Source organism: Somniosus microcephalus, chromosome 26 (genome assembly GCF_052327205.1).
Source record: "Somniosus microcephalus isolate GS21.2 chromosome 26, FLI_Smic_1.0, whole genome shotgun sequence".
Taxonomy (NCBI): domain Eukaryota; kingdom Metazoa; phylum Chordata; class Chondrichthyes; order Squaliformes; family Somniosidae; genus Somniosus; species Somniosus microcephalus.
Window position 1 is genome coordinate 26082653 of NC_141012.1, and position 72089 is coordinate 26154741.

The 72089-nt window shown below is 46.3% G+C and overlaps 1 protein-coding gene across 1 annotated transcript; it reads left to right on the forward strand.

Annotated features, from left to right (window-relative positions):
• Positions 1-41316: 41316 nt before the first annotated feature.
• Positions 41317-54116, forward strand: LOC147100352 (uncharacterized). Its single transcript, XM_085967973.1, has 4 exons — positions 41317-41660; positions 48152-48332; positions 50998-51047; positions 51404-54116. Exons 1-4 carry the CDS (start codon positions 41504-41506, stop codon positions 52675-52677), a joined length of 1662 nt encoding a protein of 553 aa, XP_085824099.1. The 5' UTR covers positions 41317-41503; the 3' UTR covers positions 52678-54116.
• The last annotated feature ends 17973 nt before the right edge of the window (positions 54117-72089 follow it).

Here is a 72089-nt window from a genome sequence, read left to right on the forward strand (position 1 = left end):
AGCACTTTACAGCCAATGAAGTACATAAGAGACATTATAGAAATGCAAGTTATTGTCTTGTTCTGACAAAAAATTTTAATCGTTCCTGTCACATTGATGTTTTATGTATTTACTTGCTCTGTGTTCATAATCAGTCTCAGCCGTCTTTGTTAAAGAAAAAACTGGTCGGACAGCATCCTAAGCTGCATGCCGTAACTGCAACTGCGGTTGTTTGTCACATCAGCAGCTCACCTTTGAGCAGCGAGTGACCTTCTTATTCAAATACTGTAAAGACTTAGAAATGGCTTTTCCAATCTTACAGTTCAGGATTTAGAAATATGAAGCTCTCAAGATCAAAACCTTTAATTCTATAAAATGAGTGTCAATTATTCTTCATGATTTTCATTGGATAAACAGTGGTAAGTAAAGTCCCATAGTTTCTGTTCCAGGCAGTTCAATTGGAGTTTTCACACCTGCTGGTTACCAGGGAAACAAAAGACAGGGGAGCAGGTGTTTTTTTGTTGTTAGGCATTGGTAACTATTCGTAGAACTGGAATAGCAGCTCTGTTATTCCTGAACCCGAGACTCAGAGAGGAGCAGGTGACCTTTGCTTTCGTGCGAACCCTGCTGAGGAGAGAAGCAAGAGGAATATAAATATTCACATCGCCCTCTTCATCCCCGACCCGTTCCTTCCCAGCTCTAAATTCTGGTTAAACTCAGTGAGGATTTTATTCGAAGCAATCATTTCTGCAGAAACAAAAGCCAAACTGCGGATGCTGGGAAGCTGAAATAAAAACAGCAAAGGCTGGGAGTGCTCGACAGGTCAGGGAGGATCTGTGGAGAACAGAAGGGGTTAACATTCCAGCTGTGAACCCTTGTTCAAAACATGAATAAAAGCCATCACACAGAGTGAGGGTTGTTGTTGGGATGCGTGACATCTAAACCCACCACAAATCCAAAGATAAATAGACCATCAGTGTTCTTCAAGCATGATCACACTTTGTGTGTAAGTTCAATGTATTTTCCAGTATTTCTCCTCTCTTCCCTTTCCCTCTACAGTACCAGCTTTACTTAGTCTCATTCCTGTAAATGTCGATAGTTGAAAAATAAAATATCTGTCTACATGTTGAAATATAAACAGAAAATGTTGGAAATCCTCAGCAGGTCAGGCAGCATCTGCGGAGAGAGAAACAATGTTAATGTCCATTCATCAGAACTGGAAAAAGTCTTGTTGAAAAAGAAAAGAAAACAAAGACTTGCATTTCTATAGTGCCTTTCACGACCACCGGACGTCCCAAAGCACTTTACAGCCAATGACAAACTTTTGAAGTGGAGTCACTGTTGTAATGATATTCCCCAAGTGGTCACCTTCAGTGCTTTTGGACCACTGGAACAATCACCACTGAGTTCACAAATGGGAAACCCAAAATATCTCTGCGCTTGAAAAGAAAAACCTGTGCAAAACAAAGTATTTACAGTATAAATCATAAAGGAGTATTTTTTGTTTGCATTTTCATAACCATGACTATTTATAAAGACAAACCATATTGGACTTAATTGCACAAAGGTCACAAAAACAGTACAGGTTGATGCAGGACATTCAGCCCATCCTTTAACAGACACCGACAGTCCCCCTATCACAGTATCCAACAACCTCTTGAATCAGTCTAGACCTTGTGAAAGAAAGAACTTGCACAATTAAAACACCTTTCATGACCTCACGACAACAACAACAACAACTTGTATTTATATAGCGCCTTTAACGTAGTAAAACGTCCCAAGGCGCTTCACAGGAGTATTTTAAGACAAAGAATTTGACACTGAGCCACCTAAGGATAAATTAGGGCAGGTGACCAAAAGCTTGGCCAAGGGGTAGGTTTTAAGGAGCGTCTTCAAGGAGGAATGAGAGGTAGCTGGTGATGATTTGGACGAGGGAACTAGATGCAATATCTCCAAGTTTGCAGACGACACAAAGCTGGGTGCACGTGTGTGCTGTGAGGAGGATGCCGAGAAACTCCAGTATGATTTGGACAGGTTGGGTGATTGGGCAGAAGCATGGCAGATGCAATATAATGCGGATAAATGCGAGGTTATCCACTTTGGTGTCAAAAACAAGAAGGCAGATTATTATCTGAATGGCAATAGATTGGGAGAAGGGGAAGTGCAATGAGACCTGGGCGTCCTTGTTCACCAGTCGCTGAAGGTAAGCATGCAGGCACAGCAGGCGGTTAAGAAGGCAAATGGTATGTTGGCCTTCGTAGCGAGAGGGTTTGAGTACAGGAACAAGGATGTCTTGTTGCAGTTGTACAGGGCCTTGGTGAGACCACATCTTGAGTATTGTGTGCAGTTTTGGTCGCCATATCTGAGGAAGGATGTTCTTGCCTTGGAAGGAGTGCAGCGAAGATTCACCAGGCTGATATCTGGGATGGCAGGAATGACTTATGAGGAGAGATTGGGTCGATTGGGCTTGTACTCGCTGGAGTTTAGAAGAATGAGAGGGGATCTCATTGAAACTTATAAAAATCTAACAGGACTAGACAGACTAGATGCAGGAAGGATGTTCCCGATGGTCAGGGAGTCCAGAACCAGGGGTCACAGTCTAAGGATAAGGGGTAAGCCATTTAGGACAGAGATGAGGAGGAATTTCTTCACCCAGAGAGTGGTGAACCTGTGGAATTCTCTACCACAGAAGGCAGTAGCGGCCAATTCAGTAAATATATTCAAGAAGGAGTTGGATATATTTCTTAAGGCTAAAGGGATCAAGGGATATGGGGAGAAGGCAGGGACAGGGTACTGAATTTGGATGATCAGCCATGATCGCATTGAATGGCGGAGCAGGCTCGAGGGGCCGAATGGCCTACTCCTGCTCCTATCTTCTATGTTTCTATGTAGCGAGGCGGAGATGTTTAGGCAGGGAATTCCAGAGCTTAGGGCCTAGGCAACAGAAGGCACGGCCACCAATGGTGGAGCGATTACAATCAGGGATGCTCAAGAGGGTTATATTAGAGAACCCTAACACATTCTGTAATTAGAGATTACAGAACACGACATCCCAAAACACTTTTTTCAGAAGTGTAATAACTGTTGCAATGTAGGAAGCATGGCGACCAAGTTTCACACAGCAAGATTCCACAAACAACAATGAAAAAAAATGATCAGATGATCTGCTCTAGGTGTTGGTTGAGTGATAAATGTTGGTCTGGACATGCAGAGAACTCACCTGCTCCTCTTCACATAGTCTGTCATTGTCGTGCTGAAGTGCCAACTGAGATTGTGTACTCAAGTCTCTGGAGTGGGGCTTGAACTTTTGCTTTCAATAATCTACAGGGGTGAGCATTCCAAGTATTAAGTCAACTGATTACCTGCTCGGAAGGAAAGAGGCAAGAAATATCAATATATTTAATGAAAAATTATGACTACTACAGCCAAAGTTGAAGAATTCTATATTTGTTATAATAGTTCATTTGTTAGAATTTACCTATCAGTTGATTATAACACTATGACAGTTGTGTCTCCTGTGTCAAAATTAGTTTAAATACGCTCCTGTGAAGCGCCTTAGGACGTTTGACTATGTTAAAGGCGCTATATAAATGCAACTTGTTGTTGTAGTAGAGATGAGAACTCATTTGTTAAGGGAAAAATAACATTGCATATCTTTCTTGGCATCAAAGTTACAAATTAGTCAAAATATATTCTTTGTAAATATTCTACAAGCCTATATCACAAAAATACAGACAGATAAGAAAGGCTGCTGCCTTAGTACTGCACTGAAGTGGCAACGTAGATTGTGTGCTCAAGTCTCTGGACTGGAACTTTTGACCCACAACCTTCTGACTCAGAGGCGAGAGCGCTACCATTGAGTCAAGGCTGATGCTTCATGAGTTGTATCCCTTGATGTCTGGCAGCTGGCAGTAGTGAAGCAGGGTCTTGGCTGCCTGCTTACTCTGATGCCCTCCTTCCTCCTGCTCCAACAGTGCATCAAAGTGGAATCCTTTTCAAACAGTAAAATTGCACAATATGCTGCAAATAGTGATGATGCGTGAGACTCGTTTTGGACTCGACTACAGGACTCTCCCAGATTTGTCAAGCACACCTTCAGATCAATGGCTCCTATAAGCTGCATGGCTGTGCAGTGCTGTACAGGTCCAGCGCAGCGCTGTACGGGTCCCGCGCAGTGCTGTACGGGTCCCACGCAGTCGGTGAGTCAGCCTTTAAATTGAATAAACCATGCATGCACCGAATTTTGAATGGGCCATGCAGCCCGTTAAAGGGGCCATGCAGCCCAACAAAAAAGGCACAGGGAACATTGCTTCAGATTCCTCCATGGTCTGCTCAGACACAATGTGGGTGGCACCATGACCCTGACCACCATGACTCGCTCCTCCTCATCTTACATTTTCCACACTTCAAAGCAAAGATACAGTAGAATCATAGAATCATAGAATGGTTACAGCACAGAAGGAGGCCATTCGGCCTGTCGAGCCCTTGCCGGCTCTCTGCAAGAGCACTTCAGCTAGTCTCACTCCCCCACCCCTTCCCCATAGCCCTGCAAATATTTTTCCTTCAGGTGCTTATCCAATTCCCTTTTAAAAATCATGATTGAGTCTGCCTCCACCACCCTTTCAGGCAGTGCATTCCAGATCCTACCCACTCTCTGCCTAAAAGGGTTTTTCCACAGGTCGCCTTTGGTTCTTCCGCAAATCACCTTAAATCTGTGTCCTCTGGTTCTCGACCCTTCTGCCAATGGGAACAGTTTCTCTCTATCTACTCTGTTTAGACCCCTCATGATTTTGAACACCTCTCTCAAACCACCTCGCAACCTTCGCTGCTCCAAGGAGAACAACCCCAGCTTCTCTAGTCTATCCATGTAACTGAAGTCCCCCATCCCTGGAATCATTATCATAAATCTTTTCTGCACCCTCTCTGAGGCCTTCACATCCTTCCTAAAGTGCGGTGCCCAGAATTGGACACAATACTCCAGTTGAAGCCGAAAGGTTCATCATAACTTCCTTGCTTTTGTACTCTATGCCTCTATTTATGAAGCCCAGGATGCCGTATGCTTTTTTTATCCGCATTCTCAACCTGCCCTGCCACCTTCAACGTTTTGTGCACATATAAACCCCCAGGGCTCTCTGTTCATGCACCCCCTTTAGGATTGTACCCTTTAGTTTATATTGCCTAGCCTCGTTCTTCCTACCAAAATGTATCACATTTGGAGATGTGACTAAAAACTTGGGCAAAGAAGTGGGTTTTAAAGAAGGTCTTAAAGGAGGAGGGAGGTGAAAAGAGAGTGGCTATGGGAGGCAATTCCAGAGCAGCGGGCCGAGACTGCTGAAGGTACGATGCCAATGATGGGGCAAACAGACACCTTGTTCGTGATATCCTATGCACTCATTAATTGGGAAATGTTAAACATTCACACTTTTTTTTCCAGTTGTAGCTTCCAACGTTTTTGACATTTTACTGTGATTTGTCCAGCAAGATTTACACAATTGTGCAAAAGGTCCTTTCTCATGGATCCTGTTCATCTTAGCCAAAGAAAATACCCTTCAAACAGGCACCAGTAAGACCAAACTGGTGGTAGCACCAACGATCTGAGACCTTTTATCTATTATGATGAGGTTAGAATGGAGATTATACACTGGAAGACCATGCAGTGGCTGAGAAATTCTGATGTTTCAATATAATGCTCCTGATTTATAGATACATTCACTGTGCCAACGATTTGGATTTTCACCAAATTAACTGAACTGTGCCACAAAAAGTTCTCCTGCTCTCCCACCATAACTTCGGGAGACAGGTGGAACCCCTAAAGAAACGACGTTAACAGCTGTTTCCCTGGGATTTTCGTCAGAGTTATGGTGGGACAACCCCTGCAAAATTTCAGGGGCAGCAAATAGGGTCATTGCAAAAGCAATGTGCATAACGGTCGCCGCTGGAAACTGTCACCCTGCTTTAGCTGTTTAGCTATTATTCATTTGTCAGCATCTGTGCACCTCAACGCTGTTAGATTGCTTTGGAGATCCCAGGAACCCTGCTGAGAAGTGGTCGCACTCGCCAAAGAACAGGAGAGAGTACAGATAAAGACCAGAATGGGAACAGCATGGGGAGTGAAATTTGACTTGGCCCAGGACAGAAAACAGGCAGTATCGCATCTGCTGGCAGTTATACGCCCTGCCCGATATTCAGTTCCATTCACATTAATGAAACTGAACATGGAACGGGCTGTTTAACAGGCGGCAGTTGCGATTTCAACTCCTATGAGTGTTCATATGGGATGCTATGTTATGAGCTTTGGCATGGTGTCAAGATGGGTGGGGAGGACTCTACTGCAGATAGCCAGGATGGGATTTGCATTGTGTCATTAGGGAGTCTGCACATTGGCCTTATTTTTCACTTTATACCACACTCGGGTTAAAAACCGAAACCTGTTCTTTGGAGCACCAGGCTATTGCAACATTACATGTTTTCACTCTTCTGCCTGAAATTGCTTGAGGATGCAATGAAAATGGTAAAAGCTAAGAGGCAGGGAGTGAACATTAGCTCTTCCCTCATGAGGAATGAAGTTGGTAAGCTCTAACAATGATATACCATTCCCTCATACACAACTTGTTGCAAACAAAATAAGTATGTCAGCCATTTAACACCTTTGCTTATTGTGCGGTTCCAGGCAGAAGCAAATTAGGAACATTAGGATTCAGAAGGATAGTAGTGGAATGGTCTCTTAGAAGATTTCTGATATCTAATCATCTTTCTTATAGATTTCTACTCTTTCTGATTTCCAGGAATGCTAAAATTGCCAGCTTCTCCTAAGGGGTATGTTGAGTCTGTGTGTCCCAGTTATGTTTAGGATCAATCACTGGACACAGACAACAAGAATAACTTTTAACAGGTCTTTACTATTCGGAGGTCAGGGCTGAACTGCCCAGCAAATCCCTACACAACACTTATATACCGGTGTGGTCACCACCGGTATTACAGTATTACAGTATACAGCAGCCAAGAGAAAGTAGTACATCTCTTAAGGTAGTTCTCTTAAGGTGGAACAGGTTACATACACCACAATCCTCCCTTTTTAGCTTAACAGTTATATCCCCATTTAACATAACATAATAACATATATATATATATACAACTTCATGCAAAACAGTTCAAAGATTCAGTCTCTGAGGAGGCCTCCTGATTCGAGTTGGATAACGCCTTTCAGGGGTCTCTGATTCTCGTTGCTGGGGTGACTCATCTAGTTGGTCTCTTATGGATTGGACATCATCATCAGGTACATTCACTTCTGAGGTAGATGCTTCAGGTTCACTAACTTCTTCCACGGTTGTCTCTGCCGTAACCATGGGTTCGACCCTTGTTCTCAATTCTACCAGTTGGTCAGCATGACGCCGTATTACATTTTCACCAATATCTACCGTGTACATCAGGGGTCCTTGTCTGGCCCGAATTGTTCCAGATTGCCATTTCTCGTTTTTATAGTCCCGGGCTAACACTGGTTGTCCTATTTCGAAGCTCCGAGTGGTCTTGTTATTTATATGCTGGAACTGTTTGTTTTCAACTTCCCTCCGCACATTTGGTTTTAACAAGTCCAACTTTGACCGCAACCTCCTGTTATAGAACATCATGGCAGGACTTTGGTTTGTCACTGCATGAGTGGCGTTTCGATATGCCAGTAGGAATTTGTCCACCTTGTGTTGTAGTGGAATCTGATCTTCGCTCATGGCCTTTATTGCTTTTTTAAACGTTTGTACAAATCTCTCGGCCAACCCATTTGTAGCCGGATGATATGGGGCAGAGGTATAATGTTTCACCCCATTTTTCTTCATGAATTTCTGGAATTCTTCTGACACGAACTGCGGTCCGTTGTCTGAACATATTTGTTCTGGCAATCCATTTCTTGCAAATATCGTTCTTAGCACCGCGATCGTCTTTTCCGAGGTAGTGGTAGTCATCTTAATCACTTCTGGCCATTTAGATTGTTCGTCCACCGCAATTAAAAACATGGAGTCCATGAATGGACCAGCAAAGTCAATATGTACACGTTGCCAGGGGGTTGAAGGCCATTCCCATGGATGCAGCGGTGCAATCGGAGGTGCGTTTTGCACTTTTTGGCACCCTGAGCAGCTTTTTGTCAGATCCTCTATCTGTTGGTCGATACCCAGCCACCACACATAAGCCCTAGCAAGGCTTTTCATCTTGACTCCCCCCAGATGACCTTCATGCAGTTCCTTTAGAACTCTCTCTCTTAACTTAGGAGGAATAATCACCCTTGTTCCATACATCAATGTTCCTTGACAGACGGACAGCTGTTCTCGTCTTGCTGAGAATGCCAGTAACAGTGGATCACCATGTGCTGGCCATCCCTTCACTGTCACTTCGTAGACCCGGGACAGTGTCGGGTCGTTCCTGGTTTCTCTTTCAATACTTGCATTGGTGACTGGTAAACGTTCGATGATGTTCGAGTGAAATAACTCAACAGGGTCAACCGTCGGTGCCTCCTCCTCTGTAGGTAGTGGCAGGCGCGACAGCCCATCAGCATTACCATGCTGCTTTGTACCTTTGAATTCTATCTGATATTGATGTGCCCCTAGGAAAAGGGACCATCTCTGGAGTCTCTGTGCTGTCATCACCGAAACACCCTTCTTAGGGTTAAAAATGGATACCAACGGCTGGTGGTCTGTCAGAAGCGTGAACTTCTGGCCCTGCAGGTAATGATTAAACTTCTTTACTCCCCACACAAGGCTGAGAGCCTCCCTATCTATCTGAGCACAGTTGTGCTCAGCAGAGGTCAATGATCTGGATGCGAACGCAACTGGCCTCTCCTGGCCATTTGGCAACTTGTGTGAGAGTACTGCCCCAATACCATATGGAGAAGCATCACAAGCCAAACGAATAGGCAGCGTTGGGTTGAAGTGAGCCAACACTTCCTCTGAGGTGATCAATGCCTTGCTTTTGTGAAAGGCCCTCTTACAGTCCTTGCTCCACTTCCATGGTACTCCCTTCTGCAAAAGAGCGTTCAGCGGGTGCAGCACCGTGGATAAATTTGGCAGAAACTTATGGTAATAGTTAATCAACCCTAGGAACGACCTCAACTGGGATACATTATCCGGAGCGGGAGCCTTCACAACAGCTTCGATCTTGTCAGGAGACTCATGAAGCCCATCCTGGTCAATGATATGACCACAGTACGAGATCCTCTTCTGAAAGAACTCACATTTCTGGCGATTAACTCGAAGTCCATATTCTTTCAATCTGGTGAGCACCAGTTCCAAATTTGCAAGGTGTTCCTCGTCATCATCTCCTGTAATCAGAATATCGTCCAGGTAACATTGTGTGCCTGGAATTCCCTGTAATACCTGCTCCATGGCCCTCTGCCAAATTGCTGGCGCCGATGCCACTTCAAAAACCAGTCTATTATACCGGTACAAGCCTCTATGCGTGTTGATCGTGAGATACTGGCGTGACTCTTCCTCAACTTCCATCTGTAAGTACGCCTGCGCCAGGTCTATCTTGGTGAAGTGTTTCCCTCCAGACAACGAAGCGAAGATATCCTCAATCCGCGGAAGCGGATACTGCACCGTGTGAAGCACCGGATTAACAGTGATCTTGAAATCTCCACAGATGCAAACCTTCCCCGGTTCCCCCGGCTTGTTGCTCGATGAACGCTTCATGACGGGAACAATGGGCGTGGCCCATTCACTCCAGTCCACCTTAGACAGTACTCCTGAACGTTCTAGCCCTTCCAGCTCAGCTTCCACAGCAGGTCGTATCGCATAAGGTACCGGTCTGGCTTTGAAAAATTTCGGGTTTGCATGTTCTTCAACCTTGATGTTTGCCGTAATTCCTCTCAGTGTTCCCAGTCCCTGTTGAAACACCTCTTTAGCATCGTCCAATATTCTGGACAATCGTTTAGGTTTGACGTCTTTTTTACCGGAATCTACCGTTAGTGCTTTTAAGGAATGCCAGTCCATATTTATTTTCCTAATCCACTCCCGTCCCAGTAGTGGTGGACCTCCCTCAGGTAGCACATATAAGTCCATTCCTCGGCTTTCTTTGCCCTTGTGGACCACCTTTACCTCTATCTTCCCGATGGGGTATACTCTTTGCCCCGTGTATGTTTTCAATACAATCTCCGTATCCCGTAGGGGAATATGTGGGAATAACCTTTTGTAATCTTGCTTATTCATGACCGTCAATGCCGATCCAGTGTCCAATTCCATCTTCACTTGGACTCCTGCTATCTGAAGTGTGACCCAAATTGTTTGGAGGTCTGCTTCCTTACCAACATTGTGTACTCTTAGACTACCCAGTTCATTACTGCTGGAGTCTGAATCTGACTTCTGTTCGTTCGAACTGTTCTCTGTCACCTTGTGTACCTTTCTGTACTTTTCCTGCGGTGACTTTTTGTTGCTGGTCTTCTTTCCTGACCGGCATACTTTAGCTATGTGACCAAGCCTGCCACATTTTCTGCATTCCTGATTTTTGAACCAGCACTGGTTCTGATCGTGCGTTGTCTTTCCACAACGATAACATTTTACTGTACCGAAGACCATTTGATTGCTGCTGAGTTCCGGTGACCGTAGCTGCATTTCCGTCGTGCCTCTCGCTGCGGCTTCTTGCGATGCTGCAATAGTGACAGCTTTATCAAGCGTAAGATCATTCTCCTCAAGCAGTCGCTTTTGTGTTCCTTCTTTTAACAATCCACACACAAATTTATCTCTCAGCGCATCTGCTAGTCCTGTTCCAAACTGACAGTACTTCGATAGCTTACGCAGTTCAATTAAAAATTCAGCGTTGCTTTCGTCTTTCAGCTGCGTTCTTCTGTAAAATTTAAATCGTTCCACTATCATCAGCGGCGTGGGGTTTAAATGATTTTTCAGGACAGTAACAATATTCGCGAAAGTCTGATCCGCTGGTTTATTTGGTGATAGAAGGTGCTTCAATAGCCCGTATATCTTCGCACCCATTGAGCTTAATAAGGTTAATGCTTTCTCATCATCTGGTACCTTATTTGCTTTACAATAAACTTCCATGCGTTCTACATACGTGGTCCAATCTTCGATATCACTATCAAAGGTATTAATGCTCCCATGTTTAGGCATCCTTGCAAGTTTAAAAAAAAAAAAAATTCTCAAAATGGCGGCTTCCCGCGCTTGTCTTCTTCCCCCCCGCCGACTACAATGGCGGATTCCCGCGTTTGCCTTCTTCCCCCGCTGGCTGCAATGGCGATTGCCGTGCTGCTGCCGTTCTTGCCTCCCCAGCGGTTCTCAATTCCCCGACGCTGCTTTGCCTCGCAGCCCCGCTTGCAGCCCGGTCCTTTACACCGGCTGCATTTGATTTCTCCGCGGCTCTCGTGCGTTAAGCTGCCCCAGTCGCTGTGCCTCTCGGCCTCGATTGCAGCGCGGCCCTTTTTACCGGCCGTGGTCGAGTTCGCCGCCCTTATTCCTCCGTTTTCCCTCCCCTACTCCACAGCCAATGCGGCCGACTTTCTGCTCGTGTCGCTGATCGGCTTACCCACCACCGTGGTAGAAGGGATGATCACTGCCTGTCGCTGATGGAGGGCTTCATGGTCAGAATTTTTCTTTTTTTTTTTAACCCGGGTTCTCGATGCCTCCCGTGCGATGGTGCTCAGCAGGATGATGAGGGCAGATGCCTCTTCTCGACGCCCGTTCTGAGGACGAAGCTGCCTTGGATGTAAAACTGCCGCAGGGTAAGATCGGACTCGTCGCCACTGTTGAGTCTGTGTGTCCCAGTTATGTTTAGGATCAATCACTGGACACAGACAACAAGAATAACTTTTAACAGGTCTTTACTATTCGGAGGTCAGGGCTGAACTGCCCAGCAAATCCCTACACAACACTTATATACCGGTGTGGTCACCACCGGTATTACAGTATTACAGTATACAGCAGCCAAGAGAAAGTAGTACATCTCTTAAGGTAGTTCTCTTAAGGTGGAACAGGTTACATACACCACAGGGTAGGTACCAAGTCCTGATAATTCTGAGAACTGTCTCCATTGCTATAGACTCAGGCTGCACCCTAGCATCTTTGGACGTAGCAAAAGCTGCAGACAGTTTTCACGCCGATTGAGGGTGCATAGATTATTCTATTGATCCTATTGTTCAATTTTCTTTCCATAAATTACATTTTCACAATCCCAGCAGTACAGGGACCATGGGCCTAGACACCCTTACTCTCCCCCACCCTGGTCATTCCCCTTGGAATGACTTGCACCTTCACTGGTTTAGCCATCCATCACCAGATCTGGCTGGAACACATCAAGCATTGTCGGGAGTTGCTTTCCTCTGTCAAAACTGGTCACTACTTCAGTATCATACTGGAGAGCAAAGATAAGCCTCGGCTTCTATACCCCATTTCCAACTGTTGGACATCGTGGAGAGTTAAAGGATTAACAGTTGTACTTCTCTGTATCATAGAGAAATAGACTTTCCAATATAAACAGGATGGCTTTGAAGTGTCGTGAAGAGGAATGCATAACTTGTCTTCTGCTATGTAAAGTGCTTGTGCAAAGAAATACAGGACAGTAATGACGTCAGCCATGAGTGATTAAAGTGTAATTTCAGGAGCGCGTGTAATAGACGTAGGTAGAGGTATCCATTAGCTATGGTATAGAAAGATAACAGTTGATAAAGCCAGGCCTTCAAAGATGTTGGAGACAGTCCGATCAGGAAGTCTTATTTACGGGACATAGCTTTGGAATAAACAACTGCAACTGTTTCCATGAAGAGTCTGTCTTCAAAGGATTTAGGAATAGATACACCATGAGGTCTTATCTATGATATGTTCCTTTGATGTAGGCAAAATATATATGGTGCATAAAGGAGCATGGTTTTCAATAGTTCTTCAGAGGGATCAAAAGATACAGAAACTGAAAAGCCACTCTCTGATCCAGTTTGAGTTGATCCCTCAGTACTGCACTGGATTGTCAGCTGAGAGTATGTCCTCAAGCCCTGGAGTGGAAAAGCCACTCTCTGATCCGGGTTGAGTTGATCCCTCAACTTAGGTATCAATAAAGCCTGTTCCGTATACTACACTACAATGTCTCTCATGCTTACTCGAAACTTGTTGTTGTGAACCATAGAAGGAAGGAGGTTGACTGCGAACACCAACCATCCCCTAAAGCCCTCAGGCCTGCCTCCTTGACCTCCAAAAACAAGTACACGGATCTCATGGACTTCTTTGTCACTAATATTGAAACCTTCTGTTCATAGAGAACAGGGGCAGCACGGTGGCATAGTGGTTAGCACTGTTGCCTCACAGCGCCAGGGACCCGGGTTCGAATCCGGCCTCGGGTGACTGTCTGTGTGGAGTTTGCACATTCTCCCCGTGTTTGCGTGGGTTTCCTCCGGGTGCTCCGGTTTCCTCCCACAGTCCAAAGATGTGCAGGTTAGGTTGATTGGCCATGATAAATTGACCCTTAGTGTTAGGGGGATTAAACTGTGTGGGGTTACGGGATAGGGTGGGATATGTGTTGGTGTAGGGGTTACGGGGATCGGGTGGGATATGTGTCGGTGCAGGCTCGATGGGCCGAAATGGCCTCTATCTGCATTGTGGGGTTTCTGTGATTCTGTGATTCTGTGAACTGCCTCTGCAGTTTCCCCCTTTGTAGTGTATGTACCTTTAAGGGGAGAACTACTTTTTACAGCTCCTGTATACTGTAGTACCGGCAGTGACCACACCTGTATATAACCCTGAGTAGGGATCTGTACAGTTAGTTTTAGAGTAACCCTCATCCAGTAAACACATGTTGATTGTTCTCTGCAGTTTCCTGTCTAGTTATTGAAGGACACACAACATCAAGATACACGGATTTAACATTGGCGACGAGCAGATTCGAACCTACCTGCAACTCTGCAGAAGAAGGCCGATTCCAGAAGCACGGGCGTCGACCATCCAACGGAGACTCCAGCGAAACGGGCTGGCAACAGGTACGGCACAGACCCTTCCCGCACAGCGGCGGCTAGAGCCGACCGACGGCACAGGAAAAGGCCGAGCAGCGTCGACGGGAGCAGAGAGAGGGTAGAGCGCACAGGCACAGCCGGTGTTCAGGACCGAGCGGCGTCAACGAGAGAGAGAGGCGGTGTTCAGGGGGCAAGCAGCATCAGCGGGGAAGAAAGGAAAGCGCGGGAGATGCCATTTTGAGCCGCAGCGGAGAAGAAGGGAGAGCGCGGGAGATGCCATTTTGAGCCGCAGCGGAGAAGAAGGGAGAGCGCGGGAGACGCCATTTTGAGCCAGTCTAACCACACCCAGGGATGCCGAAGAGTGGCAGTGTCATAGCGTTCGACAATGAAGTCGAAGATTGGACGACATATGTCGAACACATAGAAGTGTACTGCAAGGCGAATGAAGTGCCAGATGACAGGAAAGCGCTGGTATTGTTGAATTCAATGGGTGCAAAAACGTATGGCTTACTGCGAAACCTAGTAACCCCAGAGAAGCCAGTGGAAAAGGATTTTGAAAACATAGTGTCAATCCTACAGGACCACTTAGATCCCACACCGCTGCTGATAGCGGTAAGATTTAAGTATCACAAAAGGAACCAGCATAAAGATGAAAGTAATGCTGAGTTTTTAACGGAACTGCGCAACCTATCGAAACACTGCCAGTTTGGAACGGGACTAGCAGATACTTTAAGGGACAAGTTTGTGTGTGGGCTTCAAATTGAAGGAACCCAGTAACGGCTTCTATCAGAAAAGGATCTTACGATGGACAAGGCTTTCAGCATGGCAGTATCACACGAAGCAGCAGCACGGAGCGCGGCAGAGATACAACGGAGACCGCAAGAATATGGCACAAATGAAATGTCATACGGAACAGTGAAGTGCTATCGCTGCGGCAGAACAACACACGACCATAAGGATTGCTGGTTCAAGGACCAAGTTTGCAGGCAGTGTGGAAAAGTAGGACACATAGCAAGAGTCTGCAGGTCGGAAAAGAAAACCAGCAGCAAGAAATCCCCACAGGAGAAGTACAAGAAGGTACATAAGGTGACGGAGAGTAGTGCAGACAAACAGAAAAGTGATACAGACTCTGGAAGCAAGGAGCTGGGTTGTCTGAAACTACATAATGTGATCAAAATGGAGGATCACCAAACTATCTGGGTCACGCTCAAGATAGCCGGAGTCCAAGTGAAAATGGAATTGGACACAGGATCAGCCCTAACAGTCATAAACCAAAGGGACTACAAGCGGCTATTCTCACATATACCCTTGAGAGATACAGAGATTGTCTTGAAGACGTACACAGGGAAAAAAGTCTACCCCAAAAGAAAAATAAGGGTGAACGTTATATATAACAGCAAGGAAACACCAAAAATGGACCTATATGTATTACCAGATGGAGGACCACCACTACTAGGACGTGAATGGATCCGGAAGATGCAGCTAGATTGACATTCCATACAAGCACTGACTGTCGATGCCAAAAAGGATGACGGCGTCACACCTGGACGACTGTCAAAAATGCGAACTGACGCACAAGAAGTGTTCCAGGAGGGACTCGGAACACTAAAAGGCATAACAGCGACGATCAAAATCGAGGAAAATGCAAGCCCAAAGTTTTTTAAGGCCAGACCGGTACCGTAAGCGATTCGCCCAGCCGTCGAAGCAGAGCTGGAAGGTTTGGAACGTTCAGGAGTACTGTCCAAAGTGGACTGGAGCGAGTGGGCTACACCCATCGTTCCTGTAATGAAGAGGTCGTTGAGTAATATGCCTGGGGAACCAAAGAAGGTTCGCATCTGTGGGGACTTTAAGGTGACAGTGAACCCAGTCCTTCACACTGTACAATATCCGCTTCCGCGGATTGAAGATATTTTCACCTCGCTATCTGGAGAGAAATGCTTCACTAAGATTGATCTGGCCCAGGCGTACCGGCAAATGGAGGTAGAAGAAGCCTCGAAACAGCACCTCACGATCAACACTCATAAAGGTCTCTACCAATACAACCGGCTGGTGTTCGGGGTAGCACCAGCTCCGGCTATTTGGCAAAGGGCAATGGATCAAGTCCTGCAAGGGATTCCAGGGACCCAGTGCCATTTGGACGACATCCTGGTCACGGGCGAAAATGACAGTGATCACCTCGCCAACCTGGAGCAGGTGCTCACTAGATTGAAGGAATATGGGGTCCGAGCTAATCGCCATAAATGCGAGTTTTTCCAGAAGCAGATCTTGTATTGTGGCCACGTTATTGATGAAGAGGGGTTACATAAGTCCCCTGAAAAGATTGAGGCAGTAGTCAAGGCTCCAGCACCGGAAAATGTGGCACAACTGAGGTCGTTCCTCGGGCTGGTGAACTACTACCATAAGCTATTGCCGAATTTGTCTACAGTACTACACCCACTGAACACCCTACTGCAAACGGGGGTACCATGGAAGTGGAATGATGAATGTAAACGAGCTTTCCAGAAGTGCAAAGAATTGATCACATCAAAAGAGGTGTTGGCTCATTTCACCCAGCACTACCAATTCGGTTGGCGTGTGATGCATCACCCTACGGCATTGGAGCGGTGCTGTCGCACAAATTCCCGGACGGCTCGGAGAGGCCGGTAGCCTTTGCGTCTCGGTCACTAACCTCAGCCGAGCGTAACTATGCCCAGATTGACAGGGAGGCCCTCAGCCTAGTGTGGAGAGTGAAAAAGTTCAACCACTATCTGCACAGGCAGAAGTTCACCTTGCTGACTGACCACCAACCACTTGTCTCCATCTTTAATCCAAAGAAGGGCGTTCCGGGGATGACTGCGCAACGGCTACAAAGGTGGCCCCTTTTTCTAGGGGCGAACCAATATGAAATCGAGTATAAGGGCACGAAACAGCATGGAAACGCTGATGGGCTATCACGCCTGCCACTGCCTACTGCGGAGGAAGCAGCAGCAGTGGACACTGTCGAAATATTTTATTCGACTATAATTGAACGCTTGCCAGTAACTAACGCTGATATAGAGAAGGAGACCCGAAATGACCTGACACTGTTTCGGGTATATGACTTGATGGTGAAGGGATGGCCAACACATGGCGACTCACTGTTGCCAGCATTCTCATCCAGAAGAGAACAGCTGTCAGTATGCCAGGGGACCTTGATGTGTGGATCCCGAGTGGTAATTCCACCCAAGTTAAGGGAGAGATTGCTCAATGAGCTCCACGAAGGTCATCTGGGAGGGGTGAAAATGAAAAGCCTTGCTAGGGCTTATGTGTGGTGGCCGGGGATCGATCAGCAAATCGAGGACCTGACAAAGAGCTGCTCAGGATGCCAGAAGGTCCAGAATGCACCACCACATGCCCCTCTACACCCATGGGAGTGGCCCTCATCTCCATGGCAACGGGTGCATATTGATTTTGCTGGTCCATTCATGGACTCAATGTTTTTAATAGCCGTGGAGGCGCACTCGAAATGGCCTGAGGTGATCAAAATGTCCTCCACCACCACGGAGAAAACTATTGCAGTCCTACGGACCATATTTGCCAGGAACGGCTTGCCAGAGCAGATTTGCTCTGATAACGGACCACAGTTTGTGTCCGAAGAGTTTCGAAGATTTATGAAAAGGAATGGGGTAAGGCATTACACATCCGCCCGTATCATCCAGCCACAAATGGATTGGCTGAGAGGTTCGTACAAACCTTTAAAAAAGCAGTAAAGGCCATGTGCGATGACGACATTCCACTGCAGCATAAGGTGGACAATTTCCTGTTAGCCTACAGAAATGCGACACATGCAGTCGCCAACCAGACCCCGGCCATGATGTTCTTTAACCGAAGGTTGAGATCTCGTCTGGATTTGCTCAGACCAAATGTACGAAGAGATGTTGAGAATAAGCAATTCCAGCACATCAATGAGAAGCTGACAAGGAGCTTCAATGTAGGGCAACCAGTCTTGGCCCGCGACTGCCGAACAGAGAAATGGCAACCAGGAACGATATGCACACGGCAGGGGCCACTAATGTACACAGTGGATGTTGGGGAGAACATTGTGAGACGCCATGTCGACCAGATCCTAGAGTAACAGGAACGAGTCAACCCCATGTCTCGCGTACCTGGTGATGAACCCGACATACAGGTAGCATCTATCCCAGAAACAGTAGCATCGGAAGCTGATGAACCAACCGACGACAGGAGGCCAGAATCGCCTCCGCACCAAGAGCAAGACACTCAGGAAAGGCGCTGTCCAGAAAGGATCAGGAAGCCTCCCCAAAGGCTGAATTTATAAATAGACTATTTTCAGTTAATGTTGCATGTTAAAAGTGTTAATTGTAATTAGTTGATATTTAATTGTTAAATGAATGTTATGGTACTGTTAATCGAAAAGGGGAGGAATTGTAGTGTATGTACCTTTAAGGGGAGAACTACTTTTTACAGCTCCTGTATACTGTAGTACCGGCAGTGACCACACCTATATATAACCCGGAGTAGGGATCTGTACAGTTAGTTTTAGAGTAACCCTCATCCAGTAAACACCTGTTGATTGTTCTCTGCAGTCTCTTGTCTAGTTATTGAAGGACACACAACATCAAGATACACGGATTTAACACCCTTCCCCTTGGATTTTGAGCCAAACTTTGCCCAAGGCATCCTCTGGCCCTGGACCCATGGGCTGGATTTTCCAAGCCCCGAGGAGGCAGGCATAGAGGCGGGATAGCCAGTAAAATTGGAGAAAGTGGGGGCGGTTGGCAAACCCGCCCCATCCCGCCTCCGTGCCCATTTGCCAGGAGGCGGGAAGATGTGCAGCTTAGGGTCCCATTTCCTGGAGGCGGGAAAGGCATTTAATCCCTTTAACTGCCTGTTAACAGGTAGTTAACAGGCAGAAAAAAGGATTAGTGTCATTTTACCTTCACATGTGAAGGCTTCCCGACCTCGGAGAACCCCGTCAGGTTGGAGGAGATGTGGAGGAGGTCTGCGGCGGTCGGAGGCACCTGGAAGTGAGGTGTAGAGGTGAGTGATGGGTGCAAGTGTGGAGTGGTAAGTATATAAGGTGAGTGATAAGTTTTAAAAAGTGTGCACTTACCTTGTTTTCTTTCTACAGCCTTTCTACAGCTGGATGGAGAGAGCCGATATTCTCCTTGTCAATTTCACATAATAGCTGTTGGATCCTATAAAGTATGTGTCTATACTTAATGCAATAATGACGAGACAGCTTGGAAGATTCAACGTAGGTCTTTACCTAATACCAACAGGCGGGAAACTGAGGGGAGATCAGTACCCACAGTACTATTTATACCCCTATGGCCAGGAGTGGTACTACGGTATCACTACGCCCTACAAAGTAGTGCTGCCCTGGCCATAGGTTTAAAGTAACATACCTATTACATACACAACATTCCTCCCCTTTTAATTAAAACGTACCCGTGCAATTAAGTCAATAGATGCCCCATAACTAGGGCTAATAACATTTGGTAACACAATATACATAACATATTTACATCAAGAGTTGTCTACTTATATATATATAAACAGAAACATGTTATAGATTCAGTCTCTGAGGAGGCCTCCTGTCTCGACTAGGATAACGTTTTTCTCCAGTCGGTCTCGGTGTAGGCGGCGCTACTTCCGTCACCCCTTCATCGCTGGACTCATCGGTGTCTGATGGCACATCCTGTGCCGTGGAGATCACTGGAGTGCTGAACTCCTCGCAATCCTGAGACCTCTGTAATGATGAGCTGGGCCGTGATTCCGCTGTAACAATGTGCTGAGACGTTTGAGGTAGTGAATCAGTTGGGTTTCTGGACTCCACAAGTTGATCAGCATGTCGTCTGATTATGCCTTCCCCTGTCTCAACTGTGTACATCAAGGGTCCCTGGCGGGCCTTTATCGTACCAGACCACCACTTTTCATTCCTATAATCACGGGCCAACACTTGCTGCCCCACCTCGAAGCTCCGTGTCTGTCTGTCAGGAGCCCTACAAAATACTCGGTTTTCCACATCTCTCCGAATGTTTGGTCTGAGCAATTCAAGGCGAGACCTTAACCTTCGATTAAAGAACATGACGGCGGGGGCCTGGTTGGTCACCGTATGTGCAGCATTACGGTATGCGAATAGGAAGTTGTCCACCTTGTGTTGTAGTGGCAACCTTTCCTCCCCCATCGCCTTGATGGCCTTTTTAAAAGTCTGCACAAATCGCTCTGCCAGCCCATTTGTAGCCGGATGATATGGTGCGGACGTATAATGTCGCACTCCATTCTTTTTTAGGAATGCTTGAAATTCTTCTGCCACAAATTGTGGCCCATTGTCCGAACAGACTTGCTCGGGCACCCCATTTCGGGCAAAAATGGTCCTTAAGACTGCGACCGTCTTTTCGGCTGTCGTTGATGACATCTTTATGACCTCCGGCCATTTTGAATGGGCGTCCACTACAATAAGGAACATCGCATCCAGGAAGGGGCCAGCGAAGTCCACGTGGATCCTTTGCCACGGCGTTGAGGGCCACTCCCACGGATGTAGTGGGCTTGTGGTGGTACGTTCTGTACCATCTGGCACCCTTGGCACGCTTTTGCTACTTCCTCAATGTCCCTGTCAATGCCGGGCCACCAGACGTAGGCTCTGGCGAGGCTTTTCATTTTGACACCCCCCAGATGACCTTCGTGTGAGTCCTGCAACACTTTATGTTGTAATTTTTGAGGGACCACCACCCTGGCTCTGCACATCAATGTGCCCCGGCAGACGGACAACTGGTCCTTCCTTGCCGAAAACGCCGGCAATGATGCATCACCCTGCGCCGGCCAGCCTTTCACGGTTAACTCGTAAACCCTTGCCAATGTCGGGTCGTTCCGTGTTTCCCGCTCGATACATTGGCTGGTGATGGCCAAGTGTTCCATAACAGCCGTATGATATATTTCCACGGGGTCCTGTACTATCTCTTCGATCTCGGCAGGCAAGGGTAGCCGCGACAGGCCATCCGCATTGCCATGCTGTTTGGTACCCTTATATTCGATAAGGTACTGGTGTGCTCCTAAGAACAGTGACCATCTCTGTAGCCTTTGGGCCGTCATCAGGGGCACCCCTTTTGTTGGATTAAATATCGACACCAACGGTTGATGATCCATCAGTAGTGTGAAACGTTGCCCATGCAGGTAGTGGTGGAATTTTTTTACACCCCACACCAGACTGAGGGCCTCCCTGTCGATTTGCGCATAGTTTCTTTCGGCTGTAGTTAACGACCTTGAGGCAAATGCTATTGGCCTCTCCGTCCCGTTGGGAAATTTGTGTGACAACACTGCCCCTATACCGTACGGGGAGGCGTCACATGCCAACCTCATTGGCATTTTTGGGTCAAAGTGTGCGAGCACTTCCTTTGATGTAATGAGTTGTTTACCCTTTTTAAAAGCAGCCTCACACGCTTCATCCAAATTCCAGGAGACTCCCTTATGCAGCAATGAATTTAGTGGATGTAAAATGGACGATAAGTTCGGGAGGAACTTATGGTAATAGTTTATAAGGCCTAAGAATGATCGTAACTGAGATACATTCTCAGGGGGCGGGGCCTTCACTACTGCCTCGATCTTTTCCAGGGACTTATGCAGGCCTTCCTTATCTATAATGTGACCACAGTATGAGATACGTTCCTGGAAAAACTCATATTTCTGCTTGTTCGCCCTGAGTCCGTATTGTTGTAACCGCAGAAGTACTCGCTCCAGGTTAGCGAGGTGGTCGTTATCCGTTTGTCCTGTCACCAGGATGTCATCCAGGTAGCATTGCATTCCTGGAATGCCCTGTAGCACCTGTTCCATGGTCCTCTGCCATATTGCCGGGGCGGACGCCACACCAAATACCAGGCGATTGTACTGGTACAATCCCTTGTGTGTGTTAATCGTTAGGAGCTTTTTCGAGTCCTGCTCCACCTCCATCTGTAAATAAGCTTGACAAAGGTCAATCTTCGTAAAGTGTCTACCCCCAGCTAACGATGCGAATATGTCCTCTATCCGCGGCAGCGGATACTGTACCGTGTGCAGGACTGGGTTAATAGTTATCTTAAAATCCCCGCAAATGCGAACCTTCTTTGGTTCCCCCGGTGTGTTATTTGCAGATTTCTTTATAACTGAGACGATGGGCGTGGCCCACTCGCTCCACTCAATCTTTGTAAGGACACCTGCACTCTCTAAGACATCCAGTTCTGCTTCCACCGCTGGCCGAATGGCATAAGGCACCGGTCTGGCCTTACAAAACTTGGGGTTTGCGTCTTGAGCAATAGTTATTTTTGCTCTAATGTCCTTTAAGGTCCCCAGCCATTGTTGGAACACCTCTGGCGTTTTTGCCAATAGTTTTGACAGCCTGCTTGTAATGGTTGTATCATCCGTGGTGGTCTCTACTTTTAACTCGTGTATCGACTTCCAGTCGAAATGGATTTTTCTTATCAATTCCCTACCCAAAAGTGGTGGTCCACCGTTTGGTAGGACATATAAATAAAGTCCTGGCACTTTTCTGCCGTTGTATTTAACTGTTACTTGCATTTTTCCCTTCGGGTAAACTTTTTGTCCCGTATATGTTTTTAATTTAATTTCCGTATCCTTTAAGGGAATGCGTTTGAACAGCCTGTTATAATCTTGTTCATTAATTACTGATAGGGCTGAACCCGTGTCCAGCTCCATATTAACTTTGACGCCTGCTACCTTCATTTTAACCCACATTGTGCTGTGGTCCTCCGTTTTGTCTACACCATATAACTTGAGACATCCCAGACCTTTAGGCTCTGCTTTTGTGCCTTCCTGTGACTCGTCTGAGCTACTGTCAGACATCTTATGTATTGTTGTCCTTGCCTTGGTACTGCTCGGATTGCCCCCATGATTGGGTTTCGTACCAGACCGACAAACTTTCGCTATATGCCCCTTTTTCCCACACTGCCGGCATATTTTATCACGAAACCAACAATTACTTTGGTCGTGGGTGGTTTTGCCACAACGGTAGCATTTACCTTTGTGAAATGTCACCTCATGGGTGTCATAGCCGGTTGTGTTTTGTCGTATTTGAGCAGCACCCTGTGCTGCTGCTTCGTGGTTCGATGCTATTTCAATCGCCTGATCTAGGCTGAGCTGTTTCTTGGCTAGCAACCATTTATGTGTATTCTCATTTAACATGCCACAGACAAATCTGTCTCTGATCGCGTCCGCCAATATGGCTCCAAACTGGCAATGTTTGGACAACCTTCTGAGCTCAGCTAAATAGGCTGCCTGCGACTCATCATTCCTTTGGTCACGTCTGTAGAAGCGGTACCTTTCCGCTATAAATGGTGGCTTAGGGTTTAAATGTTCCCTTAACGTATCAACAATTTGGGCGTACGTTTTGCCTGCTGGCTTTTCTGGAGTAAGAAGATTCCTCAGCAGACCGTATGTTTTTGCCCCCATAAAATTTAATAAGGTTGCTACCTTTTGGTCATCTTCCACCTTGTTTACTATGCAATAAAGTTCATGCCTTTCGATATAGGCATCCCACTCTTCTGTGTCCTCAACAAATGCTGACAAACAACCTTCTTTAGCCATTTGAAACTTTTGAAGAGAAAAAAAAAACTTTTCCCGCTTTCTCCACTAGATGGCGTTTTTCCCGCCTTTTCTCCCTGTGCTGTCAACGACCTCTCTCCAGCGTCGTTATTTTTGGCCCTTGCAGCTCCCGTTCCCCGGGAAGGATTTCAGTTAACCTGGCCCTGGGTGGACTTTTGCCCCGTGGCTGGAGCGCCCATTCAGCCTCTTCTCTCAGCTGCCGCAGCCTCCGCTGGAAACCTCTCTCTCTCGCCCCGTTGCTGCCGCTCCTCCCGAACCCGGAGTGCTGGGCGGCCTCCTTCGGTCGACGCTGGACTCTGCAGGCTGGCTGGTAAGAAGCCTCTCTCCTTCTCTCTCCGTACTGCTACCGTTCCTTTGTTGCACTGTGTACTGGTGAGTTCGAACCTTACTCGTCGCCAGTATAAAGTATGTGTCTATACTTAATGCAATAATGATGAGACAGCTTGGAAGATTCAATGTAGGTCTTTACCTAATACCAACAGGCGGGAAACTGAGGGGAGATCAGTACCCACAGTACTATTTATACCCCTATGGCCAGGAGTGGTACTACGGTATCACTACGCCCTACAAAGTAGTGCTGCCCTGGCCATAGGTTTAAAGTAACATACCTATTACATACACAACAGATCCTCTGATCTTTCAGACATGTGAACTTTACAAAGTTGAAAGGTTTGATGATTCCTCACCACAAGGACTCATCAAACTAAAGAAAATGGCAGTGTTGACAGCTTCACAGAGCTGTCAAACGCCGTAATTTCTTCTTTCAAGAAGTCTTGACAGATAGCACGTCTGACGTTGACGTGATCTGTCAGTGACTTCTTCCCTAATTGGCCTGCTGAGCCCACAGGGGAAAATCCCTCTGATTGGTCAGGCGAAGATGGAGGCGGGACATTGACACAACAAGCAGCAGTCCCGCCTCCAACTCGCCTCCATTCACAAAATCCAGCCCCATGTCTTTCACGACTTTCTCTTCTATCTCCCCTTGTGCTCTCTCTGACCTCATCTTATACATGAGACCCACCTCCAGCTTGCTTGTCCCCAATACCATAAAAGAAAGAAAAAAGAATTTGCAGTTACATGACGACTTTCATGACCTCAGGATATCCCAAAGCGCTTCACAGCCAATGAATTATTTTTAAAGCGTAGTCACTGTTGTCATGTAGGTAAATGCGGCAGCCAATTTGCACAGAGTGAGGCCCCACAAACAGCAATAAGATAAATGACCAATTAAACTGTTTTACTGGTGTTGGTTGAGGGATGAGTGTTAGCCAGGACACCAAGAGAACTCCCCTGCTCTTCTTCAAATAGTGCCATTGGATCTTTTACATCCACCTGAAAGGGCAGATGGGACCTCAGTTTAACATCTCATCCAAAAGACAGCACCTCCAAGAGTGCAGCATTCTTTCAGTACTGCACTGGATTGTCAGCCGAGATTATGTCCTCAAGTCCTGGAGTGGGACTTCAGCCCACGGCCTTCTGACTCAGAGGCGAGAGTGCTACCGCTGAGCCCCGACTGACACCTGAATTGCTCATACATTAAATTTATGAAACATAATTTGACAGGCATTAGAGTTAAAGGTTTCGGCCCTATTCTAACACATGAGCTTTCCTTCTCTTCCTCCTCCCAAGCAGAAAGTTGGATATGATTCAGGATCTTTGCGGTACCTTTTCAAAGTGATTGAAATTGAGCCTGTGTCAACATCCTTGAGACAGGTGACATTGGCTGAGATTAATCAGATTCTAATTTGACGGTGCCCCCTAGTACTGCAGCATACGTGGTTTATTCAGGAAGTCGTATGTTGCATTAAAGAGGCTGCAAAAGGTTCTGCTCATATGGCCCACGTGGGCCAATTCTTACAGCTGGAGCCCAAAGGCCATTCCAAGCTCTAATTTCTGTTTATTTACTAGCTGATCTTCTCACTTAGGACTTGGCTAGAGTCATGAGTGTGGAACCAAGATTACCAACAGAACCTGGTTGAGCCACGTCCTGGGTAGACATAATGACACCTGAAGGTTTGGGCTTCATTACACGGCTCCACAGATACAGAATCAATGGTGATTAATGCAATTAGAACATAACTATACCATCCAGAAACTATGGGGGTGATTTTGCCAATGGGGAGCTTTTGGAGGTGGGACTCCCACTTGTCGGGTTTTAGTCCCGCCTCCATTAACTTCTGGCCAATCCACGCAATTTTCCCTTGATTGACCTTGTTAAGCCCATCCAGCGGGCTTAGCAGGCCATTAAGGGAGAGCCGGTTGTAGAGAACGTCAACGTATGACGTTTCATCTGTCAAAAGTTTTTGACAGATGAATTGTCATCGTTTGACAGCTCTGTGCAGCTGTCAAACAGTGACATTCTCTGTAGTTTGATGAGGTCTTGAATTCAAGATCTCATCAAACCTCTTTCTTTTGCAGAAATGAGATGGTTGTTGCATTGGAGAATGCAACGGCCATCTGTCATCTCTACCGTGGAGGTGCGAGACTCTCCGCATACCCACCAATTCAAGCCTGCAGGAAGAAACAAAGGTAAGTACACTTTTTCTAACACTTGCCATTTACCTCAGATACTCACCTCTCCACACTTGCACCCATCACTCACCTCCACAGCACAGTTTTGCACACCACCGCTGCCCCCCCCACCCCGCCCCTGACCCCCACAGACCTACTACTCACCTCGGTAACCCTGGCGGGGTTTGGAGCCTTCGGGAAGCCTGCACTTGTGTGGGCAAAATGGTGATAGTCCTATTTTCTGCCTGTTAACTGCCTGTTAACAGGCAGTTAAGTGGCTGTAATTCCTTCCCGCCTCCAAGGAGATGGGGCCCGGTGCAGGACGACTAACCGCCTCCTGGCAAGATGGCACGGAGGCAGGTTGGGGGTGGGTTGGGCACCCGCCCCCAAATTCTGCCATTTTCCCGGCAGTCCCACTTTGTAAGGCTCGCAAAATTCTACAGATTCCCCCAAACCAAGAAAAGGAGAGATTTTGGACTGTTTTAAAGAATATTGGGCCAAAAGGGACTTAAAGTCAAAACCCCAGGAAGATTTGGCTATTTTAAAAGGCATGTCCAGGCCTGTGGAAAGCTGCAACAAAGGAACTGGGTTGGGCACTGTGGGACAGACAGTTTGAGTATTGGAAAAGGCCAGATTGTCTGAGAATGTTCTGGACTGTCCCAGTCATTCTACATAAAGACAATCGGCCCACGGAAGGACAGTTCCCACCAAAAACCTACAGGGCCATCAAGAACATGAATAATACAATACATGCCACTAATCAACAAAAGAGACCCTGGCCCCAGCAGGAGAAGACAATCGAACAACAGTTTAAACCCACTCAGAGAGACATCCAAAACCACTTCGCATACTTAAACTGATTTCGAAGCAATCCTGAAACTAGTTAAAAATAAATTTAAAATAGATGGGACCAGCTCTGAAACTCGATAAGAATTTTAAAACTATTAAAATTAACGAGCCCGCCAAAATTAACAATGGGCCAGAGGAGATTTGGTGGTCAGATAAGCCAGGCCTCAATACAGTATAATTGAGGCCTGCTTTGTCAGTTACACAGTTCAGAAAAGCACAGTTCACCTCACAGTTCATCCAGATACGAGCAGCCTCTCGGAACAACAACACAAGAGAAGAAGGTACTAATCATCATCATCGGAGAATTGGAGACTCAAGGAAAGAAGAATGAAACGAAAGGAGAAAGGAATTGTGGCAACCAAAGGCCTCAAGAAACCAACAACTAACAATATTACCACCAACTAGGTAATATTGGGCCACCGCGACCAACAAGAAACCAACCTGGAAGAAACCGAAGATTTGCAAGTTTGTTTCCACTCTACAAGCTAGTCTGACGTACCCCTGGGTAAGATTTAATACAAAAGACTCTAAAAACTACTGTATACCTAACCAAAGGAAATTGGGTACTTACCCAATAAATCCAACTACACACCTGACCGCATCAGCGGACATGCGAAGACTGAAAACCCAACGCAGGTGCAGTCTTCCACCACGTCCGGGGTACGGCAGGCCCCAACCGCCACAACTAAAGAGAGCCCCGAAATCGCGAACCTCTACAACTGTCAAGAAAGTCATTTGGTGAGCATTTCCTGGTCCTCTGAAATCCAATCTAGTTAGTATAGTGGGATTGGGAGGGGTAAGGTATTTTGTCTATTGTCATTCTCCCTCGCATATTCTGAAGTGTTCCCCCTTTTAGAGTATAAGATTATTGTATTGTATATTTTCCTGTCTCAAAATAAAATCTAAATTCTTTTTGACCAACTCAGTTGTCTGTTGCAATTTCATTACAACCCACAAATAAGTCCAAAGTCTAGAACCAAGGGAGTGGGAGCGATTTGAACCGCTCAGGAGTCAGAGGCAAAGCTGACCACACACACCACCCTTTACAGCCTCCACACCAGCCTCCCCAGGGCTGGCAAGATTGCACCTTATGTCTGCATTAGCTCAATCTACTTGAAAAGTGCACTGGAGGTATTGAGGGAAATCATTTTCAGATGCTTAACAACCTGCTTCACCTGTAGGGCTGTAGGATGTAAATTTGAGACTGGTATCAATGTTTGGATCCTCATAGGTGTAGGAGACAATGACCGATGGATTGATTGACCTGACTTCTTCAAAGATATTTTGGGCTTAAGTATCTCCTCTTGAGCCCTAGCATAAACCTTTTGAGATCTTGCTACATAAGTGCCATCATCATGCATGTTCAATGTTCTCCAAAGGCCACCTTATCTCATTGTTTTAATGACACAAGGGGGAATATTTCCTCTGTGTGTAATGTGTAACTAAACCTGTTATATATTTATTTATTTATTTTTTAGTTCATGGGTTCTGGGCGTCGCTGGCATAGCCAACATTTATTGCCCTTCCCTAGTTGCCCTAGAGAACGTGGTGGTGAGCCACCCTCTTGAACCGCTGCAGTCCGTGTGGTGAAGGTACTCCCATAGTGCTGTGAGGGAGGGAGTTCCAGGATTTTGACCCAGCGACAATGAAGGATCGTCAATGTACTTCCAAGTCAGGATGGTGTGGGACTTGGAGGGGAACTTGGAGGTGGTGGTGTTCCCATGCACCTGCAGCCCTTGTCCTCCTAGGTGGAAGAGGTCGCGGGTTTTGGAGGTGCTGCCGAAGAACCCTTGGCGAGTTGCTACAGTGCATCTTGTAGATGGTACACACTGCAGCCACGATACGCCAGTGGTGGAGGGAGTGAATATTTAAGGTGGTGGATGAGGTGCCAATCAAATGGGCTGATTCCTGGATGGTGTCAAGCTTCTTGAGTGTTGTTGGAGCTGCACCCTTCAAGGCAAGTGGAGAGTATTCCACTACACTTCTTACTTGTGCCTTGTAGATGGTAGAAAGGCTTTGGGGAGTCAGGAGGTGAGGCACTCACCACAGAATACCTAGCCTCTGATCTGCTCTTGTTGCCATAGCATTTATGTGGCTGGTCCAGTTAAGTTTCTGGTCAATGGTGACCTCCAGGATGTTTATGGTTGGGGATTCGGCGATGGTAATGCCGTTAAATGTCAAGGGGCGGCGGTTAGACTCTCGCTTGTTGGAGATATTCATTGCCTGGCACTTGTGTGGCGCGAATGTTACCTGCCACTTATGAGCCCTAGCCTGAATGTCGTCCAGGTCTTGTTGCATGCAGGCATAGACTGCTTCATTATCTGAGGAGTTGCGAATGGCACTGAACACTGTGCAGTCATCAGCGAACATTGCCATTTCTGACATGTTGGAGGGTAGGTCATTGATGAAGCAGCTGAAGATGGTTGGGCCTGGGACACTGCCCTGAGAAACTCTTGCAGCGATGTCCTGGGGCTGTGATAATTGACCTTCAACCACCACAACCATCTTCCTTTGTGCTAGGTATGACTCTAGCCAGTGGAGAGTTTCCCCCCTGATTCCCATTGACTTCAGTTTTATTAGGGATCCTTGATGCCACACTCTGTCAAATGCTGCCTTGATGTCAAGGGCAGTCACTCTCACCTCACCTCTGGAATTCAGCTCCTTTGTCCATGTTTGGACAAAGGCTGTAATGAGGTCTGGAGCTGAGTGGTCCTGGCGGAACCCAAACTGGACATCAATGAGCAGGTTATTGGTGAGTAATTGCCACTTGATAGCACTGTCGACAACACCTTCCATCACTTTGCTGATGATTGAGAGTAGACTGATGGGACAGTAATTGGCCGGATTGGATTTGTCCTGCTTTTTGTTGACAGGACATACCCGGGCAGTTTTCCACATTGTCGGATAGATGCCAGTGTTGTAGCTGTACTGGAACAGCTTGGCTAGAGGTGTGGCTAGTTCTGGAGCACAAGTCTTCAGCACGACAGCCGGGATGTTGTCGGGGCCCCTAGCCTTTGCTGTATCCAGTGCGCTCAACCGTTTCTTGATATCACGTGGAGTGAATCGAATTGGCTGAAGAGGTGGGGACCTCAGGAGGAGGTCAAGATGGATCATCCACTCGGCACCTCTGGCTGAAGATGGTTGCAAATGCTTCAGCCTTGTCTTTTGCACTCACGTGCTGGGCTCCACCATCATTGAGGATGGGGATATTCATGGAGCCTCCTCCCCCCGTTAATTGTTTAATGGTCCACCACCATTCACGACTGGATGCAGCAGGACTGCAGAGCTTTGATCAGATTCGTTGATTGTGGGATCGCTTAGCCCTGTCTATAGCATGCTGCTTCCGCATTTTAGCATGCCTGTAGTCCTGTGTTGCAGCTTCCCCAGGTTGGCACTGCATTTTTAGGTACGCCTGGTGGTGCTCCTGGCATTCACTTCCACACTCCTTATTGAACCAGGGTTGGTCTCCTGGCTTGATGGTAATGGTAGAGTGAGGGATATACTGGGCCATGAGGGTACAGATTGTGGTGGAATACAAATATGCTGCTGCTGATGGCCCACAGCACCTCATGGATGACCAGTTTTGAGCTGCTACATCTGTTCTGAATCTAACCCATTTAGCACAGTGGTAGTGACACACAACACGATGGAGTGTGTCCTCAGTGTGAAGACGGGACTTCGTTTCCATTCGTTGTCATTGCGGTGGTCTCTGTTACCAATGCTGTCATGGACAGATGCCTCTGGGACAGGTAGATTGGTCAAGTAGGTTTTTCCCTCGTGTTGGTTCTCTAACCACCTGTCGCAGGCCCAGTCTGGCAGTTATGTCCTTCAGGACTCAGCCAGCTCAGTCAGTAGTGGTGCTACCGAGCCACTCTTGGTGATGGACATTGAAGTCCCCCACCCAGAGTACATTCTGTGCCCTTGCTACTCTCAGTGCTTCTTCCAAGTGGTGTTCAACATGGAGGAATACTGATTCATCAGCTGCGGGAGGGCGGTTGGCAGTAATCAGCAGGAGGTTTCCTTGCCCATGCTTGATCTGAAGCCATGAGACTTCCTGGGGTCCAGAATCAATGTTGAGGACTCCCAGGGCCGCTTCTTCCCTGTATACCACTGTGCTGCCACCCCAGGTGGTGCTGTCCTGCTGGTGGGACAGGACATACCCAGAGATGGTGATGGAGGAGTTTGGTACATTGGCTGAAAGGTATGATTCTGTGAGTATGACTATGTCAGGCTGTTGCTTGACTACTCTGTGGGACAGCTTTCCCAATTTTGGCACAATTCCCCAGATGTTGGTGAGGAGGACTTTGCAGGGTCGACTGGGCTGGGTGTGCCATTGTCGTAGCCGGTGCTGGGGTCGGTGCTGGTTGGTCCATCTGATTTTATTCTTATTATTGTTTTTGTAGTGCTTTTTTACAACTGAGTGGCTTGCTAGGCCATTTCAGAGGGCAATTATGAGTCAACCACATTGCTGTGAAGGGATAATTACTAGTCTTAGCCTCTGTAGGGCTACCCCAGATCAAGCGTATTCCCCAGACGTTCACTTTCAACTAAAGTTTGAGGTAGCCGAATCCTAAAGACGCTTAATTGGGTCTAAAGGTCTGGACTATCTCTCCCTAAAGGAAAGGAACAATCTGAAATGTTACCGTCCTCCAGATAGCACTTTTAATAAGTTTAGCTAGACTGTAACATTCCGGATATTATGAGGGTCCGGAAAACTTCCCCAGAATTCTGCAACTCCTCACCAAAGAGTGTAGAGATTGAGTTTGTGAGTTTGATACAGAAGTATTATGTGAGACAATTCTAAAAATATATAGATTTATTAAAGAACCGACATGTATTTTACAGTTGGTGATTCAATCAGATTAACAATTCCAAAAAGAGAAAGCTTACAATATTTTATCAGAGATCCTTATTCTCAAATCTTAATTTTGCTACAGTTTTACAGTTCTTAGTTTATTCAGAATATCCACCAAAATCAAATACAGTACCGTTGATCCCCGAGGTACAAAGAGGTGTAGACTTACAGAGCCTGCCTCTGAAGCCGAGAATCGTTTGCCCCTTTACAACGAATCTATCAACCCATTTGAAAGTTCAATATTTATAACCTTTTTCAGTGGTATTTCCTTTGAAGATTTCTGCTGATGTAAGCTAATTATCTCTAGTCATTTTTCTGCTGGCCCCTGCTATTCTTACAGTCAATTCAGCTGGTAGCATTAAGAATCATGTCTCCTGTGTAGGTGTCTTAAGCTTACCATAAAAAATGGCGTAACAGCAGGTGCATCTATTTGATGTCATTTTTACGAAGGCATATGTTTCTGCTTCTTTTATGTGCCTGTTTACGAAGTGTACTTTAGAACACCTTAACCAGGATGTACCATTGTCTGTCCCCAAAGATTCAGACTGTCAGGAACCTTTAACCTTCTGTTTCAATAAGGCCATTGATTCAGTGTCAACAACTTATCTTATCTCTATTACCAGAATGCTGTAACAGTTTTAGATTGTTGAGGCTTCCAGATTTCCAGACCTAGTTTGTCATGTTTTAATAGGCCAGAATTCTTTCATAGAATGGTGTACTTTTCTGAATAGGTGTATGGCGTACTCCTTCACAGCTGGGGGTCTGGAGTCACACATAAGGTCAGACCTAAAGGACATTAGTGAACCAGATGGATTTTTATGACAATCAGATAGTTTCCTGGTCACCATTACTGATACTAGTAATTATTCCAGATTTATTTAATTAACTGAATTTAAATTCCCCAGCTGCCGTGGTGGGATTTGAGCTCATGACTCTGGATCATTAGCCTAGGCCTCTGTAGTACTATCCCAATAACATTACCACTATGAAACATAGAAACATAGAAACATAGAAGATAGGAGCAGGAGTAGGCCATTTGGCCCTTCGAGCCTGCGCCGCCATTCAATGAGATCATGGCTGATCATCCAAATTCAGTACCCTGTCCCTGCCTTCTCCCCATATCCCTTGATCCCTTTAGCCTTAAGAAATATATCCAACTCTTTCTTGAATATATTTAATGAACTGGCCTCCACCGCCCTCTGTGGCAGAGAATTCCACAGGTTCACCACTCTCTGGGTGAAGAAATTCCTCCTCATTTCAGTCCTAAATGGCTTACCCCTTATCCTTAGACTATGACCCCTGGTTCTGGACTCCCCGGCCATCAGAAACATCCTTCCTGCATCTAGTCTGTCCAGGCCTGACAGAATTTTATAGGTTTCGATGAGATCCCCTCTCAATCTTCTAAACTCTAGTGTGTATAAGCCCAATCGACACAATCTCTCCTCATACGTCATTCCTGCCATCCCAGGTATCAGCCTGGTGAATCTTCGCTGCACTCCTTCCATGGCAAGAACGTCCTTCCTCAGGTAAAGTGACCAAAACTGCACACAATACTCAAGGTGTGCTCTCACCAAGGCCCTGTACAACTGTAGCAAGACATCCTTGTTCCTGTACTCGAAACCTCTTGCTACAAAGGCCAACATACCATTTGCTTTCTTAACCGCCTGCTGCACCTGCATGCTTACCTTCAGCGACTGGTGCACAAGAACACCCAGGTCTCTTTGCACTTCCCCTTCTCCCAATCTATTGCCATTCAAATAATAATCTGCCTTCCTGTTTTTGCCACCAAAGTGGATAACCTCACATTTGTCCACATTATAGTGCATTTGCCATGTTTCTGCCCAATCACCCAACCTGTCCAAATCGTACTGGAGTTTCACGACATCCTCCTCACAGCTTACCCTCCCACCCAGCTTTGTGTCGTCTGCAAATTTGGAGATATTACATCCAATTCCCTCGTCCAGATCATTAATATATATTGTGAACAGCTGGGGTCCTAGGACCGATCCTTGCGATACCCCACTAGTCACTGCCTGCCACTCGGAAAATGACCCGTTTATTCCAACTCTTTGCTTTCTGTCCGCCAACCAGTTCTCTATCCAAGTCAATACCTTGCCCCCAATCCCATGTGCCTTAATTTTGCTCGCTAATCTCTTATGTGGGACCTTATCGAAAGCCTTCTGAAAGTCCAAATACACCACATCCACTGGTTCTCCCTTATCTATTTTACCAGTTACATCCTCAAAACATTCCAGTAGATTAGTCAAGCATGATTTACCTTTTGTAAATCCATGTTGACTTTGTCCGATCCTGTCACTGCTTTCCAAGTGCTCTGCTCTTACATCTTTTATAATAGACTCTAGCATTTTCCCCACTACCGATGTCAGGCTTACCGGTCTATAATTCCCCGCTTTTTCTCTGCCACCTTTTTTGAATAGTGGGGTAACATTAGCTACCCTCCAATCCATGGGTACTGTTCCAGAGTCTATCGAGTTCTGGAAGATGACCAGCAATGCATCTACTATTTCTAGGGCCACTTCCTTAAGTACCCTGGGATGTAGATTATCAGGCCCTGGGGATTTATCGGCCTTCAGTCCCATCAATTTTCCTAACACCATTTCCCTACAAATACTGATTTCTTTCAGTTCCACCCTTTCATCAGACCCTATATTCCCCGGCATCTCTGGGAGGTTATTTGTGTCCTCCTTTGTGAAGACAGAACCAAAGTATGTATTTAGTTGGGCTGCCATTTCTTTGTTTCCCATTATAAATTCCCCTGATTCTGACTGCAAGGGACCTACGCTTGACTTTACCAATCTTTTTCTCTTCACATATCTATAAAAGCTTTTACAGTCAGTTTTTATGTTCCCTGCAAGCTTACTCTCATATTCTATTTACCCTTTCTTAATTAATCCCTTTGTCCTCCTTTGTTGAATCCTAAACTGCTCCCAATCCTCAGGATTATTGCTTTTTCTGGCCAATTTATATGTCCTCTCCTTGGATCTTATGCCATCCGTAATTTCCCTTGTTAGCCATGGTTGAGTCACCTTTTTTGTTTTACTTTTATGCCAAACTGGAATGAACAAATTCTGTAGCTCATCCATTCGGCCTTTGAATGTTTGCCATTGCCTATCCACCGTCAATCCTTTGAGTGCCATTCCCCAATCAATCCTACCCAACTCGCTCCTCAGACCATCGTAGTTTCCTTTATTTAAATTGAGGACCCTAGTCTCTGAGTCAACTACTTCATTCTCCATCTTAATGAAGAATTCGATCATATTATGATCGCTCCGACCCAAGGGGCCTCGTACAACAAGATTGCTAAATAATCCTTTCTCGTTACATAATACCCAGTCTAAGATGGCCTGATCTCTGGTTGGTTCCTCGACATATTGGTCCAGGAAACCATCCCCTAAACACTCTAGGAATTCCTCCTCCACAGTATTGTTACTAATTTGGTTGGCCCAATCTATATGTAGATTAAAGTCACCCATGATGACTGCTGTGCCCTTATTGCACGCTTCTTTAATTTCCCTTTTAATGCCATCCCCAACCTCCTCCTTACTGTTTGGAGGTCTATATACCACTCCCACTAATGTTTTTTTCCCCTTAGTATTTCTCAATTCTACCCATACAGATTCCACATCATCAGAGCTAATATCCTTCATTACAATTGTATTAATCCCTTCTTTAACCAGTAATGCTACCCCACCTCCCTTTCCTTTTTGCCTATCTTTCCTGAATATCGAATACCCCTGGATGTTGAGTTCCCAGTCTTGGCCATCCTTGAGCCACGTTTCCGTAATCCCAACCAAATCATATTTGTTTACCTCTATTTGCACAGCCAATTCGTCCACCTTATTACAAATGCTCCTCGCATTAAGACACAAAGCCTTCAGGCTTGTTTTTTGAACGCTCTTAGACCTATTAGAATTATTATTTACTGTGGCCACGTTTGATTTAAACCGTTGATTTCTCCTTCCTATCTTTTGCTTTTATCCCTGTTTCCCTTTCCTCTGTCTCCCTGCTCAGGTTCCCAACCCCCTGCCATTTTAGTTTAAACCCCCCCGAGCAGTGCTATCAAACCTCCCCGCAAGGATATTTGTCCCGTTCTGGTTCAGGTGCAACCCGTCCGACTTGTACAAGTCCCAGCTTCCCCAGAAGCAGGCCCAGTGATCCAGGAAACTAAAGCCCTCCCTCCTGCACCAACTCTTTAGCCATGCATTCATCTGCTCTATCCTCCTATTCCTATACTCACCAGCACATGGCACCGGGAGTAATCCAGAGATTACAACCTTTGAGGTCCTGCTCTTTAATCTGCTACCTAGCTCCCTAAATTCTTGCTGCAGGACCTCATCCCTCTTCCTACCCATGTCATTGGTCCCAATGTGAACCATGACCTCTGACTGTTCACCCTCCCCCTTCAGAATGCCCTGCAGCCGTTCAGTGACTTCCTTGACCCTGGCACCAGGAAGGCAACAAACCATCCTGGAGTCACGTCTATGGCCACAGAAACACCTATCTGTTCACCTTACGATAGAATCCCCTACCACTATTGCTCTCCCACTCTTTTTCCTCCCTTCCTGAGCAGCAGAAGCACCCCTGGTGCCAGGAAGTTGGCTGCTGCTGCCTTCCTCTGGTAAGTCATCCCCCTCAACAGTATCCAAATTGGTATACCTGTTTGAGAGGGGAATGGCCACAGCGGTCCCCTGCACTACCTGCCTGCCTCTACTGCTCTGCCTGATGGTCACCCATTTCCCTTCTGCCTGTGCAGCCCTTACATGCGGTGTGACCAACTCAGTAAACGTGTTTTCCATGACCCTCTCCAAAGCCCATCTATCCGCAGCTCCAGCACCGCAATGCGGTCTGCTAGTAGCTGCAGCTGGATGCATTTCTGGCACACATGGTCGTCAGGGACACAGGCAGCGTCCCTGAATTCCCACATAGATCAAGAGGAGCATAACACGGGGCTGGACTGTCCTGACATGACTTACCCTTTAATTAATTTAAATTAATTCACTACCACCAATTAGGGTGCTTGTATGGTTTACCAACATTCCCCGCTACACCAGAAAGACCTTAGCAACTATAAACCACAGAGTTAAAGTTTAAAAAATAGAGAAATACTCACCAACCAATCACTTACCTGCTCCCTGGTGACGTCACACTCTGATTACTTTTTACCTCTCTCCCCCGCTGCTGAGTTGGTCGGGCCTCGCCTCGCTCCTCCTTTTATACTCCACCTCGATGCTCTCCTGGTCCGATCTGGTCGGGCCTCGCCTCGCTCCTCCTTTTATACTCCACCTCGGTGCTCTCCTGGTCCGATCTGGTCGGGCCTCGCCTCGCTCCTCCTTTTATACTCCGCCTCGGTGCTCTCCTGGTCCGATCTGGTCGGGCCTCGCCTCGCTCCTCCTTTTATACTCCGCCTCGGTGCTCTCCTGGTCCGATCTGGTCGGGCCTCGCCTCACTCCTCCTTTTATCCTCGGCCCTGGTGCTCTCCTGGTCCGATCTGGTCGGGCCTCGCCTCGCTCCTCCTTTTATCCTCGGCCCCGGTGCTCTCCTGGTCCGATCTGGTCGGGCCTCGCCTCGCTCCTCCTTTTATACTCTGCCTCGGTGCTCTCCTGGTCCGATCTGGTCAGGCCTCGCCTCACTCCTCCTTTTATCCTCGGCCCCGGTGCTCTCCTGGTCCGATCTGGTCGGGCCTCGCCTCGCTCCTCCTTTTATACTCCGCCTCGGTGCTCTCCTGGTCCGATCTGGTCGGGCCTCGCCTCGCTCCTCCTTTTATCCTCGGCCCCGGTGCTCTCCTGGTCCGGTGCTACCGTACCCCAAGTTTATGGTTTTGTTACACACACTGAGGTTAATTATGACTTTGGGCGATAGTGTAAAACAGGTGATATTAGATCATCTGCCTGTTGTACATCTCTCCCGACGTTCATTGCCAGTGTGCAGCTGATCCGATAGTGCCCATTTTACACTCTTGCCCAAAGTCAAAATTACCCCAATAATGCTGCTCATTGAAGCACAAAGAACCTACCATTAGAAAACTATTGGCCCAGAAATTAGTGTCCCAACGCGCGAGTAAGCACCGTGTACTCACGCGTGGGACCGATGGAATTGCCGGTTTTCTGCATGCACAGCGCATGCGCGGGAAACCGGCATTTCCGATCCTCTGAACCAGGAGTCTGCGCGTGCGCGTTGAACTTCCTTTTTTTTTCCAGGTTTGCCCATGTGTGAAGGCCTCCACTTTTTACACTTTAAAAAAGCAGACGTAAGGACTTAATTTTAAAGTGATCTATTAATTAAAATTAGAATTTTTTTCCACAGGTTTATTATTTTTAAAGACTTTACAGTAAGGTAAGTGTATTTTTAGCCCCGATTTTTTATAAAATTATTTTTTTCAAAAATTTAAATTATTGTTTAAAATAGTTATTTAAAGTTATTTATAGTTCATTTAAATAGTATGATTTAAAAAAAAATTTATTTCAAGTTTAAGTATTGTTTTGGGCGCCCGGAGCTTTCATGAGTTTGACAGTTCTTACTGTCAAACTCATGAATGAACTTTTGCATCCTCTGATTGGTTGCCCAGTGCTCACATGATCCCAGCCGATGCATCGCACTAAGTACGTCGCTGGATCACGCAAGCACAGCGCGCCGGGAGCTGAACCGGGCCACAGACAGGAAATCCACGCAGGCCCAGGTTTCAACTGCCGGCACGTTAGGTAAGTGTAGGTCGGGGGCTTGCCCCCGACACGAATTTCTGGGCCATTACCTTTTAATCCAGCAGGTCGGTAGGATTGGTTAGTTCTGCTGCAAACTAAACTGAGATTGAGTAATTCAGCATGAGTCTTGAGTGTATGATTATCCCTTTAATTTTCTCCATACACTAATAATGTACGTATATGACACAAATAAGCTTTGTCATAGTTAACAGTTAACGCCCAGTTCTGTCATGAACACTGAGCAGTTAAGCTTTAAAGTTTAACCATCAATTAGTGATCTTTGATTTTCATACCATCTTACTGAAAATGACGAGAAATATCTAAACATAGAACACAGAATGGGCTTGGAAGGTATTGCATTGCACCCTTTACAAAAAATTAGATTGCCAACCTTTGCAAGTGAGATACAAATCATGTCCAACCAGCTTGTGCTAAACAAATCCAATAAACAAATAAGCAGCCAGCACGCATCTCTCTATATATCTGGTTTTAATTATTGCAGATTTTCTGAAAAAAATCTCTGAAATAAAATAAGTAATATGTCAAATTGAAAGACAGTTACATAAAACAACAATGAACAGAAGGAAGGAACAATGCAGAAATTAGATATTGTTTAATAACACTGACTATTTGTACACATGTTATAATCCAATTAAACTTCAATGTGCTGTATTTTTTCCAGCAGAATATCCTTTTTGTAGGTTTAAAACACAACCAGTCACCAAACATTCCTCCAGCAATATCTTCCCGGTTTCCGAGGCCTTCCCTGGTAGTCTATGTTACAGATTTGACTGTTTGGTTCCAAGCTCAATTTCTGTTTGAAGCCAGTGTCACACCTCTAAAGAATCGATTGTAATGTTTCATTCATCAGAAAAAGACAAAGTGCAACAACATACTGGTCAGCTTAACAGAATCTCATCATATTTATGGGGCCATAAATATAAAATAGTCACTAACAAATCCAGGAGGGAATTCAGGAGAAATGTCTTTACCCAGAGGGTGGTGGGAATGTGGAACTCGCTGCCACAAGGAAGACTGAGGTGAATAGCATAGCTGCATTTAAGGGGAAGCCGCATGAGAGAGAAAGGAATGGGAGGGTATGTTGATAGGGTTAATTGAAGTAGGATGGGTGTGAAGTATAATCACTGGCATGGACCAGTTGGGCCGAATGGCCTGCTTCTGTGCTGTACATACATTCTATGTAACCCCCTGGGTATCGCTCTAAAATGAAAGAGCCAAGATGCCCATTGCGGAGTGTTAACGTGGAGTTTTGGCAGGGAATTGGGTTTGTTTGCTCAGCTGCAACAGTCGACAATTTGATGCACTCACAAATTGTTTGCACATTATGCAAAGTTTCACATACCTTGTTAATCAAGCCAAAGGATGAGACAGAGGGACAGGACAAGAAACCATTTTGACCGAGGTTACCTCAGATTTTTAAAATACTGATGCACAAGTGTCGTCATCCCCCAATAATTACCCTTTTTGTTGTTACCGACATGATTCTGTAAATTGGGACGGGGCCCACATTTTCACAGGAGGAAGGTCGGGGAAATTCTGTGTTCTTCATTTTGACGGCTTGGGAGGTACATGCCAGTAAACTGATCATTTGAGCAGTAGGCGTCACATATTTCACAAGAGGGCCCAATCAAAAATGTACAAAAATCAAGCTGAAGGAAGCCGAATCAGTTTTACAGCAGTTAGGTAGGATCTGAGGTTATGTATCATGAGATGACATGAACTGCGGTAGATATGGCTTTTAATCCAGGATGCGAATGCCTCAGATTGGGACATCTGCATTTTCTGGGACACTTTCATTATAGCTCTTGTATCAGCAGATTTGAATTTGTTCTGCAATCACGACGGTTAAAGACTATTTCTGCATTGTGTGGCCAAATAAAATACAGGTTCTCTTTTTAACTTCTCCTTCTGAGTTGTGAACAGACCACACTGAAACCACCGTCCACAGTAATACCCAGAATAACAAGAATTCCTGGATAGAATGATCCTAATGACGGGTTTATAGAATCATAGAATAGTTCAGCGCTCTACTCGGAGCTCCGACATGACAAGAGAGCCCTAGGTGGGCAGAGGAAACACTTCAAGGGCACCCTCAAAGCCTCCTTGAAAAAGTGCAACATCCCCACCGACACCTGGGAATTTCTGGCCCAAGACCGCACAAAGTGGAGGAGAAGCATCCGGGAAGGCGCCGAACACCTTGAGTCTCTTCGCCGGGAGCAAGCGGAAGCCAAGCGCAGGCAGCGCAAGGAGCGCACGTCAACCCAAGCACCCCACCCACCCGCCCCTTCAACCACCACCTGCCCCACCTGTGACAGAGACTGTAGGTCCCGCATTGGACTCATTATTCACCTGAGAATTCATTTTTAGTGTGGAATCAAGTTTGGAGGGACTGCCTAAAAAGAGAATAGTACAGCACAGAAGGAGGCCATTTGGCCCATCGAGTCTGCGCCGGCTCTTTCGAGGAGCAATCCAGTTAGCCCCACTCCCCCGCTCTTTCCCCATATCCCTGCAATTTTTTCTCCTTCAAGTATCAATCATGCCCATGCCACGATTTCCCAATATGCGCATCCAGCAAGCAGGGCAACTTCATACATCTTTTTTGGCTTTGGAAGGAATAGATAGGCTTGATGTTTCCTCAATTCATGTTTTATAGTGGCTATATCAATTTAGTTTAAAAAGGTAATTTTTGCCTGTAAATGCAAAACTTGAAAGCTAATAAGAAAGTACATTACAAAAGCACTAAATGCAGAACCATCCCTGATGCACCATAACCACATCATAAACACACGTCACCATCATTTTTAAGCAGAACTAAAAACATCTTTTCAAAAAACTTGATGAATAGCTGAACAATGGCGGGCGGCAGAAGTAACCTATTTCACAAGTGACATGAGGAGGAGGATAATCCACCCAGTGATGAAGTAATATTGACAAATTCTACTTCAATAGCCTCGGGGAGGAGCAACCTTGTAAAAGCACTGCACCTTTTTGAGAAGAAGTCAGAACTAAAGCAGCTACTGACACTTCACCTCTTTAGCTGTCCAGAGGAGCTTTCAGAAGAGAAAGATGGCTTCAGTTTTACGAGTGTTACCTCTTTGCCTGTTTCTTCAGTCTGTACCAACCTACACACAGGAGCTTTGCATGATACCGAATGCTACCATTGGCGGTGCATTCAATCTAACTGTTAATCCAACGGACTACAGACCAAATACGGAATATAATGGTGAGTTCCTCTAAAACTTCACCAAAGGCAATTTTCTTTTCTGTAGATTCAATCCTAACCCTTAAGAACTATACTATTATGTATTTTTCTATTCAAAAAAAGTTAAAAATAGAAAATAAAGTAATTGAACTTTGTTTTTCTCCAATCGATGTATTGCAGTTTGTTTCCGCATTGTTTATAAGTGATAAAATAATTTGGGAAACAAGCACGCTGTTGGCGAGCCATGTTGTCCAATAAGGTCTCATAACTAGTAGTGTGCACATATGGATGGTCAGATAGTTAGATGTAGACTTCAGTCTTGTGTGTCTAAAGGGCATTTCACTTGTGCTGCAGTAAACTGCTTTTACACAGCTTGTATTCGGTGTTTTACATACCTTTTGGGTGATGGTATATTCTAAAGTCAATGGCCTAGAAATTCAGTTGCCTTAGCGCCGCTTTTGAGGCGCTAGAGGGACTAGCGCCAGAGTTATGGCCAGTTTAAAAATTCCCTGGGGCCCTAAATCGGCGTTGCACCGGTAGCGCTGCGCCGGCACCGATGACGTCATCGGTGTGCGCAGCGTCCCGGTAGCCATGCCGACGGGCCCTAGCGCTGAAATTCAGTTGCGGCCGCCTCGCCCGTGGCAGCCGCAAGTAAGACTCTGGCAACAGAGTCTTGCATGAGTTTGCGCCGGCGCATTAAAGGCCCCGCGGCGGCCGGCCGCTTTCCCGCCGGCCGCCTGCCCGCAGCTCCCTCCCCGGACTTCTCCCCCCCACCCCCCGGAACAGATGCAAGCCCGGCACTTGTCCGAGGTGCCGGGCTCATTTTTAGACAGATTTGCGCGGGCCGCGGCCGGGTGCAGGCAGCTCCTCCTTAACGGAAGGAGGAGGCCTGCACTTCCCGAGCCTGCCGCACCGCATCGGGTGCCGCAGCGCCGGAATTGCGGCGCGAAACGGCAGTTAGCGCCGATTTACCGCCGCAAAGACCCTTCAGTAGCGCCGGCAGCCGTTTGGGCGCGGCCCTGCTGAATTTTTGGCGCGCGCAGGGGGACTTAGCGCCGGCACTAACTTCCGGCGCTAAAGCCCTGGCTAAGCCAAAACCCAATTTCTAGGCCATAATCCTTCCAGTTAATCTAGTTTTAATCACCATTTTCAAGAAAAGTGTTTTGTCTTATGCTTAAAGATAATAGCACTCTGATTGTTATATAGTATTGAATGTTAAGCTTAATAAATGACAATTAAAATTTTATATAACGATCTGGCATACCCTAGATCATCTTCAATGTCCGTGCCCCAGCTTATATCTTGAAGCGGTTGTTAAGGAGTCTACAGCTTCAAATCATCTGTCCTCTGGTTATCAACCCTCCTGCCAGTGGAAACAGTTTCTCCTTATTTACTCTATCAAAATCCTTCATAATTTTGAACTTCTCTATTAAATCGCCCCTTCACCTTCTCTTCTCTAAAGAGAACAATACCAGCTTGTCTAGTCTCTGTATTCCCTCATCATTCTAGTAAATTTCCTTTGCACCCCCTCCAAGGCCTTGACATCTTTCCTAAAGTGTGGTGCCCAGAATCGGACACAATAATCCAGCACAGGTGGCTCAGCTGTACGGGTGGGAGGAGGAAGATCAGGAAAGCAATAGTGATAGGGGAGTAGATAGTTAGGGGAACAGGCAGGCGTTTCTGCGGCTGCAGATGTGATTCCATGATGGTATGTTGCCTCCCTGGTGCCAGGGCCAAGGATGTCACTGAGCGGCTGCATAATTCTGAGGGGGGAGGGTGAACAGCCAGAGGTCATAGTCCATATCGGTATCAATGACATAGGTAGAGAGAGGGATGAGGTCCTGCATGCAAATTTTAGGGAGCTAGGAAAGAGATTAAAATGCAGGGCCTCAAAGGTAGTAATCTCCAGATTACTCCCGGTGCCACAAGCTAGTGAGTATAGAAGTAGGAGGATAGAGCAGATAAATGCGTGGCTGGAGAGAGATGTTGCAGGAGGGTGGGCTTTAGATTCCTGGGACATTTGGACCGGTTCTGGGGGAGGTGCTGGGACCAATGTCCTCACGGGGGGGGTTTGCTAGTGCTGTTGGGGCGGGTTTAAACTAATTTACCATGGGGGTGGGCACCAGGATGTAGCATTAGAAAGGAGAAACAAGGTGCACAAAGGATTGGGAGAAACAGATAGCACTAGAGTAAGAAATAGTACAGTATTAGGTGGGGTCAGACTAAGAGAGAATACGAGAAGGTCTAAGATAGATTTACAGTGCATGCGTGTAAATGCATGAAGCATAGTAAATAAGGTTGGTGAGCTGCAGGCACAAATATCCTCATGGGAATATGATGCCGTGGCGATAACAGAGACTTGGCTCAAAAAAGGGCAGGATTGGGGACTAAATATTCCTGGATATAAGTGTTCAGGAGAGATAGGGAAGGAAAGAAAGAAGGTGGGGTGGCAGTATTGATTAAGGAGAATATTACAGTGCTTGAGAGAGAGGATGTCCTGGAGGGGTCAAGGACAGAATCTATTTTGTTAGAGTTGAGAAACAATAGAGGTGCCATTACACTACTAGATGTATTCTATAGGCCACCAACTAGTGGGAAGGATATAGAGGAGCAAATTTGCAGGGAAATTACAGAGAGGTGCAAGAACTATAGAGTAGTGATAATGGGGGACTTCAACTATCCTAATATAGGCTGGGATAGTAAAGGGCAAAGAGGGGGAAGAATTTCTGAATTTTCAGGAGAACTTTCTTGATCAGTATGTTTCCAGCCCAATGTGGTGGGAGGCATTGCTGAATCTGGTTCTGGGGAATGAGGTGGGTCAAGTGGAGCAAGTGTCAGTCTGGGAACATTTAGGGAACAGTGATCATAATATCATAAGGTTTAGATTACCTATGGAAAAGGACAGGGAGCAATCTAGAGTAAAAATACTTAATTGGAGGAAGGCCAATTTCAGTGGGTTAAGAATGGATCTGGCCCGGGTAAATTGGAATCAAAGATTGGCATGCAAAACTGTAATCGAGCAACAGGCTTAAAGAGGAGATTGTTTGGGTACAGACGAGGTACATTCCCACGAGGGGGACGGTAGGGCAACCAAAGTCAGAGCACCCTGGATGATGAAAGAGACAGAGAGTAAGATGAAGCAGAACAAGCAGGTGTCAGGTTGACAATACAAGTGAGAACCAGGTTGAATAAAGAAAGTTCAAAGGGGAAGTGAAAAAGGAAATAAGAGGGGCAAAGAGAGAGTATGAGAATAGATTTGAGGTACTAAATGAATACTTTGCATCTGTCTTTACCAAGGAAGAAGATGCTGCCAAAGTCATACTGAAAGAGGAGTTAGTGAAGATACTGGATGGGATAAAAATTGATAAAGAGGAGGTATTAGAAAGACTGGCTGTACTTAAAGTAAATAAATCACCAGGACTGAATGAGATGCATCCTAGGATACTGAGGGAAGTAAAGGTGGAAATTGCAGAGGTACTGGCCATAATCTTCCAATCCTCCTTAGATACAGGGATGGTGACAGAGGACTGGAGAACTGCAAATGTTACACCCTTGTTCGAAAATTGGGGTAAGGATAAACCTATCAAATACAGGCCAGTCAGTTTAACCTCAGTAGTGGGGAAGCTTTTAGAAATTATAATCCGGGATTAATTAAGGAAAGCCAGCACGGATTTGTTAAAGGCATATCGTGTTTAACTAACTTGATTGAGTTTTTTGATGAGGTAACAGAAAGGGTTGAGGAGGGCAGTGCGGTTGATGTGGTTTAGATGGACTTCCAAAAGACGTTTGATAAAGTGCCACATAATAGGCTTGCCAGCAAAGTTGAAGCCCATGGAATAAAAGGGACAGTGACAGCATGGATATGGAATTGGCTAAGTGACAGGGAACAGAGATTAGTGGTGAACGGTTGTTTTTTGGACTGGAGGAAGGTACTAGGGCCACTGCTTTTCTTGATATATGTCATAAATCGAAACCTCTACAAGGAAGTACTACTGAACGGCCAGCTGGGGGCGCCGCCCGAGGAGTATAAATACTAGGGTGTGGGCCCAGCTTGGCCAGAGACAGTCTGGAAACAGGAAGCTAGTGACTACTAACTAGACCTCCATGTTTTGTTACAAGTTGATTAAAGCCTTGCTTTATGTACAACCAAGTGCGTAGTGAGTCTTTATTACGTCAATATATATTAATGACTTGGACTTGGGAGTACAGGGCACAATTTCAAAATTTGTAGATGACACAAAACTTGGAAGTGCAGTGAACAGTGAGGAGGATACTGATAGACTTCAAGAGGACATAGACTGCAGACTGCAGGAAGATATCAATGGACTGGTCAGGTTGGCAGAACAGTGGCAAATGGAATTCAATCTGGAGAAGTGTGAGGTAATGCATTTGGGGAGGGCTAACAAGGCAAGGGAATATACAATAAATGGTAGGACACTGAGAAATGCAGAGGATCAGAGGGACCTTGGAGTGCATGTCCACAGATCCCTGAAGGTAGCAGGACAGGTAGATAAGATGGGTAAGAAGGCATACGGGATGCTTGCCTTTATTAGCAGAGGCATAGAATATAAGAGCAGGGAGGTTATGCTTGAACTGTATAAAACACTAGTTAGGCCGCAGCTAGAATACTGCGTGCAGTTCTGGTCACCACATTACAGGAAGGATGTGATTGTGCTAGAAACGGTGCAGAGGAGATTTATGAGGATGTTGCTTGGGCTGGAGAAGTTTAGCTATGAGAAAAGATTGGATAGGCTGGGGTTGTTTTCTTTGGAACAGAGGAGGCTGAGGGGAGACCAAATTGAGGTGTATAAAATTATGAGGGGCCTAGCGCTTAAAGGTTACTCAAAATTACACATAATTCAACATTAATTAAAGCAACAAGGCTGGGAGTGGAAAATTCGAAAGGGTGCTAATTTCATAGAATGGATAGTCATCGGTGAAATTCTTGACTACTATCTTAACAAAGTTTTAAGGCATTTAAAATAAACAGGTTAATGAATTTGCTAACAGTAGCACATAGAGGAACCTCTACCATTAACAATGCAAATTCCCATATAAGAGTCTTCCGAGCCAGATATAGTTTTATTGTTACTTTCCATTAACTGCGAATGAAAGGGTGCCATAAAACTATTCACTGGTCTGTAAAACTTCAGTGTAACAATCAGACACTAAAGATGGGTCTTTTGACCCACAAACACCTCAGGAAAGTGGAGCTGTGATACATTTTTCTCTACCCATTTTCTCCCCTCCTCTCCTTAGATTCCTTGCTGGGGTGTCATTACATCATAGCCACTTGTCCTTTGTTATCTCAGCAAAGTGGTCATTATTTAGACATGAGCCTAGTCTGGAATAGCCTCTGGTCTAGAATATCCTAGGCTATTCCATATGGCTGAATCAAATCCTGTTCTCCACCAAGGGCCACCTGCCAGTAGTTGTCAATGGATAGAAATCAGCAGCAAGGACATGAGGGAGAAGGGAGTAGAGGGATATGGGGACAGGGTGGGAAGAGACAATAGTGGGAGGATGTTACTGTGGAGCACAAACACCGGCATAGACCAGTTGGAACAAATGGCTTGTGCTGTAGATTCTAAGTAATGTAATTTTATGAACTGCGGCTTAATTTATTTTCTCTTCCTAGCCCAAGTCACTGAGGCTAATGGTAGTGACTTTTATCGAACATGTTATCATTTGCAGCTATCTATTATATTTTTGCCTGCCTAAAGGACAACAGGAAGAAAGCTGGATGCCATCTTGATTTTCAGAGGTTATTTTGAATTAAAATAGAGAGCAATTTATATACGTTTTAAATATAGCTTTTGTAAACAATTTCTGTCCCCTCTCATATGGAATTTAAAACCCTGCCCTATTAACCTATCACCCCTTCCTCACTTCAAAAGTCCATTATTACTAAATTAAAAATGACTCCTTCACTGGATAAATGCATTGCCTGGTGTGGTATTGAGTCATATAGATCATGAATGTCCCCAGTTCCATCCAAACTGTGCTGATTTCATGTCAGTCAGGATAGCAGGAAGGGCACCAGAGCTGGTGTCAACACCTCTCTGCTGGAAAGCGTGAATGTCAGTTGAAGACAACCTCATCTATGATTGCCCCTCCAATCACCATGGCGACAATACTCACTGTCCACATTCACACACGAAGAACGACCATTTGGACAAGGCATCAGAAGGCTGATGTTATCTGTAAAACCACATCCCAGAATGCTGGAAACACTCAGCAGGTCAGTATTGATGAAGGGTCATTGACCTGAAACGTTAACCCTGTTTCTCTCTCCACTGATGCTGCCTGACCTGCTGAGTATTTCCAGCATTTTTTGTTTTTATTTCTGTTATGATTGTGCATGTGTTTGTAGATTGTATCACAAGCTTAGCACATCCTTCAACTTTCAAAAGAAATATTAAAATTAGATAGCATATTCCCTATGAAGCCTTCATGTGATTGCCTTCATCGCCATACAAACATTTAATGCCAGTATTGCTGCATTCTCCCAGTTACCATTTCAGGAATTACATCTGAAGTTAAAGTGGCTCTATCAGCGACGATTAACAATACAACTAGCTTTGGTATTTGGAAGACAAATATCACAAGTTGCCTGGGTATTTATGGCAATAGAAATGTATCAAGTGACATCTGGACTTCACCTGCAAACATGTCAGCTAATGTGACATTCAGGTATGATTTTTCTTTTAACCGTATTTTAACTTTTCATCTAATTCCTATTATAGATTCTTACATACTGTACAAACTATGTCAGACCTGATACTGTCACAGGATATCATGTGTATCATACACGAGGCGTTTTCTAACTATACAAGGGGTGTAAACCATTTTACATGACTCCTGTGCCTGTGCGAGATAATAGACTCGCTCCTTTATCACCAGCTTCCTTACTCTGAACTATCATCTGCCTGGGTATACCCATGGTCGAATCGCCTAGCGATAGTCACTGTGTAGGCTCACACATGGCTACTTGGGAAAGATACCAGACTGGTGGAACCACACCCTGTCCTAACCCAAATCCTAACCCTAGTGTAATCTAGCACCTTCATAAGAAAAAAGGGTGGGGGTGGAAATCAGAGTGCTGCCTCTCTCAACACTTTGTTAAGGTTAATAAGCAGAATGTTTCAAACAAAAATTTCAGAACAGTTGCCCTTGTTGCAAGGCCTCCGAGTACCTGAATCATCCTTTCCCTCATGTGATGGACATGCACAACAATAGCAAATGTGGACAATGGGACCAGTCTGCTAAAACTGAAAACAGCGGCAAGAGGAAAACTTTTGATAATGCCCAGTTCAGGTTACTTAAGAGTTTCATTTCAATTTAGGTCTTACTTTGTGTGAAGTTGCAGTAAGTCAGGGTATTTGTCCCGTCTTTCTTTTTATTCGCTTATAGGATCTGGGCGCTGCTGGCAAGGCCAGCATTTATTGCCCATCCCTAATTGCCCTTGAGAAGGTGGTGGTGAGCCGTCTTCTTGAACCACTGCAGTCCATGTGGTGAAGGTACTCCCACAGTGCTGTTAGGGAGGGAGTTCTAGGATTTTGACCCACCGCCGATGAAGGATTGGTGATATACTTCTAAGTCAGGATGGTGTCTGACTTGGAGGGGAACTTGGAGGTGGTGGTGTTCCCATACATCTGCAGCCCTTGTCCTTCTAGGTGGAAGAGGTCGCGGGTTTGGGAGGTGCTGCCAAAGATGCCTTGGCAAGTTGCTGCAGTGCATCTTGTAGATGGCACACACTGCAGCCACGATACGCCGGTGGTGGAGGGAGTGAATGTTTAAGGTGGTGGATGGGGTGCCAATCAAGCGGGCTGCTTTGTCCTGGATGGTGTCGAGCTTCTTGAGTGTTGTTGCAGCTGCACTCATCCAGGCAAGTCTTAACGAGATGTAATAAAAACAGAAAATGCTGGAAGCACCCAGCAGGTCAGCCAAAAGATTTGATATGTTGTTTGCTTTGTGAGTGACCAATATTATAGTTCAAAAATTAATAATTCATGTAGATGGTTAGCTGCAGCAGGTACGTGGAAATTTTCTGAGGGCAAATGTCCAATCCTTGTTTATTAATTTAAAAAAAGGTTCTGAAGAAGGGTCTGCACCCAGAACATTTACCTTTGCTGATCAACCTGCTATGTCTTTCCAGCATTTGCTGTTTTTATTTTCGATTTCCAGCATTTCTAATGTTTTCTTCATTTATATCCTTGTTTCTAATTCACTCTGTTAACTTCCTTATTTATTTATAATTCAATCAGTAATAAGGCGCAAAATACATCCATAGCGCACCAGGTAACCCAAGTTTAATTCTCAGTAATACAAAAGCAAAATACTGCGGATGCTGGAAACCTGGGCCTAGAAATTCAGTTGCGTTTGCGCTCAATTAGGGGCGAAAGAGTGGCTTGCGCCGGAAGTTGCGTCGCGCCCGAAATTAGGTGGGCCCTAACATCGGCGTTAGCCGGTAGCGCTGCGCCAGCACCGGTGACGTCATCGGTGTGCGCAGTGCCCCGGTACCGCCCGAAACCACGCCGATCCCCATCTTCAGTAGCGGCCGCCTCTTCCGTGGCGGGCGCTAACAACATCGGGAGACTGGGTCCTTACTGCAGCCTTAGCGGCGCAAGTTAAGGTGGAGGTGCGGGGCAGCCGCTTTTTCGGCGGCCGCCTGCCCGCACCTCCTTCCCCGGCCTCCTCCACCCCCCCCCCCCCCATGGCATTGCCGGCTGGTTTCCGTGGAGCCCGGCACTTCTCCGTTGTGCCGGGCTCTTTTGCCGGCACTTGCAATCGGGGCTCCGGCCGTTGCAGGCACCTCCCCTTTAAGAGAAGGGGGAGGCCTGCAGTACAGCAGCCTGCCGCACCGCATCGGGTGGCGCAGCGAGACCGGGAGCGCTGAAATTCACTTTCAGCGCCCCAAGCGGGGCGGACACACCCTGTACCAGCGCCCGGTTCCGCTTTGGGGCGCTGAAAGTGAATATGGGGCGGGCACAACTGGCTCCGCGGCGGGCGCAAAATTTTCGGCGCAAACGTGCTGGCGGGGCTATACCCAATTTCTAGGCCCTGATATAAAAACAGAAAATGTTGGAAATACTCAGCAGATCAGGCAGCATCTGTAGAGCGAGAAACAGAGTTAACATTTCAGAACAGGTTCCACCTCCAGCTTTTTCCAGTTCTGACGAAGGGTCATCGACCTGAAATGTTAACTCTGTTTCTCTCTCTACAGATGCTGCCTGACCTGTTGAGTATTTCCAGCATTTTCTGTTTTTATCCTCAGTGTTGCTTATAATCTTTAATTATGAATCGGGACATGCGATAGCAAGTATTATTTTTCTAATTTTTTTCTATTCTTTTTCAGTGCATACATCCAGGCATCTGGTAACACATATCTTCAAATTCAACGAATAGGTAGGAATACCTTCAATGCTAACTGCGGGGCTTATGATTGAATAAGCAACGTCAGTCATATATTTCATACTTTATAAACTCACAACCTTGATATAAATTTAATACCTCCACAAATTTTTAAAGTATTTTTGTGGCAAATATCTGAGATTAAGACTGAGGAGTGCAAATTCCACTTGAACTCTCACCACCCTGTGATTTTCCCTGTGTCAAAGTGAATGAACAGAAACTCAAGAGCTTATAAATTCAGAAGTGGAATCTCTAGCCCTGAATCAATATAATTGAAATTCGAAGGAAAAATGTATATATATTGTTAACCATAGAAATATTATTTGCTAAATATAATATTTTTCCCATAGGTTCTGCCGCTATGCCCACCAGCAATATGACCACTGCTTCACCCAACGCCAATGTGACCACTGGAAATATGACCACTGCTTCACCCAATGCCAATGTGACCACTGGAAATATGGCCACTGCTTCACCCAATGCCAATGTGACCACTGGAAATATGACCACTGCTTCACCCAACGCCAATGTGACCATTGGAAATATGGTCACTGCTTCACCCAACGCCAATGTGACCACTGGAAATATGGCCACTGCTTCACCCAATGCCAATGTGACCACTGGAAATATGACCACTGCTTCACCCAACGCCAATGTGACCACTGGAAATATGGCCACTGCTTCACCCAACGCCAATGTGACCACTGGAAATATGGCCACTGCTTCACCCAATGCCAATGTGACCACTGGAAATATGACCACTGCTTCACCCAACGCCAATGTGACCACTGGAAATATGGCCACTGCTTCACCCAACGCCAATGTGACCACTGGAAATATGTCCACTGCTTCACCCAATGCCAATGTGACCACTGGAAATATGGCCACTGCTTCACCCAATGCCAATGTGACCACTGGAAATATGACCACTGCTTCACCCAACGTCAATGTGACCATTGGAAATATGGTCACTGCTTCACCCAACGCCAATGTGACCACTGGAAATATTGCCACTGCTTCACCCAACGCCAATGTGACCACTGGAAATATGGCCACTGCTTCACCCAACGCCAATGTGACCACTGGAAATATGACCACTGCTTCACCCAATGCCAATGTGACCACTGGAAATATGGTCACTGCTTCACCCAACGCCAATGTGACCACTGGAAATATGACCACTGCTTCACCCAATGCCAATGTGACCACTGGAAATATGACCACTGCTTCACCCAATGCCAATGTGACCACTGGAAATATGACCACTGCTTCACCCAATGCCAATGTGACCACTGGAAATATGACCACTGCTTCACCCAATGCCAATGTGACCACTGGAAATATGTCCACTGCTTCACCCAACGCCAATGTGACCACCAGCATTATAACCACCACCAGTGCGACGATGAACAACATGACAACTGGTCCCACCAGCAATGTGACCAACATGACCAATACCACTATGGCTACTGCCATGCCCACTGGGAACATGACCACCGCTTCCACCTCATCAACTTCCAGTACCACACGAAATGCTATGAGTACCTTCAAACCATTGGGTGGATTTGCTATTACTCTGTTATTCTTTGTCTTTATAACAGTTGAACAATCACTCTCACAATAAAGTGAATCACATAGCCTGTAGAAGTTGTCACTACTAAATACCTGCAGACACAAGGGCCCTAACCCAATTCATGAGTGTTTGTAAAGCAGGAGGCCCTGATGTTGCACAGTGGTGATCTTAGAAGAGGCATTGGGAAATGCATTTTGCGTTTTGCTTTCTTTAAGCAATTGCAAATTTACGAAAATTACAAATGCTAGATTCTGCTTTTCCCTGTTACAAATTCCAATTGATTGAATTTTCCTAATCTAACTGGTATGAAGAAGTGTCTGGTGCTCCTGATTGGACTTCTGAGCAGTGATATAAATAAATACATTCGTTTTGCATTGATAAACCTCTTAGAATTCCAGTCAACTCCCTCAATATGTCAATATGGGCCTACCAGATGTCTACAGCTGTTTATTAGTTTCATATAATTTCTATGTTCATTTTGGCCTCTTGCATTTTTATTTGATTTTATTAAATTGTATATGGGATGCCCAAGAATGTCACAGTTTGAATGTCTAAGCAATTTTTGGTCAGCTGTTGAATTGTTTGACTCCTTTACGTAGCTTTGATGATGAGTCTCACTGGAACCTTTGACCAACCACCATGTCAGATGTTGTGATAGTGATGGAAGTCAACATCTGGTCTCTGCTAAGCTGTGAAGTCCGGCAATGAACCCAGAAAGTGCCTGAAGATTAGAATGGGCGCATTCTGCCTTTTAAACAAAGTGTGTGATTGAATTGTCTGACTTGCGTTTCTTTAAGATCCTATTCGATTCTGCAAATCATAGTGAAAATCATGTTGGTTTCCAATTCCGTCAATGATTTTTGAATTCAACATATCAATTATCTTCATAATAATAGAATACAATTTTTTTTTACATTAATTGATGGGGTGACACTGTTGTGCTGGGGTGTCACTGCAAGTTATAACAATTCTGACATTCTAACACTTATTTTTATTTGAGCCTTCTGCTAGTCCTGCTAATGTATTTACATTTTCTTTAATGTAGTTTTATTAATAAATAATCCATTATCATAACATACAGTTTACTCTACTCCAAATTGGAGTCACTTGCACAGTTACTGCATGACAATTATTAACCATTGATCGTTTTCCTCAGCTTTCATTTGAAGTACTTAATGCTCATTTAGAACTTGAATTTGTTTGCCCCTTTATTCAATATTTAATTCTCTTTTATATATTTGATTAAGTAAAATATTCAGCTAAATATTCCAAAAGCAATTGTGTTTTTTGCAGTTGTATCCATGTTATGAAGACTTGCAGACTATAAACTGCAAGTCTGATATCTTATAATAAAGCATTTGCTGCTGCTGTACTTTAAAAAGATAAATGCTGGTTAGCTGGGTATTTGCTGTTATGAGATTATGTAAGTTTCCTCCCTCTTCAGTTGAAGTAATTGTCAACTTTTGTTACTAGCAATAAAATTACAGGTGTGCCTCATTTGTCTATTGAAGTAATTGATTAAACTATGTGTGAATTATTGGGCTGAATTTTAATCTGCAGGTGTGCGTGGGTTTGGGTGCGGGTTAAAACCGGCGAAATTGACAGCGCGTTGGGACCCGCCGACTTCCGCAGTTCCCTCGAGCGCATTCGGATGCGTGCGCGCAACCCCTCTGGTGAGGCGGATTGCCAATTACGCTATGTTACTCGCTCAATTAGAGCAATATTTCAAGACACTTTTCAGTTTAACGTCGGGTCCACAGGTTTCCCAGGCTTCCTGAAACTCACCAGTAAAAGCAAGGCAAGTACACAGTGGCAATTGAGGGGGGTGAATCAATCTCAGGGAAATAGGCCAGCTTGTGGGAAAGGATTTGTTCACAGTACTTTTGGTGAGGGTACTTTCTACACTTTGGCTGCTAATTTAATTGAGGAGACAGGATGGGGGCGTGTCAGCTGGCTCCCGGGTTCCGGTCCCGCTCCCAGCTGCCGCCGCTCTGCAGACATGAATTTACCTTGATTGGCCTTGTCAAGCCCGTCCTGCGGGCTTCCCGGACAATTAACAGGAAGCGGGTCTGATGACATAATTTCATGATGCGTCATCAGCCAGTTTCCTTAAAGGGACCACGTCCACATGGAGTTTGACTGTTGTTCTGTCAGTGTTTGACAGCATTGAGGTGCTGCAATCACTACACAAAGGTGAACACTTGCACCCAGGCTCTCCAATGACTCCCTCCATATGCTTATGGAGATAGTCACAGCACACAGGGAGGTTCTCTTCCCTTCCAAGGGCAGAAGAGACCTCCCCAGGACACCAACTTACCTTGAACCTCTACCAACCCTCTCTATCTACTTTATCACTTCCCCATCTCACTAGCCACCCCTCACACTCACCCTAATTGAACTGCAAGCATACCAACTAACAATACACAAGGGCAGGCACTTGAGAGGTTTAGCCATTGTCCATGTGAAGTTTCTGGTAATGTGTTGTCATATAGTGAAATCTCTTTCAAAAAGTGCCCCTTATTGGACAGATCTGAGCGCACATTGAGAAGTGTCTTACTGAGTTCCAGTGATTGTTCAGTCATAACTCCCCCCTCCCCACCGCCCCCCACCCCACTATAGTGATGAGTGTGCATGGAATGACTTGGACATTAAAGGGATGCTTCTTGGTGCTGGTGTGGGATGGTGTCAACCTGGCGCATCATGTGGCAGCCAGGGTTTACAGCGTCAAGTGAAGAAAACCTGGCCATGGTGATGTCATCGCTGGCCTCCCGGGCAGCAATTTTGTCAGGGGCTGATGCCCTGTGTCCAGTGCAGCGTCAGGTGATGGCGGAGAAGGTTGGTGGTGATGTTGGTGTTGGGGCTGATCGTGGAAGGATTCGGAGGACCAAGGTCTGATTGTTTCATTGGCTCCGATGTTGCTGGAATAGATGGCAGCTGCAGGTGAGATGACAGACACGATCTGTCACTGGCGAGAGAGGTTCTCCCAATGAGGTGGCACTGGACATACAATTGGATCTAAAAACTTGTAAGCTAAAGAAATCTCTATATGTATTAAAAATGCAGTAACCAACATTTTCTGCGCTCTGAAACTCACCATCTGCAACATGGCATCCTTTACACCGCTTCTGCAGCTGCCAGTCTTTCACAAATATCAGACCAGACTCAAAACACGCCAGGTTGAGCCGGCGTGTTCCCCGAACAGCGGGTAACCAGTGGGGGAGAAGGTAAAATTACAAGTAAGCCTCAAAATACTCTAAAATTGGCTTTTCACAAGCCATTTAAGTGGTTGAATTGTTTCCCCCGCCGCTTGGTGTCGGGTCAGTCCTGTGCTGATAGACCCGACACCTGGGAGACTCGCGTGGAGGCGGGTTGAAAGCGGGTTTCCTACCAACTGTCAATCTTTACGATTTTGACAGCGGACCCGCCTCTAAACCACCCCCCCCACCCCGCCCCCAACATGATTAAATTTGCGGCCTGGAGTTACTTTTTACACTTTGGAGGTTTGGTCTGTCACATCAGGATGGGTGCAGCTTATGATGCCTTAGATTGGACCTCAGATGAGGACCAAGGTGGTCAGCAACAGCACCAGCAACACACCCGCGGCCTGCTGGTCACAGATGTAGCTTTCAAAAGCTCTTTATATTAATTTGTCCGTGACTACACAAACCACTCTGGGTCCAGGTATATTGTGTATCAGTAAAACAGGCATAAAACATCCAGTACAGAGAAAGTAATACTTCACAAGACGATAGTCACAATCTGTTCGTTGAACCCCGGCTATTACGTCCGTGAATGATTGAGACACGGACAGCAGGAGTGGAACAAAATAAGTCTTTACTGGTGGAAGTCAATAGTGAAACTAAAAACACAGAGGCTCACTAGCGCCTTTTATACAGGGGTGGTCACTGCCGGTATTGCAGTCTGAGACCAGTTATTCTCTTAAAGGTGCATACACAACAATTCCTCCCCTTTTAGATAAACAGTACATAACATTCATTTAACAACTAAATGATAACTAATTACAATCACAATTACGGTTGCTAGATACATTGGTTAAGTTTAAGCAATTATAAGTTCAGTCTTTGAGGAGGCTTCCTGATTCTGTCTGGATAATGCCTCTTTGGGGTATCAGCTTCTTCTGGCAATGTTGAGTCGAGATCAATGTCGTTGTTTGGTTCATCTGCTTCCAATATCACCGATTCTGCGGTAGCTGCAATTGGTACGTCGATTTCATTCCCAGGTGTATCAGATCGTGGTGTGGAGTTGACGTTTTCCAGTGACTCTAGAATCTGGTCAGCATGGCGTCTTACAATGCTCTCTCCAACGTCCACGGTATACATGAGAGGTCCTTGCCGTGTACAAATCGTTCCTGGCTGCCATTTCTCAGTGCGGTAGTCCCGGGCCAAAACTGGTTGACCTATCTTAAGACTCCTGGTCAGCCTTTCATTCATATTCTGAAACTGCCTGTTCTCCACATCTCTTCGGACGTTTGTCTTAACCAAATCCAAGCGGCATCGTAGTCTTCAATTGAAGAACATCATGGCTGGGGTTTGGTTGGTAACCGCATGTGTCGCATTCCGGTAGGCAAACACGAAGTTGTCCACCTTGTGTTGTAGGGGTATATCTTCATTACACATTGCCTTGATAGCCTTCTTGAATGTTTGGACAAACCTCTCGGCCAATCCATTAGTGGCTGGATGATATGGGGCAGATGTGTAATGCTTTACACCATTGCTCTTTAAGAACCTCCGGAACTCTTCAGACACAAACTGTGGTCCATTGTCAGAGCAAATCTGTTCAGGCAGCCCATTCCTGGCGAATATGGTTCGTAAAACTGTGATAGTTTTTTCTGTGGTGGTTGAGGACATTTTTATTACCTCTGGCCACTTTGAATGTGCATCCACCGCAATTAAAAACATCGAGTCCATGAAGGGACCAGCAAAATCAATGTGCACCCTTTGCCATGGAGATGAGGGCCACTCCCATTGATGCAGAGGAGCTTGTGGTGGGGCGTTTTGGACCTTCTGGCATCCTGCACAGCTCTTGGTCATCTCTTCGATTTCTCTATCGATTCCCGGCCACCACACAAACGCTCTGGCTAAGTTCTTCATTTTTACCCCACCCAGATGACCCTCATGAAGCTCATTAAGCACTCTATCCGTCAACTTAGGTGGAATTACTACTCTGGATCCACACATCAAGGTTCCTCTGCACACTGACAGCTGTTCTCTTCTCGGCGAGAATGCTGGCAGCAGTGGTTCGCCATGTGCTGGCCATCCCTTCACCGTTAAATCATAGACCCGTGATAGTGTCGGGTCATTCCGTGTTTCCTTTTCTATGTTTGCATTCGTCACAGGGAGACATTCGGCTATGGTCGAGTGGAATAACTCCATTGGATCCACTGCAAGGTCTTCTTCTTCCACTGTCGGCAACGGTAGGCGTGACAATCCATCAGCATTTCCATGCTGTTTAGTTCCTTTGTACTCGATGTCATATTGGTGTGCCTCTAGGAAAAGGGACCATCTCTGCAGCCGTTGTGCTGTCATTATCGGTACGCCCTTCTGAGGGTTGAAAATGGAGACAAGAGGTAGATGATCGGTTAGTAGAGTAAATTTTTGACCGTGCAGGTAGTGATTGAACTTCTTCACCCCCCACACTAGGCTGAGGGCCTCTCTGTCAATCTGAGCGTAGTTACGCTTGGCAGAAGTTAACGAGCGTGACGCAAAAGCTATCGGCCTCTCTAAACCATCAAGGAATTTATGTGACAGTACCGCCCCAATGCCGTAGGGAGACGCATCACACGCCAGTCTGATCGGCAGTGCTGGGTTGTAGTGAGCCAATACTTCCCTTGAAGTGATTAAGTCCTTACTCTTCTGAAAAGCATGCTTACAATCATCGCTCCATTTCCATGCTACCCCCGTTCGTAGCAGGGCGTTCAGTGGGTGCAAAATTGTCGACAAATTCGGCAAGAACTTATGATAGTAATTCACCAATCCGAGGAATGACCTCAGTTGTGACACATTTTCAGGCGCTGGGGCCTTAACAACCGCTTCAATTTTGTCAGGGAACTTATGTAACCCCTCTTCATCAATCACGTGGCCACAATACGATATCTGTTTCTTAAAAAATTCGCACTTGGGGCGGTTGGCTCGCAGACCATGTTCCCGTAGTCTAGTGAGCACCTGTTCTAGGTTGTTAAGGTGTTCACTGTCATCTTCACCTGTCACAAGGATGTCGCCCAAGTAACACTGAGTCCCCGGAATCCCTTGCAGGACTTGTTCCATCGCTCTTTGCCATATCACCGGAGCCGATGCTACTCCGAATACCAATCGATGATACTGGTAAAGACCTTTGTGAGTGTTTATCGTGAGATACTTCCTAGAGGACTCTTCAACCTCCATCTGCAAATATGCTTGTGCTAGGTCAATATTTGTAAAACGCTTCCCTCCAGACAGTGAGGCGAAGATGTCTTCTATCCTTGGAAGAGGATATTGTACTGTGTGAAGGACTGGGTTCACCGTCACCTTGAAATCCCCACAGATGCGAATCTTCCTTGGCTCCCTGGACTTATTGCTTAACGTTTTCTTCATGACAGGAACGATGGGTGTCGCCCACTCGCTCCAGTTGACCTTAGACAACACGCCCGCCTTCTCCAGATTCTCCAGCTCTGCCTCGATGGCTGGGCGAATTGCATATGGTACCGGTCTTGCTTTGAAAAACTTCGGAACTGCATTCTCTTCTATTTTTATCGAGGCGGTTACGCCTTTAAGCGTGCCCAGTTCTTGTTGAAATACCTCTTTGGCGTTAGCTAAGATTGTTGACAATCGTCCAGGAGTGACGTCTTCATCTTTTTTACCGTCCACCGTCATTGCATGAATGGAATGCCAATCCAAGTTTATCTTCCTGATCCATTCCCGTCCCAATAACGGTGGTCCACCATTTGGCAGTATGTAGAGATACAATTTCTGTATTTTCTTGCCATTGTAATCAACAGGCACCCTTATTTTTCCTCTGGGGTATACTTTTTGCCCCGTATACGTCGTCAAGACGATGGATGTCTCTCTCAAGGGTATGTTTGAAAATAGCCGCTCATAGTCTCGTCGATTCATGACGGTTAGCGCTGATCCTGTATCCAATTCCATTTTAACTTGGGACCCTGCTATCGTGAGGGTGACCCAAATGGTTCGGTGATCCTCTTTTGCGATTACATTGTGAAGTTTGAGACAGCTTAGTCTCCTGTTCTCGGATTCACTATCGCTCATCTGGTCTTCGGAACTACTGTCCGTCATCTTTTGTGCTTTCTTGTACTGTTCCTTAGTAGCCTTTTTGTTGTCGCTGGTCTTCTTCCCAGACCTGCAAACTCATGCAATGTGTCCAATCTTCCCGCATTGTCTGCATATTTTGTCTTTGGACCAGCAGTCCTTCTGGTCATGGTTAGTTCTGCCGCAGCGATAACATTTTGCAAATCCCCGTGTCATTTCGTGGGTGCCGTATTCCTGTGGTTTTTGTTGAATTTCTGCAGCTCTCCTGGCTGCTGCTTCATACGATACTGCCACGCTGAAAGCCTTATCTAGCGTCAGCTCTTTTTCTGAGAGTAACTTCTTCTGTGTTCCTTCACTCAGGAGTCCACAGACAAATTTGTCCCATAGGGTATCTGCCAGTCCTGCTCCGAACTGGCAGTGCTTTGATAGCTTGTGTAGTTCCGTAAGATACTCAGCATTGCTCTCATCTTTGTGCTGAGTTCTCCTGTGGAATTTAAATCTTTCTGCTATCAACAGTGGTGCAGGGTTTAGGTGTTCCTGTAGGACAGCAACAATTTCGTTAAAACTCTTCGCCTTCGGTTTGGCTGGAGTAATCAGGTCCCGCAATAGGCCGTACGTTCTAGCGCCCATTAAGTTTAGCAATATTGATGCCTTTTTCTCCTCCGCTATTTCGTTTGCCTCGAAATATACCTCGACTCTTTCCACATACGTGGTCCAGTCCTCTATTGTATTATCAAAAGCAGTGAAACAGCCAGTCTTCGGCATCTTGCAAATCTAAAATGGTGCCTCCCGCGCTTTGCCTTCTTCCCCGATTTAACAAAATGGCGCCTCCCGCGCCTTGCCTTCTTCCCCGCTGTTGTTAGCGCTGCTTTCCACGGTTTCTTGCGCGTTTAATATTTTTTTCTTTATTATTTCCCGTCATGGAGCGGACCCTCTGGGACACTTCCCTCCCTCTTCTTAGGTCCGAACGCTGCCCGGCTTCGAAGCACCGGCCGCGCCCTGTGTGCTCCACCCTCTCTCTCTCTCTTTGCTTCCCGACTCGCTGCCCGGCCCCGTTGAAAAGCCACCCGATCGAGCTCTAGCCCGCCGCAGCCCAGGAAGGATCAGTGCACTACCTGCCACCAGCCCGATTAGCTGGGAAACCACAGACCGGGGAACCAAGCCTGGCTCTTGACAGTCTCTCCTGCAAGTTTTCAATCCGACGATTTGGAGGGCGGTTGCCCACGGTCGACGCCCGTTTCTCGAGTTTCTTTGGATTTTATTTTTATTTTTTCTTTCTTCTGGCTTCGACCTTCAATAACGTCGTCTGAGGTGCTGCCGAGTTGCAGGTAAGTTCGTTTCTTACTCGTCGCCAGTATTACGTCCGTGAATGATTGAGACACGGACAGCAGGAGTGGAACAAAATAAGTCTTTACTGGTGGAAGTCAATAGTGAAACTAAAAACACAGAGGCTCACTAGCGCCTTTTATACAGGGGTGGTCACTGCCGGTATTGCAGTCTGAGACCAGTTATTCTCTTAAAGGTGCATACACAACACCGGCATTCCTTCCGAGTGACTGGCATGGTCCCTTTATTCTCTTGCTGTGTTCTGTTGACTGAAGCTTCTCATCCTCTGGTTTCTCACTGCGCGCTGCTTTCAGAGTTCAATATCTGTATTTTTGTACCCTTTCTCTCCCTTTTGCCTACGTGGCAGTTAGTAAGCAAGCTATCCTTATCTGAGAACAACCTTCACACTAAATTCTCACAGATGTCTTTTTGTTTTGTAATTAGCTCAGTGTTTAGCCGGTTCTGCATTTTTGAGAAGACGGGCATGTGGTGACTGTCTCCAGCCCCCTATCTTCTTTTGCAATGTTGCTGAATTTCTTGTTCCCCACTATCTCCTTGTTTACTAAACAGACCATTCTACAGAATTACATCAATTTCGAACAGAGTCCAGTCAGGTTGGCATAATTTTCCCATCCTGCTCTGGTCTCAGCCATTTGCCATTTTATACAGGCATTTTAGGTTTTTAACATACAATTTCACATATTAAAGTTATATAAAAATGGTTATAGAATCTTAATAATGTTTACTGAATCCTACAGGTGCACCTCTATCCTACACAGACCTGTAGCTGCACAGCAGAGAGGTGCAGCTTGTAGGTGGCACTACTCATGAGACAGGGTCCACAGGCAGAGGCTTCGCTTCCTTGCTGTCTCAGGAGGCTCAGGGTGTCACGTCAGGTGGTGGCCGACATCTGCAGCCTCCTTGAAGAAGACCTGCTGCCAGCTGGACCTGGTGGCCACGTGTTACCAGTGGCTGTCAAAGTCACCACCGCCCTCAACTTTTTTGCCACCAGATTCTTCCAGGGCTCAGCCGCAGACATATGCAGGGTCTCCCAGTTGGCTGCCTACAACTGCTTTAGACTCCCAAAACAAGCGCTCTACTCAGAACTCCGACGTGGCAAGAGAGCCCCAGGTGGGCAGAGAAAATGCTTCAAGGACACCCTCAAAGCCGCCTTGAAAAAGTGCAACATCCCCACCGACACCTGGGAATCCCTGGCCCAAGACCGCACAAAGTGGAGGAGAAGCATCCGGGAAGGCGCCGAACACCTCGAGTCTCTTCGCCGGGAGCAAGTGGAAGCCAAGCGCAGGCAGCGCAAGGAGCACACGTCAACCCAAGCACCCCACCCACCCGCCCCTTCAACCACCGTCTGCCCCACCTGTGACAGAGACTGTAGGTCCCGCATTGGACTCATCAGTCACCTGAGAACTCATTCTTAATGTGGAAGCAAGTCATCCTCGGTTCCGAGGGACTGCCTAAGAAGAAGACAGGTCACTGATGGCTTGCTTGCCAGGGCCGGCAATGATGTCAACTTTGCCTGCAATGCGGCCAGTCAGAATGAGGAGGCGCTCAGCTTTATGGCGCTAGCTGGCTTCCCACAGGTGCAGGGCGCAATCGAGTGCCCACACGTGGCAATCCGGGCATCCCCCAGAACAACCAGGAGTATTTGTTAACCCAAGGGCTTCCACTCCATCACTGTGCAGATGGTGTGCAACCACAAAAAGATCTTTATGCAAGTCTACGCAAGATTCCCAGGATGATGCTTTCGTCCTGCAGCAGTCCATGCGTCCTGATCTCTTCAGACCTGGAAGCAGACTTAAGGGGTGGCTGCTAGATGACAAGGAATACCCACTGTAAACTTGGCTCATGACACCCGTCAGAAACCCCCAAAACCGAAGCCCAACAATGCTACAATGAATGCCAGATTACCAGCAGATGTGTGAATGAACAGGCCATCGGCATGCTGAAGATGCGCCTCAGATGCCTCGACAGCTCTGGAGGTGCCCTTCAGTACGCACCAGCCAGGGTCTCCAGAATGGTCGTGGTTTGCTGTGCTCTGCACAACATTGCACAAGAGCGAGGCTTGGACCTGCAGGAGGAACAAGGTGAAGAGCTCAGATCCTCCTTAGACGATTCAGAGGGGAGAAGGAAGAAGAAGAAGAGGAGGGTGATGAGGCACCCCAGTTGCTCACATTGCTGCCTTATTAATGTGAGGTTCATTTAGGTTGCACCAGTGGACCCATGTCACCAGAAAGTGCTACGGCTACTCTTACCCCCCAATGCCACTGACACAAAGCAGTTCTGCAACGAACCAACCACCCCTTAAACATCTCGCTATTGGTCTCCATCAATTCATGCCTTCACATTCATCATCAAACAAGTTAGAAGGCCACTTACCACCCAACACCCAAGAATGGCCAAGACAGGAAAGTGGTGAAAAAGAATAACATTTACGTGAGCTAAATAAAGAACAAAAACTTAGCAAAACAACACTTTCTCAGACACCCATGTGCATATCCTTGTGCAACTCCCACGTGGTGCAACCTCTGTGGCTTCAGCAGAGGTAGAGGCAGGCTGCTCAGAACCCTGCTCTGACATTTGAGATGCCCTCTGGGTTTTGGAGCTCGCGAGGGCCCCACCAAAGCCTGCTCCACCTGCACCTATGCAGTGGCAGACTCGGCCACTGGGAGATGAGGCAGCATGTGGGCTACTGATTGATAGGTGCGCTGTGGGTGAGAGGTGGAAGTGCTTTGAGTGGAGTGCCCACTTTCATGCCCCCTTTTGCCATCATCCGTCTCATGGCCCAGCCGCACTTCACTGCTACCACTGTGCTGGAGAGCACTCTGGTGCGGATCCGTGCAGCCCTGTAGGGCAAGACATGTCGGCATCCAGAGTCTGCACAGTGGTGTTGAAGTTGTGCATGGACTCATTTGATTGGAGCATTTGAAGGTTCATGCCGCTGGTCACTCTATCCATGGATGAAGACATCATCACAATGGCCTGCGACATCACCACTCTCATGCTTTAGGTGGACTATCCAATCTCTCTGCAATCATGGTGAGTCTACTTTGAAAGCCTTTCAGTGCATTGTACATTGTCTGCTGCTGCTCAACGATTCTCCTCTTCATTGACTGCCCCCGGGGTACAGTATCTATGTCTAGCAGAGCAGAGCTTGGAGAGGACTGTGCCCTTCGATGCGAACTCTCCGCTGCTGTCCCAGTCTCCACCATCTGCTCTTGCTCACTTGTGAAGTGTGAGTCACCAGGTGAAAACCCAACTTTCTGGCTAACTGGTCCCATCAAAGAGTGACTTTCTGAGTTGGTGCATGGTCTGAATGAGTCCTGTGATGGTGCACCCTCAGAAGGACTCAGCTACTCTGAGGACTCATTGCCACTATGTCCACCGGCTCCTGCTGCACGCATGAAAGCACTGTCGGAGATAAAAGTCATGAATTAGTCCTGGCAAGGTAAGCATGTAGCAAGTTATCATTATGAAGATGATGATATTTCATTCGCTGTTGAAACCAAGTCAACATAGCTGGGGGCTCACCATCTCCCCATCTCCGACAGCCAGGGACGCCATAACACCACTTATTTCCAGTGCCTCCTCCTCCTCTGCAGTTGTGAGCTGCGTGATGGCGGAGGGCCCCCTCCAGTTCTCTCCCTCTCACCGGCATCCTGTGCGCTCTTCTCCTGCAAGGAGGGAAAGAACAGACCTATGAGTGAGCGTTCATCCGATGGATGGAGTGAATCTGGTGAGGGTGACTATGAGGGAGAGGCATGACATTGCATAAGGATGAGGGTGAATGGGAGCGATGGATGGATAGATGGGGATATGAGGAAGTGCATAGAAAGAAAAGGATGGGTGTACCTGCAAGGTAAGTGGGTGTGAGGAGTGATGTGATGGAGTAGGCTTGAGAAGGCAGAGTGCGGGGGTGGAGTGATGTGCGCAGCAGGATATAAGTGAATTGAGCGATGGTGTTTCTTCTTCTTCTTCTTCTTCTTCTTCTTCTTCTACCATTGGTTGGGCAGTCTGCATTTCTTGGGTGTGTGAAATCAGGAAGGCACAAGGGTGGAGTTGCGGTGAGGGGAAGGCAGGAAAGCAAGGGATGCATGCGAGAAGGAGGATAACGTATGAGGATACCAGCGTCTTGTATCCTTTGGCCAAGGGCTCAACCATGTTCCAGCCAAGAATGGCAGCACCGTCTCCTCCAAGGGGGTGAGGTGAAGCTAGGAATGGGAGGTGTGCCTCTTGTTTGGTACAGAGTATTGGTAGGTCAGTGATTGGGGGCGAGGGGAGCCGTGCATTGAGAAGTGTGTGAGGCTAGTGGTGCAGTTGGTAGGAGACGGCTTTTGAAGATGCATTCACTGACCTTGACCACTGGTCTGAGGTCATGAAGCTTCTTTGGGCACTGGAGGCAGGTCGTGGGGACAAAACTACTGGCAGTGACGGCCTCAGTGATCTGGTCCCACGTCGTTCTTTCTGGAGGGCGTCCTGGCCCCCATTTGTGTTAGTACTGAAGCACTTTTAGTATTTTTTAGGTGTGGAAGGCAATTCATCTTTAAGACCTGAAGACTCCCATTTGGGAATTCTTTTTAATGTCTTTCTTTCAGAAGGCAGTTGAGCTGTAAGGGCTAAGAACTGCCTATTTTTACATGATTTTTATTTTTTTCATTTCAGAAGGCAGTTCCCCTTTAAGAGACTGAACTGCTTTCTTTAAGAGAAGGCTGTTCCTGCTACAACGATGCTACGGCCACGCTACATTGGGGCCTCCTGCTGGGATGAACGCCACCAGAACGGCCTTGCACAGTAAGTTTAGCGCTGGGCTTATGTTAATTAACCACCAGCACCAATTTACCGGTCCTGCCAGCGCCATCATTTTTGGTGGCTGTTTTTACCGATATTGAATTTCTCAGTCTATATATCTCGGTTTTGAAATTTTCAATTGACCTATCGTCAACAGCTTTTTGGGGGAGAGAGCTCCAGATTTCCACTACCCTTTATGTGAAGCTGTGCTTCCTAACATCATCCCTGAGCGACCCAGCTCTAAATTTAAGGTTATGCCCATTTGTTCTGAACTCCCCCACCAGAGAACATAGGCCCCAATATTACCTCGGAGGCAGGGAGGGAGCAGGGGAACTGTTTTGAGGTCGGGAAACCCTGCTGCTAAAACCCTTACCCATGCTTTCGTTACCTCCAGACTCGACTATTGCAACGCTTTCCTGTCCGGCCTCCCATCTTCCACCCTCCATAAACTTAAGCTCATCCAAAAGTCTGCTGCCCGTATCCTAACTCGCACCAAGTCCCGTTCACCCATCACCCCTGTGCTCGCTGACCTACATTGGCTCCCGGTCCCTGAACACCTCCATTTTAAAATTATCATCTATGTGTTCAAATCCCTCCATGGACTCCCCCCTCCCTATCTCTGGAACCTCCTCCAGGAACTCTGCATTCCTCCAAATCTGGCCTCTTGTCCATCCCCCGCACTCCCCCCCCCCCCAGCCTTCCTTCATCCACCATTGACGGCCATGCCTTTAGCAATCTCAGCCCTAAGCTCTGGAATTCCCTCTCTAAACCTCTCCACCTCTTTCTCCTCCTTCAGGACCCGCCTGAAAACCAAGCTTTCGGTCACATGTCCTAATGTCTCCTTCTTTAGCTCGGTGTCAATTTTTGTCTGATGACATGCCTATGAAGCACCTTGGGACATTTTACTATGGTAAAGGTGCTATATAAATACAAGTTGTTGTTGTTTATCCTCCAGCTGTTGTTTATCCTCCAAATCAGTGTGAGTTCCTCTTGTGGGTGATCTATATGTGGTTCAGGTGACTCCACCGTCGATATACACTGAATAAAGTTGTGTCAGTGTGAATCCAAAACCATCAATGCAACCTGGTTAATAATGGTGGCTTAAACATATTGGCCCGGATTTTTGCAGTCAGCAGCGAACAAACGGCGTTCACCATTCATTACGCTTACAGATGCCCGCAGACTTTTCATGGGCTTTTTGCCCGGCAATTTACGGTCACCAGGAGTCCGATACAGCGCGGCGCCCTCTACAGGGCATCTGGGACCTGAGTGAACAAGTCAAGCAACAGCATGCCTCCTTACATAAGAACATATAAGAACATAAGAAGTAGCAGCAGGAGTAGGCCATACGGCCCCTCGGGCCTGCTCCGCCATTCAATAGGATCATGGCTGATCCGAACCTAGACTCACGTCCACTTCCCTGCCCGCTCTCCGTAACCCTTAATTCCCCTATCAGCTAGGAAACTGTCTATCTCCGTTTTAAATTTATTTAATGTTGCAGCTTCCACAGCTCTCTGAGGTAGCAAATTCCATAGATTTACTACCCTCTGAGTGAAGAAGTTTCTCCTCATCTCAGTTTTGAAACGGCAGCCCCTTATTCTAAGATTATGCCCCCTAGTTCTAGTCTCACCCATCAGTGGAAACATCCTCCCCGCATCCACCCGATCAAGCCCCCTCACAATCTTATATGTTTCGATAAGATCGCCTCTCATTCTTCTGAATTCCAATGAGTAGAGGCCCAACCTACTCAATTGGATTGAAGAATTCTCAATCAGCCACGTAGGGCTGGATTTTGATACTGGAGGCGTGTAGGAGGCGGGACTACAAATTTCGGGGTTATAGTCCCGCCTCCATTGAGTTGTGGCCAACCCACGCGATTTTCACTTGATTGACCTTGTTGAGCCCGCCCAGTGAGCTCAGCAGGCCAATTAAGGGCATCCCGGCAACAGGTGATGTCACAGATTGACATTTCATCTGTCAAGAGCTTTTGACAGATGAAATATCAGCGTTTGACAGCTCTTTGAAGCTGTCAAACACTGACAATCTGTACACTAAGTTAATTCCTTCCTATCAGGCTGATTTAGAGATCTCTCCAGAACAGAAAGCTGAATGCTGCAACTTTTGACAGCTCGTGGCCATTCTGCTTTTTGTGGTGGTGAGATGAGGGACTCCCGAGACCTGAAGGAAGGAAGGCTGTAAAGGTAAGTAAAGGTAAGTAAAACTTCTTTAAACACTTTAAACACACCAAACACACTTACCTCTGCACTCATGCACCCATTACTCACCTGAACACCGGGCATCTCGAACCCTCCAAGTCTTTCAGCCCAACGGCCCGCCTCGCTAACTTGGCGTAGTTTGGAGCTGTCGGGAATCACACACTTCAGCAATAAAAATAGGGATTAGGCTAAAAACTGCCTGTTAACTACCTCCTTTGAAACTGGCATAGAGGCGGGTTGGGGGCGGGATGGGTTCGTGCTCCCCGATTTTGAGATTTTAACCCCCCACACGCCTCCAATCCCACCTCCACGGCCCAATGAAAATCCTGCCCATAGTGTCCAAACCAGGAAGTGTAAGTTAGAATATTTAATTCAATGTAAAATCATGCGAAATAAAGAGAGGATAAGAAAGATGGGATTAAGAGAGAGAGATGAAAGAGAAAGAAGAAACAATATTTTAATTTTAACATTTTTAAAATCTCCAACTATAATTAAAATCTGAAGGAATGGGAATCCACACTTGTAAAAGTAAATTTTCAGTGCCAGAGAGGTTGGTTGGCAGCAGTTAAGACTTATCATGCTGTTAAAAATTCACTTACACTTGAATGGAGAAGCCCTAACATTTTTTGGCGTGTTTAGTGGGTACCTAATGGATAAGTACCACAACTTCATGCCCCTCATGTGTTTTAATGCCAAGTCTATCGGCGAGGTACCGGTCGGCGTAGCTAAGCTTGTGGAGGAGCAGGGAAAACCAGTCAGTAACTTCCTGATTTTTGTGTTTAACTGCGCATGTGTGAATGCTGGAAGTTGCTGTCCAATTTATTCCATAATAACGGTGAGCGCTGATAGCCTCGCCATTATTCCTACTGCAAAATCCGGGCCATAGATGTCAATCTATGTGTTGCAAGCGGTTTTCTGAAAATGTTCTTCTTCCACATTGTTTGCTGAGATTAAGGGATTCTCTATTAATTATGAATTTTGTCCGGAATTAGTGAAGGTAAAGCATATGGGCTGGTAGGTGTGATGTCATTTTACATTGACCAGTTTCCTTTTATTCCTAATTAACAACAGAAAACGCTGGAAAAACTCAGCAGGCCAGGCAGCATCGGTGGAGAGAGAAAGAGAGTTAACGTTTCAGGTCGAAGACCTTTCGTCAGAGCTGGAAAAAGCAGGAAATGGAAAGCAAGTTTAGGGGCTGGGAAAAGGGGGAGGGGATGAAAGGACAAAAGGGAAGGTCAGAGATAGGATAGAAAGCAGGAGAGGTTAAGAGACATTGAGAGACATTAAGAGATATTCAAGGCAAGAGGAGATGGTAATGGGACAGGTTAAGGAACAAAGGATGGCTCTAGGTGAATTGCGCTGGCAGAATGAAGGACAGCTGCCATGTGGGAGGGAAGAAAAAAAGGCCAAACAAAAAGTGTGGATAAAAAAAAGGAAATATATATATGTGATAGGGGCTGAGGTTATGATCTGAAATTGTTGAACTCGATATTGAGTCCGGAAGGCTGTAAAGTGCCGAATCGAAAGATGAGGTGCTGTTCCTCGAGCTTACGCTGAGCTTCCGTGGAACAATGCAAGAGGCCGAGGACGGTGAGGCCTGAGTGGGAATGGAGCGGTGAATTAAAATGACAGGCCACCGGAAGCTCGGGGTCACCCTTACGGACTGAACGGAGGTGTTCCGCAAAGCGGTCACCCAATCTACATTTGGTCTCCCCAATGTAGAGGAGACCGCATCGTGAGCAGCGAATACAGTATACTAAATTGCAAGAAGTACAAGTAAATCGCTGTTTCACCTGGAAGGGGTGTTTGTGGCTCTGGACAGCGGGAAGGGGGGAGGTATAAGGGCATGTGTTGCATCTCCTGTGCTTGTACAGGAAGGTGCCAGGCAAAGTTGTCAGTGGTTGTGTTGCTGCAGTACAGAAGAAGCACACAAGAGGGCGCCAAGTCCATTTGCTGGCTGCCAAGTGTTCTTTGTGACTATTTACAATTCTGCATTCTTTTAGGTATTTTTGTCCCATTTTGTCATTGTTGCTATGGCTATATTGAATTCAGAAACATGAGCTCCTTGCAGTGGCTGTACAGGCCAATTACAAAATAGGTACTGAAGATCTTAAAACATCCCTTTCAACCCAGAGCCTTGAGCACAAAATCTAGGCTGACACTGATGGAGTGCTGCACTGCAAGAGGCACTGTCTTTTGGATGAAATGTTAAACCGAGGCCCCGTCTACCCCCTCAGGTAGACTTAAAAGGTCACATGGCACTATTTCAAAGCAGAGTAGGAAAGTTTTCCCTGGTGTCCCGGCCAATATTTATCGCTCAACCAACATCACTAAAACAGATTATCTGGTCCTTATCACATTGCTGTTTGTGGGAGCTTGCTGTGCGCACATTGGCTGCCGCGTTTCCTACATTACAGCAGTGACTCCACTTCAAAAGTAATTCATTGGCTGTAAAGCGCTTTGGGATATCCTGAGGTCATGAAAGCCGCTATAGAAATGCAAGCCTTACTTTAACTGCTTTTGCTGGACATTGTAGCCCCGACTTTAACCCACCCCTCCTGGCGGATTGGGGTGGGTTTGGGTTGAGCGCCCCTTTCGCACCCCATCCGGTTTTACTCTCCTGTGGGCCTGAAACAAGTAGCTCGCTCACCGTGACTGAATCCGAAAGTTGTTTTCTGGGCAGTATCCCAGTAATTACCATCGAGAGAAACAACTCCGATCACCCATTGGGAGCATGATGCTTTTATCACCATGACACTGTGACATACAGTCGGCAAAAACAGTGAATTGGTCTTTGTTGTCTGATTAATCTATTGTGTACTTAAAAACTACTGTGTGTACGCATAATGCAAATAACCTCTGCCCTGTCGGCGCTCCTTCTTTCTGTTGCCATATAATAGTTAAAATTGTTTTACTTGGTTTCTACACATGGGAATTTGCAGTATTATTATAACCAAAATTTGAATAAAATTAATTTCCATTTTTTAAATAAAAAAGCACCACCGCATTGCAGTGTAAGAAAATGAAGTTAGTGGGCATAGGTGAGAATGGGGGGTTTGGGAGAGAAAGAGATTAACACACGACTCTTCAGCTGGGTTCGGTCGTAATGGAGGAGAATTGAGGGATTCTCGCTGATGCCTGTTATGTGAAAGAAACAGACAATTGCCTCAGGAGGGGAAATGAGCACCCCCCCTCCCCCCCCCCCCCCACCCCACCCCCGCCCCCCAGTCTCTGCTGACAGTTCAGAAAAATGAGTCGCTGCTTCCTTCTCGGGCAGAGAGGATTTCAAAGGAATAGCAGGTGCGTGCCTTTTGGGAAACGGGGATAGATCAAAGGCAAACAAATAACTCGGCTCTCTCCATTCTACACTGCTCACCTGCCACCTACCCAAACTTTACTGGAAGTTTCAAGGGAGCTAACACAGCTTTATGATTGAAATATACATTTGGCAATGCACAATACTGCAATATGCCACTGAATAAAATATGTGTCACAGAAAAGCTTGGGGACCAGGGTTTGTTAATAGTATCTGCATTAGCAATTACATGATAACAGATTTTTCTTCCCCTCATTGAGCCTTGGACTGTTTTGTACAGGTGCTGCGATTTCATCCGAAGATCTTGTACTGACTAAAACATTGCACTGAGAACACTGTACAAATTTGATATTTTGGGATCCAGGTGTTCATGGCATAAAGCTAACTACACCAGAACCAGATGTCAAGTCTTAAAACTCAGTGGGGTAGATTTTGACCTAGTGCGATAGTGTAAAGTGGGTGATCGCGACTTAAATCAATAGAAATATAAATCGGGAAAGGTGTAAAGCGGGCTGCTGACGCACTATCACCCGGTTTACA

What these genes read in the sequence shown, in the direction of transcription:
- LOC147100352 (XM_085967973.1), top strand. Translation starts at nt 41,504, where the DNA reads ATGGCTTCAGTTTTACGAGTGTTACCTCTTTGCCTGTTTCTTCAGTCT. An exon ending in TCAGCTAATGTGACATTCAG is followed by an intron (nt 48,333 to 50,997) that starts GTATGATTTTTC and finishes ATTCTTTTTCAG; the next exon opens with TGCATACATCCAGGCATCTG. An exon ending in TCTTCAAATTCAACGAATAG is followed by an intron (nt 51,048 to 51,403) that starts GTAGGAATACCT and finishes TTTTTCCCATAG; the next exon opens with GTTCTGCCGCTATGCCCACC.